Raw genomic sequence first — 54,394 nt, 5'->3', positions numbered from 1 at the left:
CGATTTAAAATTTTATTCAATATTTTTATTTTTATTTTTTATTTTTCTTTTAAAAAAATATTTAACCACTCGCAACCGTAAACACTACCTGTAACCAATTTTTGATTTTAAAAGGTTCAGAACAGTTTGAAATGATTTGTAACGTTTTCTATGATTATTTCAAAACGCAAACAACCGTTACAAAACGCAAAAATTGCGTAGCGGAAAAACCTGTCATGCCCATGTAAATGCAGTGTTTGATATCGTGTCCTAATATCTTCTTCACCTTCAGTTTGTGCTCTCTATATAAATCTCAAACCAAGCACAACTTTGAAGATGAACTCTTGAACAAACCAAGTCCTGAATAAAATTGTGACATGTTACCATCTCATTATCACGGTATCATTTTTATCAAAAACCACGACAGTAATCTCAACTTGAACTCATCTTTTTGGTCTTGCCTTGCAAGTAGTGGAGGGTGAATGTTTGTCTCATTACAGATTATATTTTTCTAAAATAGAGAATCAATCGGACCAGAGTCCTGGAAAAAAAATTAATCTCATACTCTCACTAAATTTACATACTCTCGCACTCATAATAAAATAATAAAATTCTAAACCAAGCGAAGAAAGCCTAGTGGTCTTTAGAGAGCTTCAACCCTAATACGGATCCGAGTTCGAATTCTGCTAGCCACAGGAGAATTAACATTTCGGAATCGCCAGGGACAAAGGACCGATACGTAAACTGAAAACGTAGGCTGTAAACACGTGACTAGTCTGGATCCACTTCTGTAGGGACTATGATACCTTTGTATAATCCAAAAATAATAAAATTCTAATTTTACCTTTATTGTTTTCTTTCCAAATCAAAATTTTGAATTTCAAAAATTTATATCTCAAATAATCGGTATACAATTTACCAAACTCTACAGCCTTACCAAGTTTTGGAGTTCTACCAAAATTTTGGAATTTTAACAAACTTTGAAATTTTATCAAATTCTATAATTTTAGCAAATTTTACAGTTTTGTAAAACTCAACAGTTTACAAAGTTTTACCGTTTTATCAAGTTGTACTTACAAGATTGTACAACTAGCTACAAAGTTTTACTAAATTGTGCTATTTATGAGGTACAATTCAATAAAACTTTGGAACTAATTTAACCAAATTTTACAATTTTACAGAGTTGTATATAAACGATTGTACAATTTGGTAAAATTTTGTTACTGAATTATAGTTTTATTTTTTTCATTTTTATATATTCATGTAACATGACAGATCTGAAGCGTGAGAGAGAACAAATCAAATAAAACGAAAAAGAAATCAACAAATAATCAAGAAAGTAAAATAAATCAGAAAAAAAGAAAAAAATATATTTATGAACCTTAAATCACAAAAAGAAACTATAGATCAATTAGAGGGAAGAAGAAGAGAGACATGCACTAGTTTTTAATTTGTGAAAACTTGTGATAAAAAGAAAGTGAATTAGGTTTAAGGAAAAAGCTTACCGGAATTCTTCAACTATAGAAAAAAATTGAGAATGGAAAAGTAGAACAAGAAGAACGAGAAGAGCTAGAGAAAAGAGAAGAAAGGAAAAAGAATTGAAGAATATGAAGAATGAAAGAAAACATTAAATTGGTAGAGATAATTGGTGAGAACTTCCCAATGAGTAAATTTTTATATGATTTTTTGTGAAATTTTCTACTCTTTACCATCTTTGTTTGAAGTTTAAACCCACAAGACTATAACTTAATTTTGGTACACGGTAGACTTTCATCAACGTAATATGTATATTCAAATTCTTTAGAATTATTTCTGCATCGCCTCCGTTTTTGCAACAGTTTCTGATGCTGATGTAAGTTTATCCTCAACATGTTTCTACCGATATTGTGCCTGTTTTGGCTTGATGGTATACCCTTTAGGGTTGAGTTTGCTTAAGTCATTAGTCCTTTGGTTATTTTCAGTTTCATGTGTTTTCAGAAGTGTCTGTGAATTATGATCAATCCATCAATTACAGCTTTAGTACCTATGGTTCTCTATATTATTCTATATCAATTTGACTCTCTTTTTTGGGTTATTGCTTTCGGAGATAACAATATTTTCTACCGGTTTTTGTAATCCATGATATTTCCATTATGAAAAGTTTGATAAAATTTTGAGTTAAAAAAAAGAAACAACAGTAGTTTCCAAATCGGAACAACCGAACCAAATCGTATGAACCAAAATCAACCTGAAATTATTTGATATACCCTCCCCCCCTCCCCCCTCCCCCCCAAAAAATGAAATCATATTCGAACCAAACTAAAAAACGTATCCTAAACTTATTATGCAGATTATGGAGAAACAAGTTACATGAGATCTTCAGCTTGGTGCAGAGCGTACCATCGAACATGAATCTCATAGGACGGCTCAGAGTGATGCAGTCAGGCGTATATTCTCACAAGGTGGTAGAATTATCGACTGTAGAATCATCTTTGTAATATTCTCATCGTTGTAATAGCATAATAATCGATAATAATCGATCCAGACGTTAAAAAAAAACTTATTAAGCAAATATATATTTTATTAAAATATGAATCCTATCCAAAACCGATTTACAGCATACCAAACCAATTCACATCAGCCTATAACCAAAAAACTTTAAAAGTTAATAACAATCAAAACTAAATCCGATTTAAATGTTCATACTTTGGACCATTCCTATTGTGCCTATATCAATATCATTTACCATCCTTCAAATCAAGTTCAAAATCAGTTCTCACCATCGTTTTGGATAAGACAGGCCGAATCGAGGAAGACTCTAAGAGTTCAGATTTGAATATAATCTGAAATTCTCAAATACAGTAGACATTTTGGTTATTTCTCTTCGTACTAAAATAAAAAAGTGTTCCATACTTGGTTAAAATGAAAAAAGAATATCAAACAAAAACGGAGGGATATGAATTAACTTATGTACTCACACATGCCAAGAGGCAGAAAGATCAACATTACTGATCTTCTTTCCACATCTCTACCCAATTCTCCTTTGCCTCGTCGAGTCCGAAAAGAGAGTTAGTCTTGGTCGGGTCCAAGTTTGTGGACAAGCTCCCGTACGCTATCCCAAGAGCCGACGCACCAAAGGTCACGAGCGTAGTCAAGAATGGAACCCACAAAGGCACGTCCCAGACGTTTCTATCCTTCAAAACATCAAGCAACTTCAAGATTGCCACTCCCAAGCCCAGTGGTGTCCCCACCGATACCACGATCCTCCCCATCATCCTCTCGAACACTTCTTGAGGTATCGGCGGGTCGTCTTCCGGGTCCGGGGCTGACTTACCAGGTTTTTCAGAGTTTTTAGAAGGTTGAAATCCCTTAGGGCTCGCGTGGACCCTAGATTCATATCTGATCTTGTTGTTTCTAGGGATTAGGGTTTTTGGATCTTGAGGTTTGCTTTTGGGAATGGTTCTTGAGAGAAATGATAACGGTGGTGTGTGGTGTGAGCACATGAGAGCTCTCATCTTCTTTCTTCTTCTTCTAATGTTTTATTTCCTTTTTAGTATTCATTTGGGCATTTTATTACCTGCCTTGTAATACATGTAGATAAGATGACATGGTTTGTTTGTATCTGTAATATATTATTTTCTTCGCCACACCACAGACACACATTTCCTACTGTTTATCCTTCTTTCTAAGAAAATAATTCCCACAAAACAAAAAGAGAGTTCAATTGGAACATTCTTTTAACTTATGCAGTTTAAAAAATATGAAAATGAATTGTTCTGAAGTTCTTAAAATTCATCTTCTTACACTTCATTTTCAAAATTCATCTTTCAACTCTTTTTACTATTATTCTGCTTCATTTAGATACAATGTTTTACCAGATCTACTAGGTAATAATCCGTGCCTTGCACGGGATGAGATTATTGATTTTGTTATTTTTTTAATAGGCATGAGTATTCAGGTATTCATCGTTTTTTTCGGATACCAGGTTTCTCAGATTTGAAAATTAAATCTCGTTTGGGTATTACAAAATTCCGAATCGGGTTCGAGTCGAGGTCTCCCGGATTCGAGTGGGTTCGGTTTTGATGTAAAAAAGCTTAAATTAACTGAATAACTAATATATCTGGTTCATACTCAAATTAACCATATTACCGATTCGGTTCGGGTATTTTGTATCCAAACTACCCAAATATACCAAAAACTAAAATTACTCATTGGACATGATTTTTTGAGTATTTCTATACAAACTATCATATTTTATCTGAAAATATACAAAATAATTAATATATTTAATATATAATTTTGATTTTAATTTTTAAAATAATTATACATATAATTATAAATAATATTTTTAAACATATATTTACATTTCGGAAATCGTCGGATACTCATTCGGTTCTCCGTTTGGATCGGGTTGAGTACCGGTTCTTCGGATACATCAGTTTAGGAACCATTCGGTTATTTACCCCGTGTCTGATCGAGTTCGGAACCCTGAATTTCGGTTCAGTTTATGTTCGGTTCTTCAGTTCCAGATATTTTGCCTAGCCCTACTTTTTAAGATAAAAAACATTATATCTGTTTAATCTGGATATTCGTTCGGTATTACGGTATTTTTTTTAACCTCCTAAAATATAAATACCATTCTAAATCCATATTTATTTTGTTTTGTTCGGTTGAAGTGATCGAGGTTTTTCATTTCGGTGATAAACCTAAAACTATTATATTTGTTTGGTTTCATGTTGTATGAAGTTTTGACAGTTCTTATGTCGAACCAATGGTTTCATTTTTAAGTTTCTAAATGCTTGCAAAATCAAATAAAATCTAAATAATATAAGAAAAAGGACATCCAATATTATTTGTACAAACAATGTTGGTGATATTTTATGATTTTGTATTTTATATAAGATAATCTATTATTATTTTTGTTGTTTGAACTTAGACATAATATAAAAAGTTGTATATTTATACTCATAGAAATTGGTTTTTATTGAGTTTAATAGTGTAAATTTTGATTAGTGTTAATGTGAGTACCCGCATAGCATGTTTCCTATGTCTTCTCGATCTGATCTTGCATCAGGTCCTTCATGTGATCTTATGATCATCTAAAACGGTAAACAAAACACATTAAATTTAAATAATCACATACGAAAACATCATTAGAAGTTAACCACTTACCTTTAACTTCGATTATTTTATAAAACTTTCGGTGCAATTAGCTCCCCAAAGAAATCCCTTGTAGTTACTTTCGCTCAGACCATCAGCCATCCATGGACACGACCATAAAACATGGTTTAAAGTTATATTCCCATCATCATCATCATCATCATCATCATCATCATCATCATCATCATCATCATCATCATCATCATCATCATCATCATCATCATCATTCTCACCAACCTGTCTCCTCCTCTCAATCTTATCAAGTTCCTCTAAAAAACCCAACAATAAAATGTTATCTTCATAGACCCGAGAAGAACTTTGAAAAAGACCTCCATGAGTTGTGTAGACGTTATTTGATATCACAGTTGCCAACTGTAACATTTTGAAACAATATATACACTTGGAGTATAGCGTTGGACCCTACTCATCACCGTATATGTCACATGTCTCTTTTCAAGAAACAAAGTTAGATATGAAACTTTCAATTTTTAAAACATTCTCACTCAAGCATTTTAATTGATGCGAATCTTAATGATTTTTTTTAAAATGCTATTATTCAGTAGTTGTATAAAGAAAATTTTAAATAATTTCAATTTACTATTACAAATGTTAAAAATGTATAAACCAAAAGAGTTTATTGAAAAAAATAGAATGCAAACACATTAAATTGTCTCGAGTATAGTTAAAAAACTTAGTGTGTGAACGCATTAAATGTTAAACGATTATGAAGATGACACGTCAGCAAATTCAAAAATATAGTGTGAATGCATTAATTACGAATGCATCTATTTTAATATATAGGGGATCTGTCCGTTTTACGAACCATATTATTTTTAGTAGCTTCACGTAAGATTCATCTGCAGGGTTACAACACAAAACGTCAAACCTAAAAACATTGCAAAAAAATTTCTTGACAGTCTCGTTACGTACCATACTAGGAGACAAATAGTATACCGATCATTTATGTCGGGAGGGAGAACGAAAGGAGCTCGAGTGACGGTGGGGTGTGTTTGCCGCAGAAACAAAGACTGATCGTTTGATGATCCGTATGAAAAATTGACTGCTAGAAATTGGTATCGACAATAGTTAATACATGTCCGAAAAATATAGAAGTGGGTACGGGAAGGATAAAAAAGTTGGAAGAAAACAAATAAGAACACCTCCAGTGGTTAGAAACCTGGAGATTTCTAAAACAAAAAAAATATACTTATAAGATTTATAAAATTAGCATAGCATATAATTTTATTTTTTTAGTAACAAAATTTTGAGTTAAAATTAATTTATAGTAATTACGAAATTACTCAGTGTATTAATTAAAAATATTTAATTTTTTTTAAAAAGATTTTATTAATTTTTTTCTCAACAGAATTTGTTATTACTAAAACTAGAATTTAAATTTATAGTATAAACAAATTTGTTATTAATATCCTTATAAGTAAATAATAAAAAAATGTAACTGAATATATAAAATTAGTATAACTATTTTGTAATAGATAAAAATAATACTTATCTTTTAATAGAGAAGATTGAGAAAGAATAAGTTTTTGACGGAGGGAATATACCATTTGGTATTTGAAGATTTCGAACAGATTCTGATTTTGGGTATTTTAATTCGATTCTGGTTAGGTTCTTCTATTCTTTTTTGCCCATACCTAGATTTACGAGATATATATACCAATTCGTGTTTCAGAAAGAAAAAAAATACTCTTTTCGTTCCAAAATAGACTAGGTGATTTTTCCGTGCTCTTGCACGGATATAAATATTTATATAGTAAATACATTATAATATTTTATTTACACTATGATAGTTTATTAATATTTTTTAATTTTTTAATTATTCTGTTATTTATATTGTAATCAATATGCATGATTTGTTTTAAATAACTTTGCGTTATTTTAATTAGATTATAATTTTGGATATATAATATCTCGTCTGTTTGGTTATTATTTGGATATATTATATAACATTTACTTTTTACGATTCAACTAAGATATTTTGTTATACAGATTAAAATGTTGAATAATTTTGTTATTTTTATATAGTTTGATTCTTGCCTTAAATTTATATATATATATATATTTGGTCGGATTATGTATAATTTAATATATGTTGTTTTGAAAATTAAATAGTAAAAGTAAACTAAAGTGTTGATCGGTTCAAAATTACATCTTAATTGTAATAGTTGGTTAATATATTTGTAGTATAATTTGAGAATTTCATATTTATTTAGTAAAATGTTGAGAATAAATGATAATATATTACTTTTATTTATTGTTTGACTTTGTATAAAATAATTTGGATTGGTCTAGTTACTCATTTGTGGGTATATTGTGTTATATATTTCCGTTAAATTCAAGTATAACTATTTCTAATCTTATTCAACCAAATCATATTCATTGTATTCATTGCATTAGTTTGGTTTTCATATTAGATGTGTATATATATTTATGAATTGACTATTTGTAAATAGCCTATACCTATGTTAATTTTATAGTACTTGGTAATTTGGAATATGATAATTATCACAAATAAAATTATAAAAATATAATTATGATAGGTATGAAATTGCATGAAAATATAATTGATACATTCGAAAAAGGAATATTAGTTCTTTATATTAATATCAAGATTATTTTTCTAAAATTTCCTATTTATGAAATCAAATTATATATAAATTATTTTCGGTTTAAGTTTATAAATATTTTCTTTATCATACATGTTATTTGAAAAATATAAAAGGGAACATAAAAAGATTAAATTAAATTTTATTCATTAAAGATATCTTAGTTTATGCTATTTAAATTATTTTGTAATAATATGAAAAATAGATTAATTTAAATAAAATGCTTAATACTTTTAAAAATATATATTATATTGTGAAGATTATTTTTAAAAAGGGAAGATTATATTTTTTTACTTTAAATTCAGATTATTTTGTGAAATTTCCTTATTATGAATTACACTATATATAAAAGATATTTTCGTTTTTAAATTACTATATTTTCTTTATATATAGGTTATTCGAAGAAAAAAAGAAAACCTTAATAGAAAAGAAAAAATAAAATAAAATAAATGTTTAATAATGATAATTAGATATATTTGATTCGTTAATGGTATCATCGTAATCAACCACCGTGAGAGTTAACGTGAGCGCGACACGTAGAAAACTGACTTTTCAAATAATATTATAGAGATCAACTTATATATAATTAATAAAAACTGATATAAAACTGATAACTTTGAAAAATTATAGCTAAACAATATTTATAAAATTTGTAAATATATAAGAAATTAATTATTTTACGTTTACTTTTTTATAATTTTTTTCAAATTGTATAAAATTTCGAAAATTTAAAGTAATAAAAATTTTTTAGTTATAAAAATATAATTAAATAATATTTCGAAATTAGCAATGTTCATATTTGAATATTTTTATTTTAATGAGGATCTTTGAGTTATTACCATATTCTATTTTTTTACCAAAAATATAAATCAACATAAATGTAATATATGAGTTATTACTACATAATTAATAAAAATGATATAATAATGATAATTTTGAAAAAGTATAGCTAAACAATATTTATAAAATTTGTAAATATATAAGAAATTAATGATTTTAGGTTTATTTTTTATAATTTTTTAAAAATTCTTTAAAATTTCGAAAATTTAAAGTAATAAAATTGTATAGTTATAAAAATATAATTAAATAAGATTTCGAAATTAGTAGTGTTCATATTTGAATATTTTATTTTAATGAGGATCTATGAATTATTACCATATTCTAAAAAGTTTACCAAAAATATAAATCAACATAAATGTAATATATGAGTTATTACTATATTCTTAAAAATTTACCAAAAATATAAATTTACATTAAATATAGTTGTCCATGTCATATTTTTCATATGCCATGTCATCAAATTTAGTAGACATGTCACTTTTTTTTTGCGAAACTATTCTGAAGAGGATATGTGGCAAAATCACTTCGCAAATATAGTCTAGGAGATGATGCTTTTGAGAGTTTTAGATGTTTTAAAATAAATGATGTTTTTTTTGATTAACCAGGATGGGTTCGGGCCTTAAGCCTTAATCCCCTTAGAGAGCCAGTCTTTGTCTGTACCTGTTAGGGTTCTGGACACTCCTCCCCGCCCGATACTCGAACTTGTGACCTCTCAGACAAATGCCTGAGATGTAAAAACAGATGATGTTCTAATATTTTATTTTAGTTTTAGTTTTATTAAAAACTGTCACCAATAATATTTTATATTTATTTTTAAAGATTAGTTGAATTAATTTTGATTTATATTTTTTAATATTAATTTTTAGGAAATAATATTTATCTTAATTATTGTGCATAAACCCAAAACATCAAGATTTTTGAACAGAAGGAGTACCTAGGGCTGGGCGTTCGGGTACCCATTCGGGTTTCGGTTCAGTCCATTCGGGTTTCGGGTTTTCGGGGTCAAAGATTTCAGCCCCATTCGGATATTTCTAAATTTCGGTTCGGGTTCGGTTCGGATCTTTGCGGGTTCGGTTCGGGTTCGGATAACCCATTTAAAATGTTCTTAAATTTTCAAAATTCATTATATACTTTAAATTTTCAAAATCTATAAGAAAGATAATATATTACATATAAATTTTCATAACATATATGTCAAAATACCTTAATTTAACATATAAATTGGTTTTCTTTGAATATTTAGATAAAAAATCAATAGATATTTAACTATTTTGGTGTTTTCAGTATACTTTAGCTATTTTAAATATTTACTTTTGACTATTTGCATATATTTTCCGAGTATTTGGAAAACTTAAAGGTATCTTATATATTTTTAATATACATTATATATAAAATAATGTATATATTTAAGTATATAAATTTATTTCGGATACATTCGGGTACCCAAAATATTTCGGTTCAGATCGGGTTCAGTTTCGGTTCTTTAAATACCGAAATTTTGAACCCGTTCGGATATTTAATCAATTTCAGTTCGAGTTCGGTGCTACTTTTTTGGATCGGGTTCGATTTGGTTTTTCGGGTTTGGATTTTTTGCCCAGCCCTAGGAGTACCAATCAAAGTCTAAGACGACACAGTGTGTTTATTAATAACCCTGAAACGGCAGGTAGTGTTTCTTCCAGTGAGACATTTCTCAATTGATATGTTGAGATGACGATGAGCTTTCGCTCAAATTTCACCGCGCCGTTCTGGATTCGAAAATTTTCGCTTATATCGGCAGCCTATTTTTTTTTTTAATTATTATTTTGTGAATCTGTAAGAGAAGAGAAGAGAAGAGGAGAGCGGAATGGCGAAGAAACTAAGCGGGAAGACGACGTCCATGGATGACGACGTAGATCGGTTGTTTCGTTGTTTCAAGTGTGGAATCTCTCCCCCTGGTCACCTTCCCTTCTCTCTCTCTCTCTCTCGCTCTCTTGTTGAATTCCCCAATTGAAACCTCATTTGTCCTCCATTTGCAGCCTCTGCTATGAGAGAAAGGAAACGGAGCAAAAAGAATTTGAATCCGGATAACAACACTTCTTCTCCTGGGACCTGTAAGAAGCCAACTTCTCTGTCTGGAAAAAGAAACCAGATCGATGCAAGTCTTCTCAGCCTTGACTCCCTTGTATGCATCATCTCAACCCAACTTGTTGTCTTTATTCAATTGAGTTATGTGTGTTTGATTGTAAGAAGTCATATCTCAGTCTGGTTCAAGCAATGTAAAGAAGAAGACTATTGGGAGACAGTTCTCACCAGTTGTGTTCTACGGCTCTCCCAGTGGCGTTCCTCCCAAAAGACCCTTGAGTTTGCTAAGGCTATTGCGCGAGATACGTATTGATCTCACTGAAGAAAGGAAAGCTATCTCCAGGTATGTAAATGTATCAATAAGCTCTGCTCCTGGCTTTCAATTCTTACTAGAGGGTGGGCGTATCATGGCAATGTTGTTTTTGTTTTGTTTTAGGAAACAAGTTTGGGCTACATTCCCTAGGCAAGACGAAGCGATTAAGTTTGAAAAGAGGCATGACAATGCGCGGGTGTTTAGCTATCAAGATCATTTTAGCGGCCAGAGAAGGTTTCTGGTTTCTACTTATGATGAATTCTGGAACAGGTTTCCCTTTTCTTTAACATTGATTGATTGAGTGTTGTTGTTGCAAGTTAGGTTCACTTCTCTCAATTGCTTTTTTTTTCTCTCTCTCTCTCTCTACCTTATAGATACAACTCTATGGATTCAAGGCATCGACACCATTACGAAGTGATTCAAGAGGTATCTTCTACAATAACTCAATTCTCTTATGCGCCAGGGAACTGTTTCTGTGTGTTCTCTCTCACAACTATGCATAACTGGTTTTGATTTGATTGGTTTCCTTCCTAGGGACTGCCATGCCATATGTACTTTGATTTGGAGTTCGATCAGAGAGTAAATGAACGAAAAGATGTGGATGAAATGGTTGATATCTTGATATCAGTTCTTCTAGAAGCCTTGCATGAGAAATATGCTATTGAAGGGCAAGAGGAGTGGATAGTGGAGCTGGATTCCTCTACTAAAGGTACACTTACTTGATTATGGGTTGTGTTCTTCTTTTCTTTGAGCTATCGCTTTGAAATGCTACTTATTGTCAAATGTCTTTCCTTATTGATATATGTGTATATAAGAGGGTTGGTTCTCATGAGTGAAGAATTTTTTTTTTCAAAATTTCATTTGCAGATAAGTTCTCTCGTCATTTGATTGTCATCATTCCAAAGGTTGCTTTCAAGGACAACTTACACGTTGGTGCTTTTGTAGGAGAGGTATGCTTCAAACAATATTTTCATTTTTATTGCCTGAAAAGATGGTTTCCTATGTTGCAAGTTTGGAGGTTATGTTGGGCATGTCTCATTTTCATATTGATTTTTCTTCAGCTATGCTCACGGGTAGTAAGTGCGAAGGACAAAGATGAGAGGTTACGCAAGTTGTTTGTTCATAAAGAGGCTAATGATTCGGCATCCCTACTTTTCGTGGATACTGCTGTTTATTCGAGAAACCGTTGCTTCCGTCTTGCATTATCATCCAAAGCTGGAAAGACGTCGGTTCTTCTACCTACAGGACGGTTCAAATGTAAGGATATGGTAAGTCCACCTTCCCTCTCATTTTCCATGCTGCCGTCTCAACTCTGACTTATTTTATTACTTAAGAACAGTTCACAGTAATTACAGTATCTAACAAAACCATTGGTAAACGAACAGAGCGAACAAGATGTATTCATGTCATCCTTAATCTGCAACGTGGCATCAGACTGTGAGAAGCTTCTGGTTTGCAAGATGGAGTCAGACTGTATGAAGACACTTTGCTTTGACACAGAGGTAATATCCGTCAGTATTGCCTCACACAATCACAGACTTTTACGTTTTGGCTTCCAATTTGCATCTTCCTTCTAACTTGAGGGAAGATTCCACAAATGTATATGCCTTTTAACTGAACTCTTTGGAGATGGCAGGTGAACAATAACAGTATTGTAAGAGACCAGAGAGCTCATAGATTCCAAGTGGATGCTTGCACAAGTGACATGTCAACATCCTACTTCGGGGGCAAGTCCCCGTTCCCGCTAGTGGACCAATTCGTAGAATCCATTGCTTCCACCGGGAATGTCTCAGGTTTCATTTTATCTTTGTGCAACGTCCTTGTTCTGTAGAGATTGTAAGTCTTATCTTCTTACAAAATTATTCTGTGATATTTAGGTAAGATAAGGTGCTGGTACTGGTTTTCAGAAGAAAGCCTGATTGTGTACAGCATGTTAAGAAATAGATACTGCGAACGCATTGGCAGGGAACATAAAAGCAATCATGGTACCATCTGCATTTCATCAATTTCTGCTCTGAGTTTCAACTGTTTTCTGCTATTCTAAGCTAACAATCTTTGTTGTTGTAGTGATGTACATTGTTGACATCAGAAGGGGAATCTATTATCAGAAATGCTATGATCCAGATTGTCGAGGTGTGTACTATTCTCAGAAGTTTTTCTTGAAAAAAAATTCTGAAAGCAGAATCTCGTCCAATACCACTTTGCCTTTTGTATTTTTCTCTTACAGATTATAGATCTCCTATACGTCCAGTTCCAGATAGTTGCTTACCTGAAGATATAGTTTACCATCAAGGGGAGGCACAGAATGTATGTGATAACCTTTACACAGAAGGAGGAAATTACATTGATAATGAATGCGATCCAGATAGTGCTTCCAGCAGAGACTCATGGTGGCTTGAAGCAGCTAAAATTGCAGATGATCTTGAAATCAAACCCAAGACAGTGGAACCTCATGCCTTGGTTAGTTTACTAAACCATTTTTAATACAAGGAACAACAAAGTGTCATGTTCTTGACTTGACTCAAGATCTGTCTAGTTAATATAAGAATAAGCTTTTTGTTGGTATCCACAGGAAAGTTTCGAGGAAGATGATGACTGGTGGATAGCTGTCGAAGAGTCCCTACAAGGAATCTCATCTTTAAGTCCTTCCCTAAAATGCCCTTTGATTTAGACAAAGTCAAGAATACTCTGGGTTCTGTTTTCTTCCCTTTTCTCTCCTTAAAACAACCATCGTTTCCTCCAAACCTAACCTCAAAACAGATCTCTCTAATGGCTTCGCTCCCAGTTTTCATTCCGGCCAAGTTGTTTCCTTCGATCCTCTCACATGAAACCTTGATCAATCACTTTGAGACCAATCTCCCCAGACATTCATCAGCAATCACAAGCCCTGTCCGCCAAAACCACACCGTTTCACCACCTTCTTCTCTCCTACTCATGCCTTCTTGGTCATCTTGTCCTTCTCTCCCTTACATGGGCGTCAAGCTCGTCACCTATTTCCCTCATAACTCCTCTCAGAACTTACCAGGCATCCATGGATCCTACACACTCTTCAGCTCCACCACAGGACAAACCTTAGCATCAATGGACGGTACCGTTCTAACCCTGTACCGCACTTCCTCTGTTTCAGGCCTAGGCTCCAAAATCCTAGCTAGAGACGATAGTCAGGTGCTGATCATGGTTGGTTCCGGTGCTCTCGCGCCACATCTGATCAAATCCCATCTTGCTGCGAAACCAAGCTTGAGAAGAGTGATCATATGGAACAGAACCCCTCAAAAGGCTCAGGATTTAGCTGAAACTCTCTCTAAGGATTCTCAACACAGAGAGATCTCATTCGAGAGCCACGACTCGTTGGATGAGATCATTCCTCTCGGAGATATCATAAGCTGTGCAACAAACTCAACCGTTCCATTGGTCAAAGGTGAGTTGTTGAAACCGGGAACACATCTTGACCTTGTCGGGTCGTTTAGCCATGAGATGAAGGAATGTGACGATGAGGCGATCAAGAGAGGGAGTGTGTTTGTGGATAACGACACTGCGTTGGTGGAAGCGGGGGAGCTGGTTGGAGCGTTTGAGAGAGGAGTGATTACGAGAGAAGAGATCTGTGGGAACTTGGTTGAGTTGATAAATGGAGAGAGAGAAGGGAGAAAGAGTGCAAGTGGAATAACGGTGTTCAAATCTGTTGGTTCGGGTACTGTAGATCTCTTAACTGCACAACTTGTTCATGAGACCTATCTCAGTAGTTTCTAAAGGATAATGTCTTGTAAAAGAAATAAGTTATTGATATGGGGGTGTGTCTACTCAGTTTTACAATGCTTGTTATTTGCTGGCTGGCCATCGTTACTCATACTTGTCTTGAACTCGTAACTTCATCTGTATTTGCCTTGAAAAACTGAGTATTTGCCCTTAGCAAGGCAAGTAACAAATAAAATAAAAAATCACTACTTGCAAGGACAAGGCAAATATCAAGTATTGTTTCATTTTTGATATTTGTTTGTTACTCCTTACTCGTTCTATGAAATATTCGTTATTTGATAAATAATACGAGAAAACAGCCATAAAAAACTTAAACTTTCAAATTAAAGCCAAAAAAACTTTTAACTACAGTTTAAGCCATTAAAACACTAGCTTTTTTAGTATTGGCCATTTTAACTCCCAATTAAGGTTGACTAAGCCATTCAAAAACCCTAATTAGTCAACAGTTAATTTGATTTAAAAAAAATTAACGGACGTGAAGTCCTTAAACCACATCGTTTGAAAATATATTAAACATGTAACATGTAATCTGATGATGTCGTTTTGAATATTATGAAACACAGAATTTCCTCTCATGAAGCCAAAACCCCTAAACTTCGCAACCCTAAAATCTCTAACCCTCATTAACGACAAGAAAGAAACGAGCCTACAAAATAGGTTTTGGGTCAGGAATTTGAGGGATGGCGAAGACAAAGAAGTTTGGTCGGGTTCGTTTTCGTTATACTGGGGAACCTGAACAAGAAAGTGTTAGTAAAGCTAGAGAAGATACAGTTGATCAATATAATCAGGTTTATGTCTCTGTTTGGCTTAATGTTTTCTACTATTTTTGGGTGACCTTGACAAGTGGTTGTGTTTTGTGTTCGGGATTATGTTTATCAGGTTTTCTGTAGCATCAGAGAAGTTATTGTTCCTGAGATCACTGTGCATGCATTAAAAAGAGGTTTCAGACTCTAAGAATGATGTATGAAGACTAGAAAACTATTGAGCATTGCATTAAAAAAAAAACAAAGGGCTGAGATCATACACTTGCAGTTTGTTATTCTCGAAATACTTGTTCTCCATATTGCTGGTGGGACAGAACCAGATAAACTGTTGTTCTCAAGTGAACTGATATAAATGACACATGTCACATAGTATTCTCATACGATGATTAAAAATGCAGAAAATATGTTGAATCAGAAATATTATTTTAAAGGTTAATGAACGTAATTGAAGAGAGCCCAGCTCTGAGAAATTTTGTGGTGTTGATCCAGTGAAATTGTAAGATAGTTCACTGAAGCAAAAATCAACGATTGAGAATTTGTAGTACAATTTTACTTGGAGTAAAGATTTGGAAGAAGAGCTTAAAGGACCAAAAAACATCACAGACGACGACCAAATGCATCCACATGAGTTATTTTCAAACGACGTGGTTTAAAGACTTCACGTCCGTTAACTTTTTATAGTTAAATTTAACTGTTGATTAATTAGTATTTTAAAAAGGCTCAGTCAACATAAATTAGGAGTTAAAATGGCTAAGACTATAAAATTGGAGTTTTTAATGGCTTAAACTTTAGTTGAAAGTTTTTTTGGCTTTAATTTGAAAGTTGAAGGTTTTTATGGCTGTTTTCTCTAAATAATACTTGTTATTACTTGGAAAATAATATTTATCTTGTCGTTTGTTTAGCAATGGTTAATTACAATATTAGTTTGTTTAATAAACAAGACAGTCCATTATTAAATAAAATATTTAAGTCTATATTAATAAAATCAAATTCACGTTTTGTCATTCATCTTGCCAACAAATATCTCTATGAACCATAAATTTCATATGGTTTTTCAATATTTTGAACACTCATTTTCATTTTTGTATAATTCTTTGAAATTCATGTGACTTTTGGATGTTAAAATTTAGAATATGTGTCTTTTGTATGTAATCAAGATACAATTACTTGGTTTGCCAAGTAACAAGGCAAGACAAATTACTTGCAAGTATCAATTTTTTTTCAAGTACTTGATAAAACAAATACTTGTTTCAACCAAGTTAAGTTTCGATTCGCAAAAACCTGCAGATGTAATTAAATAGTCCTACGGGAAAGAAAGCATTCACAGGAACCTGCAGATGTAATTAATATGTGTTCATCATAGCACTTGCTTACATTGTTTCTTCAAAAAGCACATAGTTTAACAAAAGATACATATGCCAAAGAGAGGGGGAGAGAGAGGAAAATTATAAAACTCCAAATAGTTTTCAGAAAAGGTTCTCACTTCTCATAGATTAGCTTCTGCATAAACTTGGCCTTTTCCGACACATATGCAAGTTCCTTAGGCCGCAAAGCCTTCATCATCTCTTCAATCTTCTTCTTGGACTCGACTGGCGCCGAACTCCATCTTAGTTTCACGGTATCCTCATCAAGACCGGAAGAAGATGCAATTGATTGAACAAGAAATGATTTGTCAAACCATTTTTGTTGCTCCAAATCTCCTCCAGGAACATCTTCATCATCTCCTAGTGCTGACGAAGGAGGACCTCTTGCGGACATACCAACCTGTCACAAATCGAGAGAATTAGTTGTGCAGAAAAAACAAAGGGCAAAAATATCAGAAATTTTATTTTTAAAAACAAAGGACTCCATCTTCTTCAACCTTAGCAGCAGTAAACAAGCCGTTGGGTCCCCAAAGTTGTCTTGACAATGCAAAACATGTCCGATCATGGGCTTCCGAAGGTTCCCAATCCCAACCATTACTACAAGCCATAGAAGTATACTTTCTTTGCAGCTGCCTAATCTTTCCAATGGTTTGAATCTGATTAACTCCTTCAGTCGTAATCACTGTCTTCATGATTTTGTAAAACCCATCCTCGTCTTCAGAATGAGACTTAGCTGTATTATTTTTGAAATCAATCACTCCTTTTAAGAGAGGGATTTCATCTTCTAAGTTCCACACTCTTTCACAAGGTAGTCTTTTTTTCTTGTTCTTAATAAATTGAAAATCATAATCTTGAAAATGATGAATACACTTTTTTTTTCTTTTAAATTCTGATGAGGTCATCGAAGTAGCTGAACCAAAGTTTCTCTAATCAGCCAATTCTCTTGGATAGATTCCTTTTCAAGTTGGGAAATTTGTTTTTAGGCCAAAAATGATAATTATGTTCCATTAGTCTAAATTATATTTTGTACAATTTTTGCCTCTAATACTTTTTAGTATTTTCGAAAATAAACTAAATAAATAGTTTTACAAAAAAATTCAAAAATAGCAACTACTGATGAAATACTTATATCAACTTAGCGGTATTGTTTTCCGTTCCAAAAATAATTAAACAATAATTTTATATTTTGTTCTACATAAAATAGAATTGGCATTATACGAAGTAGATAATGAAATCTAATTTTCATTGAATCTAATATCATTAAAATACGTGATCTACGTAAATTATAGTAATCTAAAAATATTTGGAATACACATTCTGCGCTTAACATATCGATCTAAAATCTGTAGAAATCTAACTCTAAACCATAATGTATAGATTAGTTGACTATATCTGTATAAATGTATATTTATCTTTTTAATAGAATATTTTTGTCATTTTGATCTTTTTAGAGCTATTTAAAAGTATTTCTCTAATCTGAATGAGCTCAAGATAACATATTACTTATAGTATAGAGAATGTTGCCTCTTTTTTTTCTTTTTCTTTTTTGGAACACCGAGCATGTTGCCTCTTTTTTTTCTTTTTCTTTTTTGGAACACCGAGCATGTTGCCTTGTAATATGAAATAGTAATATATGTTGGGAATTGTTAATTATTCTTATCTCACATCAAAGTATAGTTTTAAAGCTCTTGCATTTGCATGAGGTAAGATAAGTATGGATCCTAGTGACGAAAGAAAGGAAAACAATTTTCAAGTATGCATATGTATGCATAAGCTGGTGCTGACTTTTAAATTCTAATCGCAATATTTTCTTGCCTCTTTACAAACTACAGTGTCACGGCATAACCTTAGATATTATAATTGCATTTCTGATTAACTAGAATGTGGCAATGGGATGCAAAAGCTTTGATGCGAACGTTTTCGAATACATTTTCTAAAAGTATTAATAGATAACAAAGATGCCGTCTTAGCTCAGTGGTAGAGCGCGTGACTTTTAATCCCGTGGCCGTGGGTTCGATCACCACAGACGGCGGCGTTTTATATTATATTTTATTTGTCAAGATAAATTTTCTTTTTGCGAAAAAGGATAACTGTTGTGGTTTTTGGCTAAAACCCTAAAATCTTCGGGTCGATTTAAAAACAAAAACAAAACCTAATTGCATCTCCTCCTCTCGAAACGGCCAACACAAAGTTGGAGTTTTGTCCCTAAACTCCTCCTATTCAGGTCTTGTCGCAATGAACATGGAGACGAGCCAAGCAGGGATGGGGAACACGGTGATGTGTCTGTTGACAGACCCAGAAGGAACAAACTTAGGTTCCGCCATGTATATCCCTCAGACCGCTGGTCCTTTGCAGCTTACTCAGCTCGTCAACAAGTTCCTCAACAACGTAAACCCAATCTCTTTTCACTTTTCTCTGATTCTGAAATTCGTTTAAAGAAATGATTTTTTGCAGAAACTTTGTTTAATTACCCAAAATAAAAAGTTTTTAATTTGTTGGGGTTTATTGGTTTCACAGGAGGAGATGTTGCCTTACAGTTTCTATGTATCAGACGAAGAGCTTCTTGTACCTGTTGGTACTTACTTGGAGAAAAACAAAGGTAAACCATTATTCAATCAAGCTTTGGTTTTTGTTATGTCCTCTTATGGCTCTTCTTACAGAATTTGCGTGTTAACAGTGTCTGTGGAGAAGGTGTTGACCATAGTTTATCAACAGCAAGCTGTCTTTCGTATTCGTCCGGTTAACCGTTGCTCACAAACTATCGCTGGTATGTTTGTTTCTCTTACAGTATATTGTTTTTAGTAGTACTATGTATCAGTTGCTTACTTGTGGTTTGTTTTAAAATCTTAGGTCACGCGGAAGCTGTTCTCTGCGTGTCGTTTAGTCCTGACGGTAAGCAGTTAGCAAGTGGCTCTGGTGATACAACTGTCCGGCTTTGGGATCTCAACACTGAGACTCCCATGTTTACTTGCAAAGGTTTGACATTTTTTTACTAACCAGTATTCTTTAGTTCATCCGGATGATAATATAACATTATTACTCATTTTAATAGGACACAGGAACTGGGTGCTCTCAATTGCGTGGTCACCAGATGGTAAGCATCTCGTGAGTGGTAGTAAATCAGGTGAAATCTGTTGCTGGAATCCAAAGAAGGGAGAACTAGACGGCAATCCACTTACAGTAAGTCTTGTCTTACTTGATTATTGTTTCATTACTTTTGTGGAATATCTATCTTCACTGATTATTACCTTTGAATCTTCTTTCACATTGTTTCTTCCTTAGGGTCACAAGAAATGGATTACAGGTATCTCGTGGGAACCAGTCCACCTTAGCTCTCCATGCCGTCGGTTTGTGACTTCTAGCAAAGATGGGGATGCAAGGATTTGGGATGTTACGCTAAAGAAAACTTTGATTTGTCTTACTGGTCACTCACTTGCTGTGACTTGTGTCAAATGGGGTGGAGACGGAATTATTTATACAGGGTATGTAATGTGTTCAATGTATTTTATATTTAATAACTTTTATAGGTCTGCAGTGTCTTTTTGGTACATGATTTAATGTATTTCTCTTGCAGTTCCCAAGACTGTACCATAAAGATGTGGGAGACTACTCAGGGGAAGCTCATTCGTGAGTTGAAGGTAATCTTTCTTCTATTCATTGTTTTGCTGCATCAGTATCAGATGCATTCCTCTTCTGCCTTACTACCTCTCAACATGTTTTGGCTTGTAGCTCTTTCAGATTCAATTTTGACCACCTCAGTTTTACTCTGCTTGATTACTTTAGGGGCATGGACATTGGGTAAACTCCCTTGCATTGAGCACAGAATATGTTCTTCGAACAGGAGCTTTTGACCACACTGGAAGACAATACCCTCCTAATGAAGAAATGAAAAAGGTTAAGCGTCTCACTCCACTCCACACCTGAGACCAGTTTCTCCCTTTTCACTATGATTCTGATCTCTCTCTGTCTCTTTGGAAAATTTGTTATAGGCGCTCGAAAGGTACAACCAAACAAAAGGGGATTCCCCTGAAAGATTAGTATCAGGTTCTGATGATTTCACTATGTTCCTTTGGGAACCATCTGTTAGCAAACAACCTAAAAAGCGCTTGACCGGTCATCAACAGGTGAAAAACATTACTTTTACAGTTTCACTCTTTTCACCTAGTCTTCTTGTTAGCTCTGTTTCTAATTATGTACCTTTTAATGTTTGATCAACAGCTTGTTAATCATGTCTATTTCTCACCTGATGGGAAATGGATTGCAAGTGCTTCATTCGATAGATCAGTTAGGTTATGGAACGGTGTCACAGGACAATTCGTCACAGCTTTCCGTGGCCATGTTGGGCCTGTTTATCAAGTCAGTTGGTCTGCTGACAGTAGATTGCTTTTGAGTGGCAGTAAAGACTCTACTCTCAAGGTAAATTAATAGCTTGCTTTTATATTTTTTTGATCAAAAGCCATTCCTATACTGGAGATGTTACTCAGATTCTAATTTTTTTTTTTTTAAATTGTTACTTCCTCATAGATTTGGGAAATTAGGACGAAAACGTTGAAACAAGATCTTCCTGGTCATGCAGATGAGGTACTATAAACCAACATCTTCAAAAACTAAACTTGAATTTCAGATGATCTCTTTCCTTAAAATTTTGAGACCTTTTTGTTTTATTATTGTGGATAGGTTTTTGCTGTGGATTGGAGCCCAGATGGTGAGAAAGTAGTCTCTGGTGGTAAAGATAAAGTTTTGAAGCTATGGAAGGGTTAAAAGGAAAGAGCATTATGGAGCTTGTGTTATCTAAACCAATCATATATTTATATTTACTATCTAGATATTTAAGTCCTTCGACTTGTTTGGTTTCTTTACCGAAAGAACGGTTTTGTATCTTCATACTTTTTTGATTGGCTATTTTGATATAACGTTTAGTAAAAAGCAATTTTTCCTCGCCTTGTTATTGTTTTGAAGGTAGTAAAAAGACTGTAATCTAGACTGAAGTTTGGAACTTGTTTGTCCATCTTAACGTGAAATAGAGAGAGCATATGGAGATTGAGGTTATTGGTTTTCCCGGTAACACTTAACGTTGTATTCGTGAATTATAATAACCATTGATGTCAAGTAATAGTTACATAAAAAAAAACTATTTTGTTATTTCATGTTTTTATAAAATCCTTCTAATCAAAAAGTGTTTCTTTTAAAACAATATATTTGTAGTATCGGATGGTAATTAAAAATGTATAAATGTAGAATACATAACAATTTTAGAATTTATAATATTATAATCATATAAATTTATGAACAAATCTGACACGTCCTAATATTCAGTAAACATTTTTATAATTTTATATTTTTAAGAGATGATTTATTTTAAAAATTAAAATAAAATTGATATATTTTTATAATCACACTTTGTTAACAATTTTTATTTTATCACAATTATAAAATATTTTTTAAGTAGTCGCGTAACATTTGAAATTACAACATTGAATTTATGCAAACTTTTGTATTTCTACCCACATATCCATATTCGTTGGACTTAAATTAGTTAGATCCATAATTTGGACCGGATATCACACATTCACTCACAAAAGTCAAACATTTAAATACACACGCTGACTGATTTTTAAAAGATTATTTTATCTCTTAAAACGAAAAACTTAATTCTTTGCTATCAATTTTTTTTTTCAAATCATATTTATACATGGATATCTCTATACTCTATTTTATGGATATTTTCATTTTTAAGTTATGTGGTTTGTAAAAATATTATAATTAAATAGTTAAAAAGTTAAAACATTCTTAAATAATTAAAATAAACAATAATGAAATTATGCATCATATTTTTAGTTCATGAAAAATATCATTTAATCGTGTATTGTAAAAATCAACACGTTAAAAACTGATTTCTCAAATAAATTATATATATATATATATATATGTGTGTGTGTGTTGGACTAATTGTAGTATTATAGGATTTGGTTTATATATTCATATTTTTATAATAATATAAACTGTAATAGTCTCGTGGGATTAATGTTTTATTAATATTTTTATATTAGAAAATATGGTTTTTGAATTCTAGAAAGAAAAATTTCATAATTTATTGAAAAGATAAAAATATATTTATATTTAGGGTTAATTGATTTAGACTTAATTATACTCAAAAAGAAAAATTATATTTTATATTTTTATTATTTATTTATATTTATATATATATTTAAAGAAAGGATAAAAGGATCTTTTACATTTTTAATAAAACAGTTTTAGTCATTTTTTTCTTGTGCTCTTTTAATAAAAAAAAATCATTTTAAGGATTTTGGGAAGATTCTCCCTTCCATAGTTTTTTATACCAATTAGTGGAAATAAAAGAGATTTTATTAAGGTGTAAGGAAATATTTATTATTCCCTCCGTTTCATTTTACTTGTCGTTCTAGATTTTGACACACAGATTAATAAAATATTTAAATTTATATATTTACTAGATACATCATTACCAATACTTCTAACAAGATTTCAACCAATAGAAAAATAACTTAGAATAATGATGTTAGGAGTTTTTGAGGCTCCTAAGTCAAATGATAGTAAAATGAAAATAATATGTCGAACCAGTTCTGAAGGATTTCAAGCACTAAGAATGCAAGCACTTACTTAATCTAAATGCAACAATGATTTAAAATGATTTCAGTAACAATGACTAATTATGATGACAAGAACTAACTAAGCGCAGTAAATGAATGACTTGCTTAAATATGATAAAAGAGAACCCATGGGCATAGGAATATGATTTCGGGTGATCAAGTATCAAACAAGGATGACAAATGATGAATCAAACAAATGACCTTAAACCTAAACACGATACTAAGCAAGCTCTATATCTAGATGAATGCTCATTTGTTAACACATCTCAAACATCAAATCTCTTTGGCTGAATGATATGAAAGCAATTAGTAAGAACATGTTTATTAGCTATCCTAACACTCTTAACAACAAATATCTTTGGAAAGATGCATTGAGAGCCTAGCAGAGTTGTCTCAGACATTTCAACAAACACCTTTTGGGTGGGAAATGTCTAGAGATCAACTTTCGAATGATCAGATCGAAAGAGGCAATAAGAACACTCTACTAGCAAGGCTTGAGATTGATCTACACTAAAAACATCCTTGATCTAACCTAATCACCCTAGTCTCCCTAACCCATGAATTCAAAAGGGAACTACTCACTAATCTTCATGTTAAACCTTAAACCCATACTGGATTTCAGATTAAACATGTAGATGAACACAGGAAATCAATAAGAAATCAATAACAAGAGAACAATGAATCCAAAAGATGAACTTTCCAAGAGTATTTTGTGGTTTTCTCTTCAACAAAAGATAATCTGCCCAAAAGTGGCTACAATCAGTCTTAAACTTAGGTTTTCAGAGTGCCCAAAACGACATAAGTAATTGCAAATAGGTCCTTGAATTAAAAAGAAATTGCAAATAAGAAACACGCAGCGACCTCCGCAGGTCGCTCCAGCACGTCGCTCTGGCCCTTGGGAGCGACCTCGAATGGTCGCTGCGAGGGGTCGCTCCGGGGTATTTTCTTCGTCTTCGAGTCGTGTAAAGCCGAGCGACTTGGAGTGGTCGCTCTAGCTTTGGTCGTCAAGGTCGCTCCGGCTGGAGCGAGGTCTCACAGCGACCTTTGCAGGTCGCTCCAGCCTCTTCTCGTCCAATCATCCTCCTTTTCACATCTTTTGAGCTCCAAATGCATCCCAATGTCTCCAAAAGCTCCATAAGATGCTCCAATACCTGATAAGGACTCATGTATGCAAAATGCAACCTAAACAAGGCTAGAATCTAACCTACATGATGAAAATGCATGAAAAGGAATGGGTGAAACAATGCAATTATGCAAGACATCAACTCCCCCAAACTTGTTCTTTTACTTGTCCACAAGTGAACTTTCTAGAACTCATTGAGAAAGAGGATGCAATGGTGGGAGCTCATAGCCAAAAGAAACACACATAGGACTAGATTTTACTCAAAGTCCAAAAATAGCACACTCTCTTATTGCACTCTAGCTTCTCAAGGCCTATCCATACTGCTATGCCTCTACACAAGTTACAATGCTCATCCATCAACAAGCTCTTTAGACCAACTCTCACATTCATTTATACAACACAAAAGGTGAATACTTGTAAATGGAGACATGATCTCAATCATTTGGCTTGGTAAGAGTGAAAATGGTCTAATGTGAAGCAAGAGGGGTTTCAAATGCATCTTTCATGGTTACTAACTCTCAAGAAAAGGAGCAAGAACATTATGCAAAATTTATCTAAGAAAAGGAGCAATTCATGCATACAATGACTTGTTCTTATCATTCTACCCTTTTTCTTTTCATCATCCCCAAACCCAAAGATACCACTTTCATCACTCACCCAATGAACACTCTTCTTTTTCTTATCTTAACCAACTAGGGATATTTTTTTTTTTTACTAACTCTTTTTTTTTTCTTTCCCCCATTCTTTTCATGTTTCTTTTCTTTTGACTTTTAAGGGGATTCTATTTATACACTCTAGAATTTTTTCTTTCTTTTTTTTTATCCCTAGTGGTTTTCTTTTCTTTACTCACTTTTTTTTTTGGTTCACTTCCTTCACTTTTCTCTCACACCCCAATCCCAAGATCAAAATCAAGCTTACAAACCCAACAACCATCCTAAGTGCTAGCTCAAATGAGGTCCTAGTGCTAGCCAAGGATAAGAACAAACCATTGTCGCTCCTAATACTCTCAAGATTTTGCACATGACAAGCTTTCACAAAAAGGCCTCACTCAAGCAAATCAACAATGGCTTCAATGAATGGTAAGGGTTAAAGGGTATGAGAGTGCCATTTGGATTAACAAGAGGATAATGAATGAAATAAGATAACCCAAATGTGTATGAGATCCATGACTAAGTATGCAAGTGCCCATATGCAAGAGAGATTAAGTTCATTACATTCAAGTTCAGTTTGGAGTTGGTTTTCAAGAACAATGTCAATATCAAGCAAGCAACACGTTTCAAGAAGAGCTTTCAAGGCTCGAAACATACAAGGCTTTTTCAAGAGGTGCATTATCAATTCAAGCGCGAAGTGGTGTTCTTTCCAAGGCATTTTAAATCATTGCTCCCAATGCAAGTGAAATGCAACCTATATGCTCTAGACTCTCCTAAAAGGTGCAAGTGAATACAGTCTAAATGAAATGCCTTTTTCTTTTCTTTTTATATATATATATATATATATTTTTTATGAATATAAATAAGAATGCAATGCATGAGACTCTTAGACATGAAAGCAAACATGATCAAATACATGGTACCTCCCCCAAACTTAATTCACACAGTCTCTGTGTTGTTAAGTCGAAAGAGATACCCAAAAGAAATCTAAATGCAAGAAAAAAAAATGGTATATACAAGGGAAGAAGTGCGGGTTACCTTCTATGGGTGGTGAGTGGAGTCAGATGGGCCAGCGCCATCATCTGGTGGGAAGTAGGTGTAGTAGCCTCCAGCTGAACTGTAGTCTCCGTACCAGTGCTGACTCTGAACCTCCTCAACCTCTATGTCGTCATCTGAAGATGCCAAGGATGGAGATTTGTTTCCTGAGGATGAGGGTTCGATGGGAGGGTTCCTGTCTAGGCGCCGCTGCTGTCTCTCAGTGCGGGGGAAGCTGAGGGTAGCAGGATGAGGTGGACGCCGGGGCTGTGGAGCGTCCGGGAATTCAAAGTCTGCTCTGCTGCATCCTGCTATACCTCCCCTCGTCAGCACATCAACCATCTTCCTCAAGATCTTGGATGTGAACTTGGCCTGCTGCTTCACCGTCTGGCTAAGCGCCTTGCACTTGGTCTTTAACTTCTCAATTGTCCTGTCCTGAGCCTTGTTCCATCGCTGCAGCCGGCCTATGTGCTCATGAGCATCACGAAGAGCACCATGTGGAAGAACCCCGTTGTAGGGTGGGAAGGAGTAGTGATATTAGGACTTTTCAGGTCCCTATCAAATGTTGTAGTGTAAAAGATTGTCGAACCAATCCTAAGTGATTCTAAAGCAAAGGGAATGCAAGACCATGCTTAATCTAAGTGCAATCAGGTTTTCAATGATGATATGAACTAGAACTATGCTAAAGTGCAATAAAGAAACAAGCTTTCAATCAATCTTGGACAATAGGACTCATGGGGCTAGGCATTTGACTTTAAATGATTAAGATCCAATCTAAGGATGACAAACTTTCAATCAATAACTTCCTTAAGTCTAGAACACTGAAATAAGCAAGCTCTATGGTCAAGAAGAATGCTCATTTGCTTTAATCAACTAGACATCAAAGGTCTTTGAGCCTAAAAGATCTAAGCAATCATTAAGGATGAGTCTACTAACTATCTAAACTCCCTTAACACAATGGTCTTTGTGTAAGGTAAGTTTAGAGCAAGCTCTACTTGGTTCAGACATTTCATCAAACACCTTGTGGGTGGGAAATGTCTAGAGCTCTAGAATAAAGAGGCCAACATTAATCTAGCATTAAGAGAAGTAGACAAGCAAGGAAACAAGAGATCTAACACTAAGCACCCTTAGATCTTCACTTAATCACTCTAATCACCCTAACCCATGAATCCAAAAGGTAACTACTCACTAATAGACATGAATAACCCAAAACCCATGGATGATTGAAGGTTAATCATGCTTAGTGGTCAAGATTGATTAATAATCACAAGAGATAGAGATGAAAAGAAGCTCAAGATTAAGTCCTTCACCAAAATAGCTAATGTGATTACAAAGAAAACAAGATATCCCTCAAAATTAGGTCTAAAGGGTATTTATAGAAGTCTAAAAACGAGTTGGGTCAACCCAACAAACCTGGGTCAACCCAATTAAAAAAAACAGTCTTTTTCGCCCGTAGCGACCTTGCATCCCGCTACAGTGGTCGCTACGTGCGCTCGGGAGCCCTCCTAGCGACATGCTCTGGTCGCTACGGCTCTGGTCGCTACAGGGTTGATATGCCTCCAGTAGATTGATCATAACTCCTTCAATACAGATCCAAATGACTTGAAACCACCTCCATTAGAAAGCTAACTCAATTTACTTTGTCTTCCCAAAATTTGAGCTTCAAAAGATATCTTTAAGGCCTTCATCCATGTTCATCTTTCACCCTTTTGACTCAAAACCCCTCAAATGTCTCCAAAGTCACCAACAAGCATCTCCAATATCTGATAGAGACAAATGTAATGCAATGCAACCTAAATGCACTCTAAATGCATGCAAAGGAACAATATAAGGACTAGAATGAAGCTTAAAAACATGTAAATACACAAGATATCAACTCCCCCACACTAGCCCTTTACTTGTCCACAAGTAAACTTTCAAAAAACTAATGTAGAGAGGTTTGAAGGTGGGAGCACATAAGCAAAAGAAACACTTAGAGCACTCAACTTGACATCCTACAGAAACATAGCAAATAGCATGAGCAAACTCTCTTATTATACTCTAGCTTCTCTAGGCCTATCAATACTCTTATACCTTTACACAAGATGCAATACTCATCAACCAACAAGTCTTCTTAACCAGCCCTCACATTGATTCACACACACACACACATAAGGTGAATTCTCACAAATGGGCACATGATCTTAATCATTTGGTTAGGTGATCAAATGGTCTAATATGGATGAAAAGGAGGGTTCAATGCATCATTTTAAGGTGGTAATCACTCAAGAATCAAGGAGCTTGATCATTATGCAAAATTTATCTAAGACTAGAAGCAATTCATGCATACATAGATCCATTCTCATCATTCTACCCTTTTCCTAAGTGATCAAAAATTCTACCCTTTTCATCCCCATCCCATAACCAAAATAGCATTCACTCACATCACTCACCCAATGAACAACTCTTTTTTTTTTTTCTTTTGACTCAACCAACTAGGGGCTTTTATTCACTTTTTACAACACTTAACTCTAACTCTTTCTCTTTTCCTTTCCCCACAATCTTATTGATTCTTTTCTCTTTTTTTTTTTTTTTTTTTTTCTTTCCTTTTTTTTTATTTTTCTTTTGGGGGAAAGTTCCATTAGACACAATCTAGAGCTTTCTTTTCTTTTCTTTGGTCCCTAGGGTTTTCCTTTTCTTTTGACACTCTTTTGTTCATCTTTCTCATCTTTCTCACTTCCCAAACCCAAGATATCAACCTTTAGAATACACAAACCCACTCACCATCCTAGATGCTAGCTCAAAGGAAGTTCTTATGCTAGCAAGAGATGAGAACAAATCTATGTCGCCTCCAATACTCTCAAGATTTTGCACATGACAAGCTATCAAAAGAGGCCTCACTCATGCAAATCAATATAGGCTTCAAAGAATGGTAAGGGTTTTAGGGTAAGGGAGTGCCATTTGGGTTAACAAAGAGTGGTTCAATGGAAAAGATAACCCAAATGTGTATGAGATCCATGATCAAGTATGCAAATGCCCATATGCAAGAGAGATTAAGTTCATTTAACTCAAGATTCAGGTTAGAGCTGGTTTCGAGAACAATGCCAATATCAAGCAAGCAAACATGTTTCAAGAAGAGTTTTCAAGGCACGAAGCATGCAAGGCTTTCAAGAGATGCTTAAGCTACTTGATATGTTTAGCTAGGGTGTCAAATTCAGTGCAAACAAGTGTTCTTTACAAGGCATTATCAACAGCTTCTCCATATGCAAGTGAATGCAACATATATGATCTAGACTCAATCCTAAGAATGCAAGTGATGCAACTACATGATTATATATGCACTTTTCAAAAAAAATTTATTTTTATGGTTTTTCTATGCATTTTGAATGTACAATGCAATGCATGAGACGCATAATCAACAAAGCAAACATGATCAAATACTTGGTACCTCCCCCACACTTAAATCACACAGTCTCTGTGTGAGTGAGAGAGAAGGAGATACCGAAAATATGATAAAGGTAATGGTATGTACAAAGAAGGGTTGGAGTGATACCTCAAGTGGAGATTGGAGTATGGCAGTGGGTGTCTAGGGCTTCTGCAAGGAGCTGGCATGATTCATAGCGACTAGAGGAGACTGCTACGGGATGTCTACCATAAGGCTTGTGTGCTTCACCGCCTTTCTTCTTTCCTCTAGTGCTATACTCAACCTGGAAACCTCAACCACACTTATTAAACATCTTAAAATAAATAAAGAGAAAGAATATATAAAATGGATAAACATGGGAATTCCTCCCAAGTGAGCTTGTTTTAAGTCACTAGCTTGACTACCTTTTCCCTTGGCTAGTGAGAAGGAGGATCCTTCCCACCTTCCAGAGTGATGGTGAGGACTTGAGAGAGAAGCTCTTGAAGCTTGATTGGATCATCTTGGAACTGTGGAGTGATGATGGCCCTTGCACTTGAGAATGGCTTAGACCTTCCCTTGCACTTGATCTTATACTCAATAGCTCCATCCTTGAGCTTCATTGGATGAAGAGTGAGGGTGTGAGGAGTCTTCTCAAGAGGTGGAGGGTGAGATTCCTTCACAATCTTTTTCTTGCCATGGGAGGCCTTTGTGGCTTCACTCACCTCCTCCTTTTGAGCACTTTCCAAGTGCTCATCACACTTCTCCTTAGGGGACTCTTCACCAAGAACCTCTTTCTCAATACCACTCAGCTCAGTCTTTGTCTTCTCAATGGGGGATGCTCCACAAGTTATTGTGCCACAATACTCAGGTTTCAACTTAGGTGATTGAAGAGGATAGGAGACAGCTTTGTTCACATTTAGGAGTGTGACTTTGTTGTTGGCAAAGTCTATGCAAGCTCCCACTGTTGTGAGGAATGGAGTGCCAAGGATCAATGGGACTATCTTCCCAGTTGCCATCTCCAAAACAGTGAGGTCTATAGGGATGGTGCATGCTCCAAGCTGCAAAGGGAAATCCTTGATGATACCAATTGGGGTTGTGGAAGAGGAATCCCCAAATTGGAGCATAGATGTGTCTTGTAGCATGTGCTCAATCCCTAGACTCTTCATCACCTCAAGTGAGATCACATTCACACTTGCACCAGAATCCACTAGAGCATCATCAAAGTTAAGCTTTCCAAGGGAACAAGGCAAAGTGAACATCCCTTGGTGTCCTAGTTTAGGGAGGGACTTGGGTGGGATTGGTGGATCAAGCTTGAGTGTAGAGATGTCCAGGAGCTCTGCTACTTCAGCTTGGTGGTCTAGAATGTCTTTGATGAGCATCATCTGGACATGAGCAGCTTGCATGTTGTGAATCTCTGGAAGCCTTACTCCAATATCACTCAAGTCTTTTCTGAATTTGGAGACCACCTTCTTTTGAGCTTTGGTGAGGAATCTCTCTGGAAAAGGGAGCTTGTCATAGGGGGATAGCTCAACCTCAGTGTCTTCCTGCTTCACCACATTCAGCCTCTTATCAGATCTTCTCTCAACTGGTTTCTCAGCCTTGTGCTCTCTGCTCTGCTCAACCTTTGCTGCAACTATCCTGTCAGCTTCTTGCACAATCTTGGACTCAGCTGTTGCAACAACCACATGCTCAACCTGTTCAATTTCAGTTCCAAACACCAATCTTTCAATCTCATCTACCTCTCTCTTGTAGTTGGCGACCTGAGAAGTGTCACTAGAGAGAAGAACATTGCAATGTTCTCTTGGGTTTGCCTCTGCTTTCCCTGGTAGAGTTCCCTGTTGGCGATTGGAGTTGGAACTCATAGAGGCAAACTGATTCTCCAAAGCTTTGAACTTGTTGTTGAGCTCATTGTAGCTCCCATCAATCTTTGAGTGGATGTTCTTCAACTCATAACCAATTTGCTTCTCACTTCTTGACTGAGCTTCAAGTAGTTGCTTGAACATTGATTCCACACTTGTGTCTTGAGCCTGATGTTGAGAAGAACTTCCTTGGGCTTGAGTAGACTGGTTTCCTTTGTTGGAGAAACCAGGAGGAGGGTTTTGCTGAGGTTGATGGCTTCCTTGCTGGTTGTTCCTAGGCTGGTAACCACCTTGTTGGTTGTTGGAATAAGGTCTTTGCTGGTAGTTGTTGTACTGAAAGTTGGGCTCCTTCCTGTACCAAGTACCATTGTTGTTGATGAAGCATAACTCCTCTTGCCCTTCCAAACCATCAACTTCATTCACCTTAGGAGGAACCTCTTGACTAGGATCACCAACAAAGCTAACCTGCTCCTTCTTGGATTGGTTTGAAAGAACCAAGTCCAACTTGTCTTGCAAAGACTTGATATCTTTCCTTGTCTGCTGGTCATCCCCTCTGTTGGCTCTATCATACTCCTCATTGTAGACTGAATCACTCTTTGCCATGTTCTCCACCAGCTCTTCTGCATCCTGCTCAGTTCTGCCCAGGAAGAAACCATTGCTAGCTGTGTCAAGCCTGTTTCTGCAAGATGGGAGAACTCCCCTGTAGAAGGTACTAAGCAAGCTTTCCTTGGTGAAACCATGATGAGGACATTGAGTAATGTAGCTGTTGAATCGTTCCCATGCTTCACCAAAACCTTCAAGATTCCTCTGTTGAAACCCTGAAATCTCATTCCTAAGCTTCGCAGTTCGTGAGTTAGAGAAGAATTTGGTGAGGAAGGCTTCTTTGCACTCATCCCATGTCCGGATGCTATCTCTTGAGAGACCCTTCTCCCATGTGTGAGCTTTATCTCCCAAAGAGAATGGAAACAGTCTAAGCTTCAATGCATCTTCAGAAACACCATTGATCTTGATGGTGCCACACAGCTGATCAAAGTTGTCCAAGTGATCTAGAGGATCTTCCAAAGCAAGCCCATGGTACTTGTTGCTTTGGATCATGTTGATCAAGCTTGACTTGATCTCAAAGTTGTTGTTCTCCACAGCTGGTGCTCTAATGCCAGCCCTATTTCCATGGATGTTAGGCTGATCATGGGCACCAATTGCTCTAGCTTGGCGATGTGGATGTCGTGGTCCAAGGTTGGCAGCTCCTTGACCATTTCCCTCTTGGGCAGCTCCTAAAGGGATCTCTCCATCTCGATTCTGGTTCTGATGGTGAGCCATATCAAAACCCAATCTGTTGAAATGAGCCTGTTGCTCCTCTTCTCTCCTTCTTCTTGTGTTCTCTCTTTCCAAAGCCCGGATGTCTGGTACTAGAGGAGTGAGGTTTGTAGTCCCTCTACTTCTCAAGTTCATACACCTGAAATGAAAAAGAAAAAGGAAAAAGCAGAGCCAATATCACAATAATAAGAAAAATGACTTAGTCTCAAGCAAATGACTAAATCCCAATGTCAAAATCACAATAGAACTTGGCAACGGCGCCAATTTGATATTAGGACTTTTCAGGTCCCTATCAAATGTTGTAGTGTAAAAGATTGTCGAACCAATCCTAAGTGATTCTAAAGCAAAGGGAATGCAAGACCATGCTTAATCTAAGTGCAATCAGGTTTTCAATGATGATATGAACTAGAACTATGCTAAAGTGCAATAAAGAAACAAGCTTTCAATCAATCTTGGACAATAGGACTCATGGGGCTAGGCATTTGACTTTAAATGATTAAGATCCAATCTAAGGATGACAAACTTTCAATCAATAACTTCCTTAAGTCTAGAACACTGAAATAAGCAAGCTCTATGGTCAAGAAGAATGCTCATTTGCTTTAATCAACTAGACATCAAAGGTCTTTGAGCCTAAAAGATCTAAGCAATCATTAAGGATGAGTCTACTAACTATCTAAACTCCCTTAACACAATGGTCTTTGTGTAAGGTAAGTTTAGAGCAAGCTCTACTTGGTTCAGACATTTCATCAAACACCTTGTGGGTGGGAAATGTCTAGAGCTCTAGAATAAAGAGGCCAACATTAATCTAGCATTAAGAGAAGTAGACAAGCAAGGAAACAAGAGATCTAACACTAAGCACCCTTAGATCTTCACTTAATCACTCTAATCACCCTAACCCATGAATCCAAAAGGTAACTACTCACTAATAGACATGAATAACCCAAAACCCATGGATGATTGAAGGTTAATCATGCTTAGTGGTCAAGATTGATTAATAATCACAAGAGATAGAGATGAAAAGAAGCTCAAGATTAAGTCCTTCACCAAAATAGCTAATGTGATTACAAAGAAAACAAGATATCCCTCAAAATTAGGTCTAAAGGGTATTTATAGAAGTCTAAAAACGAGTTGGGTCAACCCAACAAACCTGGGTCAACCCAATTAAAAAAAACAGTCTTTTTCGCCCGTAGCGACCTTGCATCCCGCTACAGTGGTCGCTACGTGCGCTCGGGAGCCCTCCTAGCGACATGCTCTGGTCGCTACGGCTCTGGTCGCTACAGGGTTGATATGCCTCCAGTAGATTGATCATAACTCCTTCAATACAGATCCAAATGACTTGAAACCACCTCCATTAGAAAGCTAACTCAATTTACTTTGTCTTCCCAAAATTTGAGCTTCAAAAGATATCTTTAAGGCCTTCATCCATGTTCATCTTTCACCCTTTTGACTCAAAACCCCTCAAATGTCTCCAAAGTCACCAACAAGCATCTCCAATATCTGATAGAGACAAATGTAATGCAATGCAACCTAAATGCACTCTAAATGCATGCAAAGGAACAATATAAGGACTAGAATGAAGCTTAAAAACATGTAAATACACAAGATATCAAGTAGCGTGGTTGACCATAGACGGGAGGAGAAGCCGCCTTAGCAGGTCTCTCTGGCTCAGTCTCTCTCGACTCCCTTGGTTGCCAAGGTTGACCTAGTTCAACAACGGGATCGAGAGTCCCGTGTTCCCCAAGGAAGTCTGTCGGAGAAGGTCAAAGCTGATGACTCCGGGGATGATCAAGCTCGTCAGGTCCATGTTCGGGAGGAGTACCTCAGCTTTCCTTCCGTCCAAGCGATAGTGGTAGACGTAGCTGCCCTGGTACATCCCACTGAAGTAGGTGGCTATCTTCAAGTAGGCTCCATCAATGAGTTTGGGACCAACTCCACCTCTTCCTAAGTTGATGTGCTGAGCCTGTAGGAGAGGTGTGATCATCCCTCCAATCCCTATCTTTGGTTCTTTATCCCCTGTGGTCCAAGCCCAGTCTCTGTAGTGCTCAAGACGACTCACAAAGAATCCTACCATCCCAAATTTGGCGTAGATGTCTGTGCTGGGGAGTGGTAGCTGTCCCGGAGTAGTGTAGGGACTGATAGCAGGGCAGATAAGGCGGAGATCTTCCTCAGTGACGTTACCATGCTGTTTCCGTGGGTAGAAGAGGTGTACAAGCAGTCGGTGGAGGTAGCGCACTGTAGGGTGTCGGATGCGAGAGTTCTTGTCAGCGTCGGTCCTGTGGTTGATTCCAGTAATCAATTCCCGGACGCTCCACAGCCCCGGCGTCCACCTCATCATCTATGTTGATGGCCACCCCCTCACCTAGTTTCTCAGCATCCTTGGTGAGAGTTCTAGGAGGTAACTCCTTACCACTCCTAAGTGTGATAGCTTTGGCATCCTTGGGATTCTGCTCAGGTTTTCCAGGTAGAGAGCCTTGTTGGCGATTTTGCTGAGTGTTCATGGAAGCAAATTGGTTCTCCAAAGCTCTAAACTTGTTGTTGAGATCATTGTAGCTCCCATCAATCTTGTTGTGAAGATTTTTCAGCTCATAACTAACATGCTTCTCACTTCTAGTCTGTGACTCCAAGATTTTTTTTCAGAAGTGCATCAGTGCTGCTCTCTTGGTAGGCCTGGGCGTTTGGGTACCCGTTGGCGTTCGGATCGGGTTTTTCGGATTTTCGGGTTTTCGGATTTACGCTCCTAGGTCCCATAGTAAAATTTCATTAGTACGGGTCGGGTTCGGATAATAACACTTCAGGTTCGGTTAAAAATTATATTACATCGTAAAACCCATAAAGTAATCATATATCATTTGGATTCGGGTTATATCGGTTCGGTTCGGATATAACCAAAGTAAAAAAAACAAAAACTTAAAGAAAAACATAAAGAAAAACAATTAAATTAATAAAAATTAATCTATCACACATAAAATTGCTAAAATAACAATAAAATGTGAAATCAAACATGAAAACAAACATTATTTGTAAACAATATACATTATATTATAGAGAGTAGACTTGTTATTCCAATGAACAAATTATAAATTACTTATTTATAACTAATTGTGTACTTAAAATATTTTTAATATTGTTAATATTTAGTATTATATATCATATTACCACAAATATTAAATTTAATAACTAAAATACTTATATATATATATATATATATATATATATATATATATATATATATATTTCAAAATATTTATATTAACTATTAGTTTCGGGTTTTTCGGGTTACCGTTCGGGTTCGGTTAATAACACTTCGGGTTTGGATATTTTTTATACCACCCTACAAGATCCATTCGGGTATTTTTACATTTCGGATCGGATAACGGATCGGGTTTTTCGGTTCGGGTTCGATTCGGATTTTGGGTTCCGGATTTTATGCCCAGGCCTATCTCTTGGGGTGTAGAGCTAGATGGAGCAGGCTGCTGTTGAGAAGAGGGCTGCCCTTGGTTGGAAAAACCAGGAGGAGGGTTTTGCTTTTGCTGATAGCCACCTTGCTGGTTGTTCCTAGGCTGATATCCATTCTGCTGGTTGTTAGAATAAGGTCTCTGCTGATAGTTGTTGTACTGAAAGTTTGGCTCCTTCTTGTACCAAGTACCATTGTTGTTGATAAAACACAGCTCTTCCTGACCTTCCAGACCATCAACCTCATTGACAGCAGCTGGTATCTCGTGCTGTGGGTTACCAACAAAGTTCATCTGAGCTTGAGAAGCTTTATCAGCAATGAGGATGTCAATCTTGTCCTGCAAAGCCTTTATCTCTTTTCTTGTCTGCTTGTCTGCGGACCTATCAGCTCTGTCATGATCCCCACTGTAGACAGCATCACTCTTGACCATGTTTTCAACAAGTTTCCCTGCCTCTTCTTCTGTTCTGTCCAAAAAGTTCCCATTACTTGCAGTATCCAATCTTGCTCTGTACTCAGGTAAGGCCCCTCTGTAGAATGTGCTAAGCAAACTTCCCTTGTTGAAACCGTGGTGTGGGCACTGAGCTAGGTAGCCATTGAACCTTTCCCATGCTTCACTGAATCCTTCCAAGTTCTTCTGCTTGAATCCGGAAATCTCATTCCTGTAGTCAGCTGTCTTGGAAGTAGAGAAAAATTTCTCTAGGAAAGCTTTCTTGCAGTCATCCCAAGTGGTGATGGAGCTGCTTGGCAGAGACTTCTCCCACTGACGTGCCTTGTCCCCCAAAGAAAAAGGGAAAAGCTTGAGCTTGAAAGCATCCTCTAATACACCATTGGTTTTGGATAGACCATAATATCTATCAAAACTGTCCAAGTGGTCGAATGGGTTCTCTGCAGCCAGGCTATGAAACTTGTTGTTCTCAATCTGGTTCAGCAACCCTGACTTGATCTCAAAGTTGTTTGCTGCCACAGCTGGTGCTCTGATTCCTAACAGGTGGCCATGGTTAGTTGGACGGTCATAGGCACCAATAGGTCAAGCTGGTGGGGCGTTTTCGCCGCCATTCGCTTGTGGGTCAGCCATTTCAATGTTCGGATCCTGTATGTGAGCCTGTTGCTCCTCTTCTCTCCTTTTTCTAGCACACTCCCTCTATAAAGCTCGGATGTCTGCTGCTCGTGGAACTAGGTTTGTTGGACCCCTGCTCCTCGAGTTCATACACCTGCAGATCAAAAGGGAATCGAAAAAGGAGAATCAGTAATCAGCAAAGTGAAAATGATTTAGTCTCAAACAAGCTACTAAATCTCAATGTTCAAATCTACTCAAATCTACTCAGAATTTGGCAACGGCGCCAATTTGATGTTAGGAGTTTTTGAGGCTCCTAAGTCAAATGATAGTAAAATGGAAGTAATATGTCGAACCAGTTCTAAGAGATTTCAAGCACTAAGAATGCAAACACTTACTTAATCTAAATGCAACAATAATTTAAAATGATTTCAGTAACAATGACTAATTATGATGACAAGAACTAACTAAGGCGCAGTAAATGAATGACTTGCTTAAATATGATAAAAGAGAACCCATGGGCATAGGAATATGATTTCGGGTGATCAAGTATCAAACAAGGATGACAAATGATGAATCAAACAAATGACCTTAAGCCTAAACACGATCCTAAGCAAGCTCTATATCTAGATGAATGCTCATTTGCTAACACATCTTAAACATCAAATCTCTTTGGCTGAATGATATGAAAGCAATCAGTAAGAACAGGTTTATTAGCTATCCTAACACTCTTAACAACAAATATCTTTGGCAAGATGCATTGAGAGCCTAGCAGAGTTGTCTCAGACATTTCAACAAACACCTTTTGGGTGGGAAATGTCTAGAGATCAACTTTCGAATGATCAGATCGAAAGAGGCAATAAGAACACTCTACTAGCAAGGCTTGAGATTGATCTACACTAAAAACATCCTTGATCTAACCTAATCACCCTAGTCTCCCTAACCCATGAATTCAAAAGGGAACTACTCACTAATCTTCATGTTAAACCTTAAACCCATACTGGATTTCAGATTAAACATGTAGATGAACACAGGAAATCAATAAGAAATCAATAACAAGAGAACAATGAATCCAAAAGATGAACTTTCCAAGAGTATTTTGTGGTTTTTTCTTCAACAAAAGATAATCTGCCCAAAAGTGGCTACAATTAGTCTTAAACTTAGGTTTTCAGAGTGCCCAAAACGACATAAGTAATTGCAAATAGGTCCTTGAATTAAAAAGAAATTGCAAATAAGAAACACGCAGCGACCTCCGCAGGTCGCTCCAGCACGTCGCTCTGGCCCTTGGGAGCGACCTCGGATGGTCGCTGCGAGGGGTCGCTCCGGGGTATTTTCTTCGTCTTCGAGTCGTGTAAAGCCGAGCGACTTGGAGTGGTCGCTCTAGCTTTGGTCGTCAAGGTCGTTCCGGCTGGAGCGAGGTCTCACAGCGACCTCTGCAGGTCGCTCCAGCCTTTTCTCGTCCAATCATCCTCCTTTTCACATCTTTTGAGCTCCAAATGCATCCCAATGTCTCCAAAAGCTCCTTAAGATGCTCAAATACCTGATAAGGACTCATGTATGCAAAATGCAACCTAAACAAGGCTAGAATCTAACCTACATGATGAAAATGCATGAAAAGGAATGGGTGAAACAATGCAATTATGCAAGACATCAAATAAAAAGTCAATAAATTTTGCATTGAAATTATAAAGCAACTCTTATTTTTGAAACAAAAAATTTGCTCTAAAACGACATCTAATTCGAAACGGAAGGATATATGTTTTCTTTAAAGGATATTTGCTTTATGTTGATGATAATTGATGTTCTCCATTATAATGTAGTTAACTTCTGAGGTATATCGTATCAGTTTGTGAAGTGTTACATGGACTATTCAAGACTTATATACAAGGGTGAAACCAGTGCATGGACAATGGGAGTACGTGATATTATTGGTGTGTGTTAGGTGTTGGTGTATTTGGTGAAGTATATTTTTTTTTGGTGTAATTGGTGAAGTATATTATTGGTGTATTTGATATTATTGGTGAAGTATATTTGTAACTATATTTAGAGATTTAGACGATTGACTTTTACATTCATGGAAGTTTAGTTCAGAGATAGGTTATCATGATAAAATTAGTCTAGAGGAGTTTCTTTAACTAAAAAATAATTTAGCTGAAAGACTTCATATTATAGAATAGAGCCGTAATTCAAAAGGATTGTTGTGGTAGTTTTTACTCGTTTGTGAATTGATTATTAACTGTTTTCTTATTCTAATGGATTCAAAATTTAGACGATTACATACAATGATTAAAAACGATTATTGTTTACGAACACTTAGTGTGTCGTTTACAGAGCCGTCCCTTCTATAAAGCTCATGAAGCTTAAGCTTCAGGCCACCAATTATTTACAAAAAATCAGGGCCACATCCTTAAAAATGATTAGTTTTCAAATGGTTAGAGAAACATAAATATATTTTCTTATTCTAAGTTTGAGTCTTGTTTTCAATATTGTAGTGGTTTTTGCTGTCTTTTTAAAAGGTTCATTGTCATTTTAGTTTAGCATTTTATTGATGACTTCTAAACTGATACATAATTTATATTTTTAAGAAATCATCTTATATATATATGTGTGTGTGTTTAAACTTAAACATATGTTTACAAAAAAAATTATGTAGACATAGGCCACAAATTGTTAAAATATGCTTCAGGCCACTGAATAAATTGGGACGGCACTGGTCGTTTATTTTCTTTTTTTTTTTTCCGCCTCACCCACGTTACAGTATAGACGTTTGTAACAGATAAGTGTAATTAAGCACATGTAATCCGTCGTCGGATTGTCGACATAGTTATTTTATAATTTGTAATAGTTGATAATTCAGATAAAAAAACCTTTTATGGTGTTCTTTGTTCCAATTAAATTTACCTGTTGTAAATGAAAAAGGGTCTTGAATATGTAGATGACATAATCATAACAAGCAAAAAGAAAAAAAGTTACTTGAGGCTGATCTTATATCGGTGTCGCTTGCCAAACCCATAAGAAACAAAATAGGTAGAGGGGCCAAGGTTTTTGAAACGATCCTTGGCTCATCCAGTCATCCTCCTTTGAAACCAACCAAACCCACCAAAACTAAAACATGGTCATTGAATATTTACAATCGAACACCAAGTGATAATGACAATCACATCATTCTTTTCCTATCTCCCTCTCCAATGGCCCCTCTTTGTAAGGACCAAAAGCTTTAGTCGATTCTCTGTATACATCATCCGTCACCTCTACCGAAAGGAGAAAGAGATATCAAAGAATTCTTCTTATAGAGACAACCAAATTGATTCATAGAATGAGTTTGAAATGGGATCATCACTAAAACACTTTCTTTGGCTTGTTTCTTTTCCTTTTAGACATAGACCAAACCATTAAAAACGAAACCCTCTTTTTCAAAGATAAGTGAAAGAAACTAGAACCATTTGCTTAACATCTCTCTCATTTCATTCCCTTTGGATGCCTTTTCTTCAAGAAAAGAAAAAAGAAAAGAAAAGAAAAATGTAACATCAAATATGAATAAGACATTATAGTGGGTGTGGTCCAGAAATCATATGATTTATCTTTATATATTTCCTTTGTTTACGTCTTATCATATGATCATATAACCTCATTGCCATTTTAAAGCCACCTATTTTTCATGTCTCCAACGTTACGTCGTGTTTTTTTTATGAGTTCTAACTTCTAGCCATTTTCCTGAAACAACCAACACTTTGTCTTTCCACATAGTCTCTTACAATACAGTTTATTAAAATAAACTTTTGTTGGAAGAAATGGAACTTTAAAATATTCTTATACAGTATATATGGATAATATTTTATGCGATACAATGATACTAGGAGTTTTCCTACGCCATGCGCAGATATAAAAATTTTAAAAATATTTTTACATAAACAAATTTTCAATTTTCAGTACTTAAATTTAAATTTTATTAGTTAAACAGTAAAACCATAATGTAATTTTTCTAGTTTGATTTATTCAAGTTTACTTTGACTTTTTAATTTTATTTTATTTAAATTGTAATAATAACAATTAAAAATTTATACAGTTATTTTATTCATATTATATTTTATTCAGTTAACTTTTATTTTAAATTAGTTCTAATAAATATATACATTAATCTAAATAACATATATAAGTTGATAAATATATAATATAACTATATTTATTTTGATAATAAAAATATGATTCATAAATTGATGGGAAAATTCGTAATTATTATCTATATATATATATATATATAATTATATTATTTTAATAGATATAGAAAAGTTATTAGTATTACTTTTCTAAAATTTTACCAAAATGGATACTTGTAAAAAAATAATATTTTTGATATAAATTTATTAGTTATTATTATATTATGAAACTTTGCCAAAAATATGAATCCGTATATAGAAAATAGTCATTACCATATTTAAGAAATTTTAGCGAAAACATAAATCTTAATATAGAAAATTTTACATGTCACAATTAGATCGATGTCATGTCATATTTCTTTTAAGTTATGTCATTTTTTTTTGTTGAAAGTAATTATAGTAATGACACATGTACAAATCATTTCTCAAATATAGTCTAAAGGATTAGAAATAGATTTACTTTATATAAATCTTAACTGTTAATAATACTAGCTCAGAACTTTGTGGTCTTCAGAGCCGTCCCTTCTATAAAGCTCATGAAGCTTAAGCTTCAGGACACCAATTATTTACAAAAAATCAGGGCCACATCCTTAAAATGATTAGTTTTCAAATGGTTAGAGAAACATAAATATATTTTTTCTTATTCTAAGTTTGAGTCTTGTTTTCAATATTGTAGTGGTTTTTGCTGTCTTTTTAAAAGGTTCATTGTCATTTTAGTTTAGCATTTTATTGATGACTTCTAAACTGATACATAATTTATATTTTTAAGAAATCATCTTATATATATATAATATATATATATATATATATATATAATATATATATATTATATATATGTGTGTGTTTAAACTTTAAACATATGTTTACAAAAAAATTATGTAGACATAGGCCACAAATTGTTAAAATATGCTTCAGGCCACTGAATAAATTGGGACGGCACTGGTGGTCTTGGTATGATATTATCTTGGATACGCTGTCTTTTCTTGGAATACTTGAAGAGACGTGGTGACTGAAAGGTCAAGAGTTTGTTAGGTCTTTTGGATGGTGGATGGACTTCACTTTTGAGCTATGACTGCTGAGAGTTTGTTTATGATATTCCTGAGACATATGGTTTCATGGTTGCTAGTTTAGGATAGAATCACAGAAGATTTACCTCTTTTTAGTATGATATAGAACACGTTTACCACTTGAGAATAAATGAGACAGTATCGTCGCAAAATTAGTTTGCACCAAAAAAGTTTATAAATGCTTATAATGTCTAAACTAAGAACTCTAATCCAAACCAAAGTGGTTTAAAGAAAATTTAATCATATTTCTAATTAGTTTAAGAAAACCAAACTGGTTTTTAATGGATTTAGAAAGCCCAAATTAGTGTTAATAGACTTATATAAATCATAAAACCAAATACACTTAAATGGATCAATATGGTCTTGGCTAATTTTTTTGGATCAATCATAAATCAAGCTGGTTTGTCCTTCTACTTTATAGACCGATAAAAGTTTTTTCCGACCAACTTCTTGTTGGGCTTATTCCACTTCAAATCCGATCCAACCAAATTGTTCTCAAGCCCATTTGATTGATGAAAATGCTCTAGTTGCTTCATTTCCAGATCTTAATCTTCATCTTTCATTTCAAAGCCATTTCTCGACCATTTTGACTAGACCATTCCATTTCCCAATCATGCATGCTTAGACTTTCCATTTCCAGGTTTTCCAGCCCATTTCTGATCAAGGAGGTAGCCCACTGGTAGTCCATTCTTGTCCAAAGTCAGCTGATGCTCGATCAAGGTCTCATCAAGGCCGATAGCATTTTTCGGTCTAATACCTCACGCATAAGGCCAATAAGTTCTCCAATAAACCCATTAAATCATGTCATGATCCATTGTTCAGCTCCTACGTGCATTGATTTCATGTCCTTAGGTATTAATTAGCTGATCAAGGTCACATCATTCTCTCTTTTTCAAAAGAATTTATCTTAAAAAAGCCTTGCAAAATGATATAACCATAAACATTCAAACAAAAGTACATGTTCTTAACGTGAGACATCTCAACATACATTGACTTCCTCCAAGTTCATACAAAAAGTATTGTAACCCTTTCACGTGCTTCAAATACTCATGTAGACTATCCACCGCAAACAACTTTTTTCTCGGTTTAACTCGATTCTGATTTCTTCTTCTTGCACTTCCATCCAATGCAATCTTTTCCACGTCTTAACATTGAACATATAAGTTTGTGTCCTTGACTTATAACTCATAGAGAGAAGCAATGGTTCCGTTATAACACTCAAGAAACTTATGTGACACTCTGGTGGTCGAACCAGTCCATTGTAGCTGAGAATGAGTATGTTTCTTCCATAAATTATACCATAACAACCACAGATCAATTCCACTGTCTGAAATTCTTCTTATGGTTAGGTGGTCGAGGACAATGGTATCCAAACTCTGAACCCTTTGTCCATAAAAATTTTCTACTTTGCTTTTTCAGCTTTTTATCAGTTATGGACCTAATCATGTAGTGTTATCTCATGCCACTCCTATATTTTCACAGAAGATTATTTGGAACACATGATCATCTCTCATTTTCACAGAAGATTATTTTCATAGAAGGACCTAATCATGTAGTGTTACCTCATCTCTCATCCATACGAAGGAAACATGTGGATGAAAAAATATAGCTGCAGTTCTACTTTGATGAACAGCTCCCTATGCTATCTGCAACTGAATATTCTTGTGTCAGACTCAGATTCTTGTCGCTGAAGAGCTTGTTAGACTCTAAGGGCTTCACAGTCATTTTAGCATCAATTGTATATATTGGACTCCTAATGTCAACTTAATGGTGGATCTCTAATTTGGACCTCTTCTATGGGTAATTAACTAATTCTCCCTTTAAAAAACCAATCCTAATCCTATTTATAATTGGTTTAAGAAAACTAAGTTGATTCGTTATTGGTTTAGAAAGCCTAAATACTAATGGATTTACATAATTAATAAACCAAATATTTTAAAAATAGACCAATGTAGTCGTGGTTAATTTACTTGGTCTAGTTATAAATTAAACTCGCTAGTCCTTCCACTTTATAGGCCAATAAATGCTTGAAGACCAACTCTTTATTGGGTTGTCCATTTCAAACCAATCTGACCAAGTTGATCCTTGAGCTTATTTGGTTAATCAAAATGCTTTTGTTGCTCCATTTCAAGATCTGAACCTTTATTTTATATTTCCAAGCTATTTCTAGACTATTTTGACTAGACTAGTCCATTTTTCAACCATACATGCTTATCTACTCTATTTTCTGTCTATCCAAAATTTTCCAGCCCATTTCTTGATCAAGGAGATTGTTCGCTGGTCATCCATGCTTATCCAAAGTAAGCGCATGCTTACTTAAGGTCGCATCAAGACTCATAGCATTTTTTCGGTCCAATGCTTCATGGATAAGGAGAATATATTCTCCAGTAAACCCATTAAATTGTGCCATGATCCAGTGCCTAACTCCTACTTAGCTACATTGATTTCATGTCTTTGAGTAGGAAGCTAATCAAAGTTGCATCATGGTATATCTTTAGATTATTTCATAGCATGTAAACACAACATCAAGAATCTAATCCTTCACTGGTTACTACGCAATTCAAATTCGCATGTAAACACAACATCAAGAATCTAATCCTTCACTGGTTACTACGCAATTCAAATTCTCTGGGATGTAACACTTAAATAAAGGAAAAAGACAATGTATTAGTCAAAATTTCTTTCTTGGTCTCTTCGGGATATCCAATAAAATTATAATGTTACATAGAAAATTAGCATAGCTGTTGTACAAAAAATGACACATAAATTGAGAAATAGTTCGAATTTTTGTGAAAAGAGGAATTAGAAGAGTGAAAATGTGTATTTTGCGCGAGTAAATATAGTCTATTTAAAATTATTTTTAAAAGATAAAACTGAAAATTATTAAAATTTAATAAATTAAAATTTTAGTTATTTTATATATAAACTATATATGATGTATATATATAAATATAATTATATTTTAAATATTTTAAATATATAATAGGTCCGGATTCGGATCCGGATACCCGGACCTAAAATTTCATTACCCAGATCCGTATCCGGGTCCGGTAGATCCGTAAAAACACTATCCGGATTCGGATCTGGACTCTCCGAATACCTGTTTTTCGGACCAGATACCGGATCGGATCGCGGATCCGGATTTTAATTTCAGGCCTGATGTTCTGGATTGATTCCTTATTTTCTTTCTAGAAGCATATATTCCCCTCTTTTTTTCTTTTCTATCTCGTCTTATTTTCTGGAAAAAGGAAAGGTTTATACGTGCAATGAAGCCATATTCTTTTTGGTGGCAATCATAGATGAGAGGCCTTTTGTGCTCGTAAAGGGTTATATTCTCGATAGTTTGTTGCAAAATGAATAAATGGAATATTATTGGTACTATACTTCTCTTTATTTTATAAGTGGCATCCTTCAATACTATCCAAAGAAATTTTTTTTTTTTCGGACCCCTTGATGGGAAAAGACCTATTATGCGTGTGTGAATTCTTTGTGATTTTTCCCCTTTGTAAGCTTATTTTTTTGAGAAATTGCAGTAGATAACAAAGTTTAAACACTATATTAGTTAGGTGGTAAAGCTTCTATAGCTTTTGTGGTAATACCAAAACTATCTTTGATTTGGTAAAGAAATCGTAGCACATGCGCATGTCAATTAACTGACGTCACAACAGGTCGGTGACAAGGTCGAGACGGTTGAACAAGCAAAATGATAATTATGCAAAGAACACAAAGTGTTCAATATCCCTTTTGTTTAAAAGTGCAAAAACTCCAAGATTTTTCCTTTTAACTTTGGATCTCCAATGTATGTGTTTTTCGAAACAAAATCTCAGGTCTTATTAATCTCTACAAAATATGTTTTCTCCAGTTATCGTTCTTATACGTTTCTGCAAAGTCTGTTTTCTCTTACAACCGTCGGTTGACCACAAAAACTGGCAGTAATATCCTACAAAACCGGTTATTTTGAATCTCATCACCACCATCACCACCATCTCCTCCATCCCTTTTTTTCACCGCCATCTCCTCCATCCCTCCTCCTCCGCCACCGTTTTGGATTTCGATCAGATACCGACGACGCTCCGGTGCCAAGCTCCGCCGCCGAGCTCCGCCAATCCTTCGGAAGCTCGCCGTGACTCCTCACCATCCCCTTCATCCCTTTTTTTTTCACCACCATCTGCAACAAAATCTTCTCAACTTCTTATTAAAAATATCTTATCCCACCCGAAAATATCTTTTCCTCTCCTAAAATATTTTATCCTCATCAAAATATATTCTTCTTTTCTCTTCACTTGACATCTCGAAAATAACCGGATATGAAAGCTTGTTTACTCTCATCAATGGCGAAATAAAACCTCATAAAATGTCAAAACTTCCGGTTGTAGGTTACATTGAATTTTCGGTCACGTGTGTTGTGAAGGACATAATTGGAAAGCTGTGCGTTAAATTACATGGTTCACCAATTATTAAAAAATTTGCACATTTCCGCAATTACCATCTTTATTTTTGATATTGAGCTAAATAGCTCTATTTTTTTTTCTTTATTCCCATTAAACTTTTCAATTTGAACGATCTATTAACCTATTTCGTTTTTCTTAATTATGAATAGGCAAAAATAAAAACTTACTTTATAATTTTTGACTTACCATTTTAGTTGGAAACTTTTTTTAGAAAATTGTTGTCACTAATTAGTTGTAAACAGAATATGTAATGTTCTGCAATAGTAGTTATTATTAGTGTAGCAGTGAACTTTATGATTATAGTGGGAACTAATATAGTCATGTCTGGTAATAAAAATTCCTTCTTGCTTTAATTTTAGGCTGTGACTGTGAATCCCAGTGTAGGTGTGGGACGGAGGAAGTGGGTTTAGTAAATCTAAAATAAAAAGTAGAATAACATAAAAGAGGTGAAAAGAAAAAAAATGTAAAAGTGGAATATTAAATTGTTTCTTTCATAAATATAAGAGTAAATTTTTTGAAGTTTTTTCACTTTATCTACAGTACAAAAAAACATTGGATGATGACAATTTACTTGATTGGTGAATTGTTTTACAAAATATAATCTGATTCTTATTATACTTCGCAAATCACTTTATGTTTGAACAATAAAATATTAAAATTCGATAAAAGTTTAGGTATTGTGATATGATATCTTGACATGGATAAATTTACTTCTAAAAATTATTGTAGTAGAAGATAGGCATGGGCATTCAGATATCCATTCGGGTATGGACTATCCATTCAGGTTTCGTTTTTTTGGATTTTAAAAAATGGTCCTATTCGGATATTACAAAAAACCGAATCGGGTTCGAGTCGGATCCTCCCGGATCCGGGTGAGTTCGAGTATATCCGAAGTAACCAAACTATCTGATTCTACTTGGATATTTATATCCAAACTACTCAAATGTATCTAAAATAACTTAAAAACCCGAAAATACTCAATTTATATAGTTCGAATTGGTTATTTTTATCTGAAAATAACCATATATATAATTTTATTTAAGTATATTTATCCAAAACATCTATTTTATCTATAAATATCTAAAATAACTAATATGTTTGATTTATAATTTTAATTTTAGGTATTAATACTATTAATTAATAGAATTTAAGATAATGTTTTATATATATTGTTATATATTTGGATATGTTCGGATACTCATTCGATTCTCGGTACGGGTCGGGTTCGGTTTTGGTTTTTCGGATTATTGAAAAATGGTCACATTCGGATATTTTGGCAGGATCTAACCAGATCGGGTATCCTATTTTTCGGGTCAGTTCGGGTAAATACTTCAGGTGTGGATATTATGCCCAGCCCTAGTAGAAGATGTAACAAGCAACAAGTTATTAAATTAAATTGAACATATGGAAGGGTATCAAATTATGATAATCAAGATCCAACCTAAAATACTCATACAATCAATCAATTATGCTTTATGATTCTAAACTAAAACAAATATATTAATCTAGTTCCAAGAAAATAATCCATACACTAATCAAATACTAAACATCATTTTTATTGGTTTAATACAAGCAAACATGTATTACACAAGCAAAAAGCATATCAGGATGGTTTAAATATTTCATCGACCACATTCTGGACATGAAATGTTTGGATCTAAATTTAGGGAGATCAAACTTCATCTAGCATTAAAGTCACGAGATATACATAGAACAAGAAAGAGCTTGCATTACACACTCTAGATCATCACTCAATCACCCTAATCTACTAAGCCCGTGTACTCAAAATATATCTACTCACTAATCATAATGAAAAACCCTAAATAAAATTAAAATTTATGATTTCATAGTAGTAACAAAATAAACTCATCATTAAAATTTGACCAAATGATAGAGTTACACAATATAATACACTAATATGAAAATCATATGTTTAAAATGTTTATAACAATATCAAAATTATAAATTTATAAATTAAAATAATATCTGCACAGACATGTGCAAGTCAAACTCTAGCACAATTTGTACTTAAGTTTAATTTGATTATGGCCATGTCTCTATCGACACGAACTTCGTCTTTGGTTTTAGCAAAAAAAAAAAATTCGTCTTAGAATAAAAATTAGGGAAATTTGATCCCATAACAAGATAATAATTAGGCAAATATATATACCAATCAATGATTTAATTTTTAAAATAATATGAATAAGAAGTCGCATTTGATTGATATTCACATAAATATATATGTTGAACTATATACCATATAAAATGCGTAAGTATTTTAGTTTCAAGATTTGCATTGAACAAATTTTTAAAACTTATTATTTTAATTTTTCATTAATTTTAAAGAAATGATTATAAATTATTCAAACTATTAAAAATCTACACTGATTCTTTTGTTATCAATGGTTTAATTTTTTTTTTGTTACATACCATTTAAATAGATAAAAGTTATTATCTAGATTATTTACAATAAATAATTATAAATAAAAGAGTGATTCTTTTCATTTATGTGTTCGCATAAATAAAGTTATGTATGTAATAATTACTGACTTCTCTATTATTTGATATATATTTGTTATTTTTATTATTTGATAAAATATAAAAATGTAAAATAAATAATAGAACATATAAGTAATTTGTATACAGCATTATGTTGTGTTCGTGTTTTCGTGGAGGATAGAAGAGGAAATGAGAAGGGATTAAAGCCAGCAAAACTTCTTTACATTTTTTTTGTTATGATAGAATTAATAAACATGTAAATTATAATGAATCCATCTAAAGAATATCATAACTTCACCTACTTTCACATAAAACTAAAAGATATATTGTAGTAGTAACTGAGACTATTGGAGAGGATTAGTTCAGCTATGCGTCTATGGTTGGAAGCAAATAAAAAAAAATTAGATTCAACGAAAATTGGGAAGCATTGTGGAAATGTGAAAGCAAGAGAGTTTATGACCAACACGAATGACAAAGGACTTGATGATCCAAATATAGCCGCTGACTTTCTAAAAAGGATCAGATGAAATTAACTGTTCCCCATTCACATGACCAACACATGTATCAGCCTGTCAATGGCATTGGATTAGAAGTGGTGGAGCATGTGACGTACGATGGTCCTGCTTTCACTTGAGTGCACCGAGTTAATTTAAAACCATAAATAAATAATCAAATGGAGATTTGAAGATAAATCCGCATGGTTTAACCAATTATGTGGATTATGAAAGTACACAATGTTGGAATAGACTTAGAGCTGTTGGTATAAAAATTGTTGGAATATAATTTGAAGTTCGTTTATCTAAATATTAATTCTCTTATGCTATAAAATTTAGGGAAATTTATTCAAAGTCAGGTAAATATTTGGAAAATATGATAGACGTGGAAATATATCCACAGTACAATCGGAAAGGGAGCAAAGACAGAACGACTTGTATGAGTACAATCACAAGAGATCGTCCTATTGTAATAATAGCAGTCGAAGAAATGATGGAAACCAAGCAGTGATCTCTGGTGGTATTGCTCCTTTGGTGGTAGGGATTGGCTTACAGTGTAAACCTGTCAGTTTTGGGTTAGACAACTATTTAAATATCTTAAATTTTATTAGAAAACACAGTTTCGGAGTAATCGTTGGTAATATCTTCAGGAAATTAATTAGGCTTCAATCTTTTTTTCAGGAATGGGGTCACTACCTAATTAGGCTTCAATCCTCAGTTAAAAATGAAGAAAAGAGCTAACTACTACCTTTTGGTATTTGTTGATGAGCATGAGTTTGGTCAAATAATATCGAATATATGTGATGGAACGTTCCAATAACAAAGGAAGGAACTAACATAGAAAAACTAAAACAGTGACTTTTGACACTAAAACACATTTTTAAACTAAGATGCAATAGTCCACAAGATGAAGATATGAAATCATGCAATAGACCTCAAGAGGCTTCTCCACCCATCTCTCCATAACGATAGACCACAAGATGAAGGTATGAAATCATGTATTCTGGATATCCAGCAAATGATGCTCATGTTTAAAAATAAATTGAAACCTCTCCTTAGACAGGCCAATTCCTTTGACTATTTCGTAGATCTGTTATTTTCGTGGAAGATTGTGTATCAAATCTGATATCTTCTGGCATTGTGGGTTCAGAAGACGCCCCACCAAGCTCCGTAAATCATGTTGCGTTGAGTAGAAATTTAAATGGTCTAGTAACACAAACGGTTCACCGTCTTGCTCCAGCGAACGAAAGGCTTTATCCAACTAAGAGGACCTCTGATCCATCAAGATCTTGAAAAATACCACCGGAAATATGAAATGACCCAAATCACACCCGATTGAAGCAGTTTGTCACTGTTCACAAGAACAAGCTGTAGCAAGTAGGTGAGATCTGAAAGAAACCAAGAAAAACAATAAAGAGGGTAACCTAGTACTTGAAATAGTGGTTTTAGTGTTTTTTACAACAAAAACTAGTTTATTACTTAAATTTAAGATAGTCTGGATAACAAGAGTGTAATAGAAAATCCACAAAACACAGAATCCTATAAAAGGATCAAACAATTTTAGTTAAGAAATCAGCAAACTAATTATGTCCTCGCAAAGTGTAGGATATTCTGAAATCATGGAATCTTCTCTTTAGTTCTTGAATCTCCTCCAAACTCTATGAGAAAATTGGTTATGCATTAAGTTCCTTTATAATCACTATAAAATTTTTGCACTCAGTTACAAAGTGTTAACATGTCGAATGATGTAAAAAAATTATTACCCAGTGGTGTTTCTAACTCCGAATGCAATGTGGATTCTCTTCTTTTTTATTATTTGTACCCAACAGTTGTGTTTGTCTAGCTAGAACTATCTTTCCAAATCCATTGAATATAGATGTAGAAGTCCAAGAACAATCTACCAAATATATATTCTCTAAACGTAAGACATGAATTGTTGTCATTGGTGTTTAAATCAATTATACTCTTTCTGCATATATGATCAGTTCAAGTGAGTTTTTGTCTATCCTTTTGAATAGTCAATTATTTATTACTTTTTAGAAATATCAAAATATCCATAAATATTGCAACTATGAAACCGTGTAGTGAAAATGTATTAGTTGGAGACTGAAACATTAAAAAGGGAGTCAAATTTCATTTAGTACGATTTATCTTTATTAACTAATAAAAATATATTGAAAATGTAAAGATTTTTTTTTAAAAATTTCTAAACAATGATCAATTTGAAATGAAAAAAGTATTTTTAGCAAAAACTATCAAATATGTTCCATATTCCAATTCATATAGATAAACGCTAGTTAACCAGTGTCGACTCAAAGTAGCAATAATCCTAGATTTCAACGTTGTATGATTGCATCCAAATAAACCACTTAATTACGCGTTGCCTATCTGCATATATTTATGCTAACAAACCTCACGATATATTTCACTATTCGTAAGAACATGAGCAAGTCATGATAGTGATCCAAAACAAACTATGATATCTCATGATTTGGTATACGATAAGAGCCGACCGTTTGTACGTGTTTTGGATTGGTTAAGAAATTGCTCGCATGATATCATTTCAAAACAAAAGATACTGATGAATATAGTGAATGTATGTTTTCTATATACTAGTTTCAAATCGTTCTCGTTTCATATCACATCTATACTGAAAAATACTCATCTTTTGCAAGTTCTGTCGACTACATTTTACCAAAAAAAAAGGTTCAGTAGACTACAATTTTTAATAGTTTTTGGTTTTTGGCTAAAGCTTTGATTGGATAAATAAAGAAAACATAATTTCCCCCCCCCCCCCCCCCCATTTTAGCAAAAAAAAAAAAACATAATTTCCCCCAAAAATATATAAAGTATTTAAGAACGAAATATCTCTTAGGAGAAGCAAATATTTTATCTTACATATAGCAATTAAAGAAATTGATCGATCAAATTTCGAGTGATATTAAGTTTTTTTTTTGTCAACCGAGTGATATTAAGTTATTAACTCCATATAAATGAAAATAATATTTTTGTTCAAAAAAAATGAAAATAATATTTTTAGGTATCAGCAAATAATCCATCCCATGTTGTCGTTTACTTCACGTGTCATGTATGGACCCATCCCTTCTCTTCTTATTGGTTTTTAATAGATTCAATAACTATCGATCTATCAAACCATTAATGGTGCATTGTGATGGGTTATAGAATACATATATTGTGGGAGAAGTAACGCCTACTAGCTGTTAGATTACTGAGTTGTTTCTTCTTTTCTTTCTCCATAAAAAGTTTTCATTCACCAAAAATAATTACAAAACTTTTTTTTTGGGTCTAAATGTTAAGATTACAAAACTTTTCTAAGTCGATATTTCAACCATAGAGAAAACAAATGATCATAACACTAAGGAACACGTTTATAGAGCTTACCCTATCCAATCAAATTTCATTATACTCTTTTCATCACAACACGGAGAATGAACCATTCTTTGTACCATCTAATTACCAAAAAAACTTACCTAAATCGGTAATATATACAAACCATAATCATGATCTCCACATAATTGGACTGAAACTCATGGATCAACTGACTCGACACCAAAGCGCATATAACTCGATCTGCCTCTTCGTTAACGGAGCTAAGGTCTATGAACCTTAAACCATATCCAGTAGAACCTCTATAAATTAATAATCCATAAATTAATAATCTCTATAAAATAATAAATGTTGCCGGTTTTAATTTGGGCCGGTATAAAATATGACACAAATCGATAAAATAATAAGATAATAATATTCTTAAAACTTTCATGTAAATATATAATCTCATTAAAATCATAAATTAATAATCTATCTATATATATTATTATATAAGTACTAACTAAACAATATATTATTGGTTTTATATATACACAATGAAAATGCCTCTATTTTTCTTAACATTTCAATTTATTTTGATAATATTTAGTAATGATATCGAAAATCACATAAAATTTTCTATAAAAGATAGAAAAATATACACCAAATAAAATAATAGAACAATATGGAAGTCAAATTTCTAAATTTAGAATAGTGTATACAAGGTAAAATAAAATATTTTTTTATTTTATAAATAAAAATAGAAAAAAATTAAAAAGGAAACTTTGGTAAATTAATATTTCTATAAATTAATAAAATTTTAAAGTTCCAACATTATTAATTTATAGAGGTTCTACTGTAGTTACAAAAAACTCAGCTTGAACTGATATGAACCAATCTCTTCCAGCCCGTGGCTGTGATCACCTCCATGATTTCCATATCAGATATTTTGCTTTAATAGTTTGTATTTTTGAAAGCTCTAATATGAAGTTTGCAAGTATCTTTTAAATTGTTTATAAATTGTAGACTGTAAATTGATATAACCGATCGAAACCGTTTTGT

At 34.3% G+C, this 54,394-nt stretch overlaps 5 protein-coding genes and 4 non-coding genes across 10 annotated transcripts; 7 read left to right on the top strand and 2 right to left on the bottom strand.

Moving 5' to 3' along the window:
- Nucleotides 1-2,811: 2,811 nt before the first annotated feature.
- On the bottom strand, nucleotides 2,812-3,509 carry LOC108840126 (uncharacterized protein PAM68-like). The gene has a single exon (XM_018612950.2). The coding sequence runs from the start codon at nucleotides 3,471-3,473 to the stop codon at nucleotides 2,964-2,966; it is 510 nt and encodes a 169-aa protein (XP_018468452.2). The 5' UTR covers nucleotides 3,474-3,509; the 3' UTR covers nucleotides 2,812-2,963.
- Nucleotides 3,510-10,295: 6,786 nt separating this feature from the next.
- LOC108843646 (uncharacterized) lies at nucleotides 10,296-13,764 on the top strand. 2 transcript variants are annotated; one of them, XM_018616877.2, is made up of 14 exons: nucleotides 10,296-10,516; nucleotides 10,598-10,743; nucleotides 10,823-10,986; nucleotides 11,080-11,226; nucleotides 11,331-11,382; nucleotides 11,491-11,665; nucleotides 11,824-11,906; nucleotides 12,018-12,224; nucleotides 12,342-12,458; nucleotides 12,593-12,749; nucleotides 12,834-12,941; nucleotides 13,024-13,089; nucleotides 13,184-13,416; nucleotides 13,529-13,764. In XM_018616877.2, the coding sequence occupies exons 1-14, from the start codon at nucleotides 10,426-10,428 to the stop codon at nucleotides 13,625-13,627; spliced, it is 1,845 nt and encodes a 614-aa protein (XP_018472379.2). In that variant the 5' UTR covers nucleotides 10,296-10,425; the 3' UTR covers nucleotides 13,628-13,764. The 2 variants fall into 2 exon arrangements, with proteins under 2 accessions (XP_018472379.2, XP_056858688.1); XM_057002708.1 differs by having other exon boundaries at nucleotides 10,415-10,496.
- Nucleotides 13,726-14,703, top strand: LOC108838617 (protein SAR DEFICIENT 4). Its single transcript, XM_018611524.1, has one exon. It carries the CDS (start codon nucleotides 13,726-13,728, stop codon nucleotides 14,701-14,703), a length of 978 nt encoding a protein of 325 aa, XP_018467026.1.
- Nucleotides 14,704-16,952: 2,249 nt separating this feature from the next.
- LOC108838607 (probable transcription factor At1g61730) lies at nucleotides 16,953-17,739 on the bottom strand. The gene is made up of 2 exons (XM_018611517.2): nucleotides 17,320-17,739; nucleotides 16,953-17,237 (listed from the first exon to the last, which is right to left on the bottom strand). The coding sequence occupies exons 1-2, from the start codon at nucleotides 17,737-17,739 to the stop codon at nucleotides 16,953-16,955; spliced, it is 705 nt and encodes a 234-aa protein (XP_018467019.2).
- Nucleotides 17,740-18,797: 1,058 nt separating this feature from the next.
- On the top strand, nucleotides 18,798-18,869 carry TRNAK-UUU (transfer RNA lysine (anticodon UUU)). Its single transcript has one exon. It is a non-coding gene; the product is annotated as a tRNA-Lys (tRNA).
- Nucleotides 18,870-18,941: 72 nt separating this feature from the next.
- Nucleotides 18,942-21,778, top strand: LOC108821164 (notchless protein homolog). The gene is made up of 12 exons (XM_018594210.2): nucleotides 18,942-19,225; nucleotides 19,355-19,436; nucleotides 19,515-19,604; nucleotides 19,688-19,813; nucleotides 19,890-20,017; nucleotides 20,120-20,319; nucleotides 20,412-20,475; nucleotides 20,621-20,731; nucleotides 20,827-20,961; nucleotides 21,056-21,253; nucleotides 21,362-21,418; nucleotides 21,515-21,778. Exons 1-12 carry the CDS (start codon nucleotides 19,073-19,075, stop codon nucleotides 21,596-21,598), a joined length of 1,428 nt encoding a protein of 475 aa, XP_018449712.2. The 5' UTR covers nucleotides 18,942-19,072; the 3' UTR covers nucleotides 21,599-21,778.
- Nucleotides 21,779-32,248: 10,470 nt separating this feature from the next.
- Nucleotides 32,249-32,355, top strand: LOC130508929 (small nucleolar RNA R71). Its single transcript, XR_008943113.1, has one exon. It is a non-coding gene; the product is annotated as a small nucleolar RNA R71 (small nucleolar RNA).
- A 4,488-nt stretch (nucleotides 32,356-36,843) lies between these two features.
- On the top strand, nucleotides 36,844-36,951 carry LOC130508806 (small nucleolar RNA R71). The gene has a single exon (XR_008942986.1). It is a non-coding gene; the product is annotated as a small nucleolar RNA R71 (small nucleolar RNA).
- Nucleotides 36,952-45,249: 8,298 nt separating this feature from the next.
- On the top strand, nucleotides 45,250-45,350 carry LOC130508925 (U6 spliceosomal RNA). Its single transcript, XR_008943109.1, has one exon. It is a non-coding gene; the product is annotated as a U6 spliceosomal RNA (small nuclear RNA).
- Nucleotides 45,351-54,394: the final 9,044 nt, after the last annotated feature.

Source organism: Raphanus sativus, chromosome 2 (assembly GCF_000801105.2).
Source record: "Raphanus sativus cultivar WK10039 chromosome 2, ASM80110v3, whole genome shotgun sequence".
Classification (NCBI taxonomy): domain Eukaryota; kingdom Viridiplantae; phylum Streptophyta; class Magnoliopsida; order Brassicales; family Brassicaceae; genus Raphanus; species Raphanus sativus.
Note: the sequence above shows the minus strand (reverse complement) of the source record. Positions and strands in the feature narration are given on the sequence as shown.

Coding starts and splice junctions, on each gene's coding strand:
- LOC108840126 (XM_018612950.2), bottom strand. CDS start 3,473: ATGAGAGCTCTCATGTGCTCACACCACACACCACCGTTATCATTTCTC.
- LOC108843646 (XM_018616877.2), top strand. CDS start 10,426: ATGGCGAAGAAACTAAGCGGGAAGACGACGTCCATGGATGACGACGTA. Junction 10,987..11,079: donor GAAAGGAAAGCTATCTCCAG/GTATGTAAATGT, acceptor GTTTTGTTTTAG/GAAACAAGTTTGGGCTACAT. Junction 12,459..12,592: donor CACTTTGCTTTGACACAGAG/GTAATATCCGTC, acceptor TGGAGATGGCAG/GTGAACAATAACAGTATTGT.
- LOC108838617 (XM_018611524.1), top strand. CDS start 13,726: ATGGCTTCGCTCCCAGTTTTCATTCCGGCCAAGTTGTTTCCTTCGATC.
- LOC108838607 (XM_018611517.2), bottom strand. CDS start 17,739: ATGACCTCATCAGAATTTAAAAGAAAAAAAAAGTGTATTCATCATTTT. Junction 17,238..17,319: donor CTAAGGTTGAAGAAGATGGA/GTCCTTTGTTTT, acceptor GATTTGTGACAG/GTTGGTATGTCCGCAAGAGG.
- LOC108821164 (XM_018594210.2), top strand. CDS start 19,073: ATGAACATGGAGACGAGCCAAGCAGGGATGGGGAACACGGTGATGTGT. Junction 20,018..20,119: donor TAGACGGCAATCCACTTACA/GTAAGTCTTGTC, acceptor TTTCTTCCTTAG/GGTCACAAGAAATGGATTAC. Junction 21,254..21,361: donor GTAAAGACTCTACTCTCAAG/GTAAATTAATAG, acceptor ACTTCCTCATAG/ATTTGGGAAATTAGGACGAA.